This window comes from Choloepus didactylus, chromosome 19, assembly GCF_015220235.1.
Source record: "Choloepus didactylus isolate mChoDid1 chromosome 19, mChoDid1.pri, whole genome shotgun sequence".
Classification (NCBI taxonomy): Eukaryota; Metazoa; Chordata; class Mammalia; order Pilosa; family Megalonychidae; genus Choloepus; species Choloepus didactylus.
In genome coordinates, this window is record NC_051325.1 from 2,225,658 (window position 1) to 2,297,746 (window position 72,089).

Sequence of the window (72,089 nt, forward strand, 5' to 3'; positions counted from 1 at the left end):
TTCTACTAATATCTCAGTCTTCTTTATATGCTTTTCCCTTCATTTTACTGTAATCAACATGGATATCCCTGGCTGCACCTCCCACACTTTGCTTGGAAATTTCCTAAATTTAATAACCAACTTCATCACTTAAGAATTCGGCCTTCCCTCAGATATCAGAACACAATTCTGCAAATTTCCCTGCCACATTATATCAAGGGTGGCCTTTCCTCCAGTTTCCAATAACACGTTAAGGATTTCTTTCCATAGCCTCCCTAGTACCATCTCTAACATTCATATTTCTACCAACAGTTTCTTAAAGGTGAACTAAGGTTTGACTATAAGCACTGAAATCTACCCACGACCCACTTCCAAAGTGTTTTCCACATTTGAAAGTATTTGCTACTGGAGCACCCAACTTCCCAATAAAAAAAAAAAAAAAAAATCTTAGCTTTGGAGTACTGCTGCATCTAACACCATAAGCTGGTTGGGTTACAAAACTGGCAGTTGTTTCACCATTTTGGAGGCTGGAAGTGACCCATAGGGTCCTGTTTCTCTGAAGTATGGATTTTGATCAGGCAATACTCAACACCATCTCTTCCTTCTGTCTCCTACTCTGATGGGATCTAAATGTCCTCTTCTAATAAGGATAATACCCATGTGGAATTACAGTCACTAAAGGCTTAATACACACTAAATATGCATTCATTCCCAAATAATTGTGCTTAGCAAAAGTAAAGAAATACAATTTCTATAAGAGATAGAACTTGGGAACTAATCTAAGATAAAATGAACAAATTCCATTGTCACATGGGAACAGGATGGATGGTGTAATTACAGAGGAATACCAGGATAATTTTATGATTATTGATTACTTAACTGTCTTCTTTGAGGTGATCATGTTGCATGGGTATACAAATTTATCAATACTTATCAAATTGAATACTTTAAATGATGGGCAGTTTACCACATATCAGAGATATGCCATAGAAACTATCCTTAAAATACACAAATGCATAAATTTGTAGGTAAGGAACAGAAAGTGAAGGAGATAATAAAATGCAAAAACTCAGAAACTCCTGAAAGTTCTTCTGCTTAGAACCTTGTCTTCCTACTTTGTCTAGATTATCAACAATGGCAGCTATATCTTGCTATGTTCTCATTGCAAGATGCAAAATTATGCAATCCTAACTTGGCATGTACATGTAGGCCCTGCATTTGTCTTTGGGGAGCAGTAGAGTCCAGAATTGAAGAGCACAGTCTCAGAAACTGGGGCTCATCCTTACCATAAATGGGTTCTTTGGCATATCACATATCCCTTGATGTCTCAGTATGTGTGTTGAGATCTGTACAATTAATATCGACAATTTCTTCACATGTTCTCCCTATATATTTAAAAATGAAATATAATAATTGGAGTTAAGTGTCCAGCCCTGCACTATCACATAATGAAAATCCATCAGTTCATTAATGCCACCCATCTCCCCCAGGACACTCCCAACTGCCATGGGCACAGACATTCTGAAGCCCTTCCATCCCAGAATCTGCTATACAAGAGGAGGGCATGCAAGTAACACCCCACCATCTGCTTATGAAAACCCAGTTTTCCCAAACCCTGCAGCTTTTGGAGACAATCTCTAATCACAGGACTCCCAGGTATACCCATTCTGAGATTGGGATGCAGTGGAGATGATTCAAATGTGTACTAGGCATACTTAAATTGCTCACGATTTAGATAAAATAAATTAAAACTACAATTATAGACCACATATCTCCCTTTTCTAGAACTTTCATTGTTAGATATTTAATATTCAGGACTGTTGAGCATGTTGAGAAACTTGAACCCTTATGCATTTCAGATACTGAAAACATACATAAGAATGAAATAAGAGGATGGGTGACCAGTATTTCATTCAGCACAATTGCAAAACAAAGATTCAAACTTCCATGGATGCTAACATTGCAACATTTGTGCCTCAGGTTACTTATATTTGCTCTGGTCATTGTCATCCCTGAAGTCCACCAACCATAAAACCTGCTGTAAAAAATGATGAAATGCAAACTGGGTGTGCTGGTTTGAATTATTATATCTCCCAGAAAAGGCCATGTTCTTTGATGCAATCTTGTGGGGTAGACATATTAGTGGGGATTAATTTGTAATGTTTGGTTTAGGTTGTTTGCATGGAAATGTACCCCACCCAGCTGTGGGTGATGAATCTGGTTGGATAGTTTACATGGAGGTGTTGCACCACCCATTCAGGTTGGTCCTAATTAAATCACTGGAGACATATAAATGAGCTGGCAAACAGAAGGAACTCCATGAAGCTGTGAGTGACATTATGAAGGGGAGCTGCAGCCAAGAGGGAAACTTTGAAGAATACACATGAGCTGAGAGAATAGCTACAGATGAGAGACAGTTTGAAAATGGCCATTGTAAGCAGACTCTTGCTCTGGAGAAGCTAAGAGAGGACAAATGCCCCAAGAGCAACTGAGTGTGACAGTTTTGAGAAACTGCAGCCCAGAGAGGAACACCCAGGGAGAAAGCCATTTTAAAACCAGAACTTTGGAGTAGACACCAGCCATGTGCCTTCCCAGCTAACAGGATTTCTGGACACCATTGGCCATCCTCCACTGAAGGCACCCAATTGCTGCTGTGTTACCTTGGATACTTTATGGCCTTGATAATGTAACTGTGTAACCAAATAACCCCCCTGTTATAAAAGCGAATCCATCTCTGCTGTTTTGCATTCTGGCAACATTAGCAAACTAGAACAGATTTTGTTACCAGAAAAGTGGAGTGCTTTTGCTGCTGAGTTGGCAAATACCAAACATGTTGGAAGGGCTTTTTAAATGGATAAGGGGAAGGTTCTGGAATAATTCTGAGGAGCTTGATAGAACAAGCCTAATCTGCTTTGAAGGGACTGTTTGTGGTAATATGGACTCTAAGTATACCTCTGACAAGGCCTTGAACAGAAATAATGAATGTGCTGTTGCAAACTGGAAGAAAGGTGATTCTTGTTTTAAAGTGGCAGAGAATTTGGCAAAATTGAGTCCTGATATCCTATGGAAGGAAGAAGTTGAAAGCAACAACCTGGAATACTTAGCTGAGGAGATCTCCAGACTATGTGTGGAGGTTGTACCCTGGCTTCTTCTTACACCTTATAGTAAATGTGAGTGGAGAGAGATAAACTTAGAACTGAACATTTGGGTTCAAAGAAACCAGAAGGTGATGGCTTGGAAAATTATGGGTGGAATCCCAGAAGCTAGAACCCAATATGAGGATGTAACCAAACATGTAACCCAGCCACCATTTCAGTACAAGGCAAGATTGGAAAAGGAGTTAAGCAGAAAGATCTGTGGAAACTCCTATTGTCTGATGGGTTTGACCCCTGTGAGCTTCATGCAAAGCCCACAGAATTTTTGTGAGATCTTTATAGACAGAGCTGCTGCTGGTCTGACTGGAGGGGACAGATAAGGAACATATTGAAGGAAAATTTTCCTCAAAGACAGAGCCATGGAGGTTAAGGTGTGGAGTCAAGAGGCCTTGGGCTGGGAGAGCAGAGTGGCCCACATGAATGGCAAAGGTGAATTTGCCCCAGAGGTCAAGGGTGGGCCTTCTGTCTCAATGCTCCAGAAGAGTTTTGCTACCCCAGATCCCAAGGAAGGTGGAGCACATTCCCAGGTAATTGGGAGAGCCTGCCTGCCATCCCACTGTTCTGAAGGGGTTGACCATGTGCCCTGGAGATGGAAGGGAAACTGGGTGCTGCCCTGATGTTTGAGGAGGGTGGGGCTGAGAAGGTGGTCTCTCCAATGTGTGGATATGTTGGAGAACTCACCATGGTGTTTGGAGAGCAAAGGGCTGCTGAAAAGGCCCTTAGAAAGTGTTAGACTCCCACTCTCTCAAGCCCCAAGGAAGCAACATTGTTCTGTTAATGACTTGCAGACTTTGAAATCTAATGGAGTTTTTCCTGTGGGTTTTAGGAACTGTTTTGGTCCTGTTAACCCTGTTTTCCTTACTGTTTCTCTTTACGGCAATGAGAATGTTTATCCTATGAATGTCCCTCCTTTGTTATTGTAAGCATATAAATTGTTCAAAGTTTCACAGATCCATAGCTAGAGGGGAATTATGCCTTAGGACCAACCATGCCTGTAATTAAATCTGCTGGGATCCTATACTTACCTATTTTTACTGAAATGATTTAAGTTTTTGTGATATTCTGATGGAATGAATGTATTTTTTATTTGAAAAGGATATGTTTTACTGGGTTCCATGGGGTGGAATGTGCCAGTTGAAATATATTAGGTCTCCCAGAAAAGGCCATGTTCTTTCATGCAATATTGTGGGGTAGGCATATTAGTGGTGATTAATATGGAACATTTGGATTAGGTTGCTTGCATGGAAATGCACCCCAGCCAACAGTGGGTAATGAATCTGATTGGGTAATTTCCATGGAGGTGTTACACCACCCATTCAGGCTGGGTCTAAATTAAATCACTGGAGATATATACATGAGCTGGCAAGCAGAAGGAACTCAGTGCAGCTGTGAGTGACATTTTGAAGAGGAGCTGCAGCCAAGAGGGACACTTTGAAGAATGCACATGAGCTGAGAGAGTAGCTACAGATGAGAGACAGTTTTAAAATGGCCATTGTAAGCAGACTCTTGCTCCAGAGAAGCTAAGAGAGGACAAATACCCCAAAAGCAACTGAGTGTGACATTTTTGAGGAACTGCAGCCTAGAGAGGAACACCCAGGGAGAAAGCCATTTTAAAACCAGAACTTTGAAGTAGATGCCATCCATGTGCCTTCCCAGCTAACAGAGATTTTCCAGACACCATACGCCATCCTCCAGTGAAGGGAGCCAGTTGCTGCTGTGTTACATTGGACACTTTATGGCCTTCAGACTGTAACTGTGTAACCAAATAAACCCCCTTTTATGAAAGCCAACCCTTCTCTGGTGTTTTGCATTCTGGCACCATTAGAAAACTAGAACACTGGGACCCTCCCTCTGCTGATGAAACCATACAGCTCTGATGCTGCAGCTCTGAGAGACAAACCCCAGCCCTGGTATTTCCAGGTTTTCATATTTTGTCACTTAGTATGAACAGATTTGTTGGCCAGGAGTGTGTGCTGAGCTAGGTTTTCCCAAATGCTATTTTTAAAGATCATTTTCAGGAGAGCACACAATATTTAACATCATGTTTTAATTGGCTATGACTGAGGGAAATGTTGGCTATATGTAATAATTTTTCTAACCAGGATATCTTTGTTCTTGAGGCATCCAGTGACAGGTGAATTTGATGGAAGCTGTGAGAGATTTGGTGCAACTTGTGGTGCTTCTCATACACTTATGAGCAGTCCCTGGATTGAACTTCACTGTCTCCTAAATGGAGTAGGTTCATCAGGCTCTAGGAGAAGGGCTAGAGATCTTAAAACAAATGTTGATACTAAGAGGTACAGAGATCTAATGAAGTGCTGGTTTACCATTTCTGGAGACAATAAGTAGGGGTCCTATCTGTAAATAGGCAAATGTATGACTGAGTTTACAGTTGTACATTACTTTATGAAATACACAGGGAAGAAGAATCATTGGGAACTCAGGCTGAAGCCTTCCTTCCAGAGTGGTGGGAGTCAATTGGTCTGCTGGGGCTGTTCAGGACCCACTGAGCACAGGGTCCAGCCCAAGGGGCAGGTGCAGATGAGGTTTAAGACTGGTTTCCTGTTAGGGTCTGCGGCTTCCTCTACAATTTAAAGTTTCCCCCTTTAGATCACTCTGTGCCTTGTACTGAAGTCCTCAATTTGAGGGCCCATATTTTAATTGTATACTCACATATGGAAATTAATCTAGGTCTTTCTTTTTGGGGGATATATCCACTAAATGTTTAGAAAACAGGGCAGATAATTGCAAGTAATTTTGAGATTTCTCTTCTTGGTGTATTCTATTTGTTTAGAAATATCATCTGCTTGGCATAGTATGGAAGAATAAGAGTATTTTGCATTTACTGCTGAAATAAAGTTCTCTTTATTCTCAAGCAGATTGTCCTCAAGGTATTTTCATGGAAACCATAATCCAAGAAGCCATCTATGTTAGGGTAATCTTAGAATGAATGAAATTTCATTCTTAGCCATTCACTTCCAGGTAAACTATCATCCTTTGAGGGAAAACACTGTACTGACAAAGTAACTATGTTGTCTTCAAAAACTTCAACTAGATAAACTCTCTGAATTTCTCCCTATTTCCTTGTACCTTGGACAACTCAAGCTCAACTCAATGAATATCTCCTGCCCAGGTGGCTTCTGGGAATTCTCTTCTGTGTGACAATGTGGGTGATCAATGAGTCATTTACCAGCTGGACAACCCTTGGGGTGCTGACACATGTGGTGCTGGAATGGAGAGCCACAGGGCTACCCCAGGACATTGTGGCTAGGCAGGTTCCATCCTTGTCTCATTTCTCAATTTGAAAAAAGGGGAAGGAAAATTAATGTACTCATTATATATATAAGGTCAGTGCTCCAACCCCATGGAGATTCCTTTACTGTGACATCCTTTCTGACAACACAGTTCCTGTCTCCAAGGAAAGATCCATGTTTTCTGAATTCTGCTTGACATCATTGCTTCTAACCCCTGACACCAGGTTTCTCTCAGACTGGCAATTATCACTAACTTCCAAGAAAAGGATAATTGCTAAATAAACAGTGAGAACGGAGTCTCCTGGTATTAACAGTTATTTTCAGCAATGAGAAAATCAATCACTTGTGATTACACAATGTTCACCATTCTAGGTAAGTCTTTTCAGTCCTGCATCATCTCATTTTCTCATACTGAACTGTATTTCCTTTTCCCCAAGCTGATACTTTATGCTCTTTCACCACAATAAATTTACTGGAACTTTCTGGAATCTGTTCCAATGATTGTTATTGTTGATATGCTTCACCTCTATACTCAAGATTTGATTCTAACTCCACAAATTATTCTCAGTCCAGCTTATTCCAAACTAATTATATTCCCCTTTCTCATGTTACAGAAAGAAGTGGAAGAGATCTTTTCCTCATTCATCCTTAGTGCTGCATAAATATGATTATTCAACTACATCTTAGAGCCTATTTTCTGTGTCTGAACTGTCACATGCAGATATTATCTGTGTGTAACAACTTTGATCTCACTACTTCTTTTACAGTGTCTCCTGATGACGTTATAACTGATAAGTTTGTTTCTAATTTTCTCCATTATCTCCAATTTGTGCCATTGCCTTTGGTCACTTCAGTGCCAAGTATGAGACCTCATCACCTTGCCTCACTGCCTCCCTCACTTGTCACTTGCTGATGGTGGATCCTCTATACCCCATGCTTCCATGGCAAATCCAGCTGTGCCTTCTTATGCCTTTTTCCTCTTAACTCTAGTGCAGCTCCCATTACCCATCCTCCAAAGGATGACTGGTCCTGCTCTCCTACACATTTGTCTTCATATTAGTGATATATTTTCGGAATTTAGGGCCTTGCTATCTCACTCAAGTGTGCCTTCATTAGTGATATAACTGCCATACTTCTGTACTCCACAAATGTCAAGTTCTGAAATTTCACAAAATATCCTTAATATTGTGACACACATCCCACTTCCCTTATTCTCCAGGAACAAATGGGTCAATTGCCTCACCTGTTTACCATCATGTTATTAATGCACACACTATCCATCCTCTTAACAATAGTCCATTGTCCTTTCGGCTTCTAATCCACATGATCTCAGTACATGTCACATTTCCAAGTAATGCAGCCCCAGCCTTGATGTCCCCAAAAAGTGGTCTCCAATTCTGAGCACAATCTTGTGGTTTAACCATGTCTCATTCCTGCCCTACGTTGACCATATGCTGACTGAGACATCTGTTTTTAAAATTTGTTTAATTATATCACAATTCTTGGGTATTCAAACTTCATAATTTTACACTACAATACATATTGCAAGTCAGCATCTTCCTCCAGCTTATTCCCATCATTTATGGGCATTGTGGCAGCACCCCAAGTTCTATATGAATATATGATGATTGCTTCAGGAAGGGGTTTGGCTTTGTACTGATGTGTTCTTCTAGAGGTCTAGGAATGACCCAAGAGACAATCTCTCCAGCCTCCCTGGCTAGACCAATGTCATTTGCCCACTGAGACACAGGTCCCTGATGGATAAAATGAGATTACTTCAATTAGTCTGACTATTTTAACTTAAGAAATGATGTGAATCATCCCCTGTAAGTGCAGTTATTTGAATTATTCTGTGGTAATAAAGTCAAAGGTCAAGAAGAAAATGAAGCTGTTTAGAAGAACAAAGATACCTTTGAAATGAATAACTATATTACCAGTAAAACCTTTGTGGTAGCCTAAATTTAACAACCCCAGATCTGCAGGTACCAATTCAATAAAAAGTTATCAGCAATGAATGTGATTCTTCCAAATTTCTAATGTTATAATTTGTGCTTTTAAGAGAGTTCAGAGAATACAAAAAGGAGGAAAGTGAAGCCATTATACATCAGCAATTCATAATTCAAGCTAAAAGAATATTACTCAAGGATACTGCTCTGTTTCATTGTAGAATTCAAGATTTCATGATTTTTTTTTTTTTTTTAAATACTTCATTCACAATCAGGGAAGGAGTTTGACTTTCCCCAGTCATGCAGGTGTGAGATATCAGGGACAAGAAGGTAGCAAGTGATAACCTGCAAATTCATGGTAAGAGATGAGCATTCACACAAGCCCATACTAGTTTCAAGGGAGACAATACATATGAGAATGATCACAACATCTAATCCAAATGGAATTTACAAGTACACACTGCTACTACTGATAATCCCAACACACTGCTTTTCACCTGAAGCACAGAGGAGCAAGGTCACCTATTAAGGTCACCCACTAAGGAAGGAATGGTGTTCTGCTGTGATCTGCATGTGGAATAACTTACAATATCTCAGACACAATCCCAGGATTCAGTGACACATGGTCTCATGGGGGCAGCTCACAGATAATTCAAGGGGCCTGTTTCCATGGTGCCATGATAAGCTCAGACCCTCTGCCAACCATACACTGTGTAAGTCTATCACCAAGGATCATGCATATTACTTCACCCAAGGAAGTGGAATAATTTCATTGAACCAAATTCCATAATCCTCAGTGTCAGAACTGGACTCTTCTAGCATACCTGAGTTCCTATATGAGGACCATGTTCCTGTATATATTTGGGCTGACCTCCTTCCACTAGAGGTCTCTATTTTAATCCTGAGGGGATTCTTTAGTTCCTAAAATACCCCCCTCAAGGACAGAGCTCAGTGTATAATTTTCTTACTGTTATTCAATTTGAATAAGAAAAGAACAGGATTAAGGTGCTGTGCATTTTTTTTGTAAAATACTGAGATTGATCACCATTCAAGGCAGAAATGTCTACCCAGTTTTAAAAATAAAATTATTGATATGATTACATTATCAAATACAAATCAACAGTGACCCTTGAATATGCAATGGAATGAAGCTCTTCCAGTTGATGATATGTTCACATAAGTTAGTGATTCACTGAATCTCTTTCCAACTCACAGAAAAATGAATACACCCAGGTGTCTCAGAATTCACTCTTATTGCTAAATTTATCTGCTGCCTTAGAATTTTGGAGTATATAATGTACTTTGCTAACAGTGGAAAGTAATGTATAAAAGCATCTTTCCACAATTCAGGTGTTCCTAGATTTGTGTTGGTACTTGATATATAAATAATGCCTGGGAATAGAGGCAAAATGAGCCATCGACAATCCTCACAAGATCTTGCTACCTGATCATCTCATGCATCATATTCCTTTTGTGTCAGAAGAAGAAAATGGGCTTAGAGAAAGAGACATCTGGGATAGAACAAGGCAACCCCAATGTAAATCTCAAAAGACAGCATCTGAGAAAATTACCCTCCCTCCCCCTTTTAGTTTACATAGAAATATACCACCCATATAGAAATCACCATGTATGTATCCTGATGAAAAGACAAGGTACATTTACTTAAATTCAGGCTTCTTCTTATTCTAGAAAATATTTTCTAGGATTTAGAGACTTCATCCCAAATGACATGAAAGCCTTGTTGTTCTTCTTTTTCTGGGAGCAGTTTCCGTACATGGGTTTCTCGGGAGTCAGGCATGAAGGTAATGGGAATGATGCTTCTGAGAACATGACTCACTGTGGTTCCACTTGTCCTCAGATGTCCTCTCCCAGGTGCAGCTGAGAGTCAGGACCTGGCCTGGTGAGGCCATCACAGACTCTGTCCATCACCTGTCCTGCCTCTGGATTTTCTTTAACCAGCTCTGCTGTGGGCTAGATCTGCCAGGCACCAGGAAAGGGGCTGGAGTGGGTTGTGGAGATGGATGGAAGCACACACTGCAACCCAACTCTTCAGTCCTGATTCAGCATCACCAGTGACTCCCCCAAAAATGAAAATTATTTAACATTGAACAGCCTGAGACGGGAGGACATGGCCACATATTACTGCACAAGAGACACAGTGAGAGGAAGTCAGGGTGAGCCCAGACACAAACCTCCCCTGTAGGGCACAGGAGGGACTGGGCTGCCTGGTGTGATGGGGACCACCAGGGGGCACAAAGTGGCCATCTCCAGGGGCAGAAGCAGAGAGGGGCTGGAAGGAATTTCCTAGAGTAGCCTGGAGTTGCCTCTTCTTGTGCCACAACATGTAAAACCCACAGGATTGCCATTGCATCTTTTCTAAGCAGCGCTATGATATATCCAATATTCAAATGAAGTAGAGATTTGTGTATATTTATTAAACTTAATTACTTGAATTACTATGGTTATATATAATCACAGAAATTCATGTAATCTTTCTTGCCCTTTTTATTTGGATTTGCAGGAAATGTAAATAAAATTATGTCTGAACTGACTTTGTGAAATTAACTTGCTGAATTTAATTCAAGTTCCTGAGAATGGCAATGATAAAAAATAACCTTCTCCTACCATAATGTAGTGCATAACCTAGTCCTCTGTGGGGGGAGAAGGAATGGGAATCCCTGAAATTGGCCCAGGAGCAACATCCATTGCTTTCAATTTCTTCTCTCAGGATTTTGTGTCATACAGGACCAGGACCATGTGCTCATTTTAAATCCTTTAAAAATTCAGATGCTATTACATTGGGTGTTATATTTATGAAACACACACAGCACTCAGGTTTTCAATTCATATTTTGGAAGAGGATATAAGACAAAAATACCAGGCTCACAATATTTGTTTATTTTTCACTTTTCCAGAGAGCATCTCTGATTCCTTTCACATTTAATTGATTTATATTAATTTAATTTTCTTGAATGTATTAATCAATCATTCACTTTGTATTCCTTTACCCTAAAGGTATCATGCATTTTCATATTAATACATTGTCAAGTTTCACATGGTATAGTTTTCTATGGAGCATTTTGGAAGAGGATATAAGACAAAAATACCAGGCTCACAATATTTGTTTATTTTTCACTTTTCCAGAGAGCATCTCTGATTCCTTTCACATTTAATTGATTTATATTAATTTAATTTTCTTGAATGTATTAATCAATCATTCACTTTGTATTCCTTTACCCTAAAGGTATCATGCATTTTCATATTAATACATTGTCAAGTTTCACATGGTATAGTTTTCTATGGAGCAGACAGTGTCATCCGGAAGAACAAAGTCACACTCCTTATCCACCTGCACAACAGCAGCTTTCTACAGAGGGAGCTGTTGTGACATCCTCCCAGGGAGACCAGAGCCTCTCAGACTTGTGTTTAAACATCACATTCCAGCACATCCTGGGAAGTGTGTGTATTTCCATCTGCCTCCACCTCACACAACACCTCTGACCAAGGATGAGCTTTCTCCTTTGTGCATCTTTTGTTTGAAGAAGGAGAGTTTCTGTTCCTGGTTGTGAGATCCCAGTTGCATGTACTGCAATCCGTACCCATCCAGAAAATGAGCATCACCTTTGAGATAATTGATTCCTTGTCTGTTGAACCTTCTGGGTTCCAACTTCCTGGGATGAGGCTGGAATATGTGGGCAGGATCAACAGTGGTGGGAACATCATCCCCAGAACAACCACTGGGCCTCATGACAGCTTCACCAGGGCCCTCCAGTGCCAGCTGCATTTTCAGGGGAGCCTCTGAATCCTGAGGACACTGGTTTCCATATTACTGTGCTGCTCCAAGGTTGGTCAGCAGAAAATATCTCCCCCTTCGCAGAAGCCAAGTGTCAGTGATCTAAGAGGTCACAAATGCCCACACAGCACAGGAACCAGACCCTGCTGTAGGGAGAGTGTAGAGATTCCAGCTTCAACTTCTCAGTTTCCTCCCTCAAAGCAGACAGGTCACCCCTGAACCCTGTCCTCCTCTCACTGTTCTGTTTTCAAATTTTCCAGAAGACATTACAGGTGTTAGTAATGGTTCCTTTGACCATCACAGAAAATCCAAACAGAGGCAGATGTGGCTGCAATTGTGCAGCATAACTTATAAAATCAGTTTACCACAGTTCTCTTATTCTGGTGGTCTATCTCCAAGCCCTTGATGAATTCCATAGATCAATAAGTCCTTGTTGTAATACCATGCTCTTTTGACTGTGTTGGCTTTATAGTAGGCTCTAGAGTCAGGAAGTGTAAGTCCTCCCACTTGGTTCTTCCTTTCTAGAATGTATTTTTGGGAATTTGTGGCCACTTTCCCTTCAAAATAAATTTGATAACTAGATTTTCCAAATCTGAACAAAAGGTTGTTGGAATTTTGTTGGAATCACATTGAATCTGTAGATCAATTTTGGTAGGATTGATATTTTAAGGTTTAACCTTCCTTTCCATGAAAACAGAATATATTTTCCCCTCTAATTTATTTTAATAATGTTTGCAATTCTCTGTGCTGAGTTCTTTTACATCCTTGGTTAAGATTTTGTCCTGGGTACTTGATTTTTAAGTGACAATTGGGAATGGAATTTTTTTCTTGATTGCAAATTCAGTTAGGTCATTTCTAGTGCATAGTAACATTACTGAATTATGTGAATTAATTTTGTATACTGTCAGTCTGCTCAACTAGCATGAAAGCTCAAGTAGCTTTGTCATCAATTTCTAAGGATTTTTCAAAAATAAGATCATATCATCTGCAAATAATAATAGTTTTAAATCATCATTTACAATTTGGATACCTTTTTTTTTTCCTTTGGATGAATTGCTCTGGCTAGAACTTCTATCACAGTGTTGAATAATAGTGGTGACCATGGGCATTCTTGTCTTATTCCCAACTCTAGTGGGAAGGCTTTCATTCTCTCACTGTTGAGTACTATGCTGGTTATGGGTTTTCATATATGCCCTTTATCATACTGAGGAAGTTTCCTTGGATTCTCACCTACAAAATGTATGCTGAACTTTGTCAAATTCTTTTTAGCATCTATCAAGATGATCATTTTATTTTTCCCTTTTGATTTGTGAATGTTTTGTATTATATTGATTGATGTTTTTATGCTGAACCACACTTGCATGCAAGAAATGACCCAAACATTGTTGTGTTGTATAATCCTTTTAATCTGCTTTCCATATCATTTCCCAAGTAACTTGTTGAGAATTGTTTTCAACTATACTCATTGGGAAAATTGGCTTGTAGTTTTTCTTTCCTTTAGTTTCTGGTTTTGGTTTTAGAGTGATGTTAGCTTCATAAAATGAGTTAGATAATATTCCTTATTTCAATTTCTTGCAAGAATTTGAACAGGAATGGCATCAGTTCATTTTGGAACATTTGGTTTAATTCCCCTGTGAAGGTATCTGGTCTTGAGCTTTAATTTGTAGGAACATTTTGATGACCGATTGGATCTTTTTAGTTGTGATTGGTTGTTGAGGTCTTCTATTTCTTCTCAAGTCAGTGCACGTTGTTCATGAGTTCCCAGGAAATTGTCCATTTCCTATAGATTTTCTTGTTTGTTGCAAACTGTTTTTCATAGTTTTTCCTTTTAATTTTAAAAAATGTTTTGGGATCCACAGTAAAGGCCCTGCTCTCATTTCTGATTTTTTAAATTTGTTTCTTCTTTATTTGTGACTACATCATTCTACAAAAGGATTTGTCAATTCTATTGATCTTTTCAAAGAACCAACTTTTGATTTTCTTTATTCTCTCTATTGTTTTGTTGTTGTTTTTGTTGTTTTGTTCTACAGCTCATTTATTTTTGCTTTATTATTTATTACTTCTTTTGTTCTACTTGCTTTAGGATTCATTTGCTGAAAATTCTCTAGGATCTTTAGTTGTTCCATTAGGTCTTTGGTTTTAGCTCTTTCTTCCATTTTGATGTATGCATTTAGAACTATTAATTTCCTTCATCTGTGCCTTCACTGCATCCCATAGAGCTTTTGATTCATTTTTATTAAGATATATTCATGTACCATAGTATCATTCACAGTGTACAATCAGTTGTTTAAAGTACAGTCATATAGTTGTGTTATCATCACAAAAATCAATTTTGAACATTTCCATACTCCAACAAATTAAAAAAAATAATAAAAATACATGTAAACATGAACACCCAGAATATCCCATGACACCTATCCCCCCTTTTATTCACCCATAGATTTTGATATGTTGTGTTGTCATTTTTATTTGTCCCAAGATATTTAATTATTTGACTTACAATTTATTCTTTGACACACTCATTGTTTAGGTGGGTTCTTTAACCTCAATTTATTTGTGAAAGGTCTTGTTCTTTGGCTGCTATTGATTTCTAGTTACATTCCATTATAGTCAGAAAATGTGCTATGTATAATTTCAATCCTTTTAAATTTATTAAGACCTGTTTTCTGCACCAGGATGTGATCAATCCAGGAGAATGTTCCATGAGCACTAGAGAAGAATGTATACCCTGGTAATTGGAATGTACCCATCTATATATGTCTCAAGTCTAATTAATTTATCACATTGTTTAGTTCTCAACGTCCTCATTCATCCTCTGTATATGTGTTCTTTCTATAGAAGAAAGTGTTGTATTGATGTCTCTATTATTGTAAATATGTCTATTGTTCCCTTCTGTTTAGGCAATATTTGTCTCGTATACTTTGGAGCTCCTTGTTTTGTTGCATAAATATTTATTGTTATTTCTTCTTTGTGAATTGTCCCTTTTACATATATATAGTGCTTTCTTGGTCTTTTATGATCTCTTTGAATTTAATCTCTATTTTGGCTATTAGTATACCTACTCCTGCTTTCTTGGGGTTGCAGCTTTTGTAGAATATTTATTTCACTTTCACATCCAGTCTCTGTTTCACAGGGTCTAATAGGAGCCTTTGTAAACAGTATATGAATGGGTCATACATTTTACTCCATTCTTCCATTCTGTATATTTTAATTAGGGAGTTTAATCCATTCACATTCAAAGTGATTACTCTGAATTCAGTTCTTGAATCAGCCATCATATCCTTAGGTTGTTAATTGTCAGAAATTTCCATTCAGTTGCTTTTTTTCCTTCATGTTATACTTACTAATATTCATCAGTCCCATGCTCTTTTCCAGACATCTGTCTTCATTCTTTTTCTCATAGTAGAGCTCCCTTTGTTCTTTCTTGCAGGGCAGGTCTCCTGTAAACAAATTCTCTCAGCATTTGTTTTTCTGTGAAAATTTTTGCCTCTCTCTCAAATTTGAAGGAGAGGTTTGTGGGATAAAGTATTCTTGGCTGAAAACTTTTCTTGTTTACAATCTGAAATATCTCATACCACTGCCTGCTCACCTCCATGGTGTCTGCTGTATAGTCAGTAATAGTCTTATATGGTTTAACTTTATGGGGTGAATTGCTTCCATCTTCTTGCTTTGCGGAATTCCTCCTCATCAGCATTTGATATCTGATTAGTATATATCTTGGAGTATGTCTAAAATGAATTATTCTATTTGGAGTTGATTGGTATTCTTTGATTTGCATATTTATATCATTTAGAAGGGTTAGGAATTTCCCCCCAGCTATGTACTAAAATGTGCTTCCTAGTCCTTTACTCTTCTCCTTCTGGGACACCAAAGTTTATCATAGTTGCAGGATTCATGTTGTTGTTCATTTCCATGAGAACATTTTTTTCAATGTTTTCACCATTGGTTTTTTGTTTGTTTGTTTGTTTCCATTCAATTTGTCTGACCTCGAATTCATTTACTTTCCTTCTGCCTCTGCAAATTTGCTGCTGTGTGCCTCTAGTATATATATACATTTTGTTCTCCCATATGAAAGAATATTATTGTAATTGCACATTTAGTCACAATCATTGACCATTCTACTTTTTGCTAAGTCAAACAGCCCCAGTCTTACCATGTATTTTTTTTAACTATGTTTTTTGAGAACTATTCACAAACCATATAATCATCCATGGTGTACAATCAACTGTTCACACTACCATCTTATCATTGTGCATTCATCACCCCAATCTATTTTTGAACATTTTCCTCACACCACAAAGAATCAGAATCTGAATAATAATAATAAAAAATCCAGATCACTCACCCATCCCACCCTATTTTTCATTTATGTTTTGCCCCCATTTTTCTACTCATCCATCCATACATGGAATAAAGAGAGTGATCCAAAGGGTTATCACAATTATACTGTCACCCATTGTAAGCTATACTGTTATAGAATCATCTTCAAGAATCAAGGCTACTGGGTTGGAGTTTGTTAGTTTCAGGTATTTACTTCTAGCTATTCCAATACATTAAAACATAAAAAAGTGTTATCTATATCTTATGCACTCATAAGAATCACCTCCAGAGTGACCTCTCAACTCCATTTGAAATCTCTCAGCCACTGAATATTTATTTCACTTCATTTTGCATCCCAATTCTGGTCAAAAAGATGTTCTCAATCCCATGATGTCACATCCAGATTCATTCCCAGGAGACATATCCTGTGTTTCCAGGGAGATTTACACCCCAGGAGTCTGGTCCCTCATAGGAGGGAAGGCAGTGAGGTCACCCACCAAGGTGGCTTATTTAGAGACAGTGGGCCACTTCTGAGCAAAAAATAGGCACTCAGTGGGAGACTCTTAGGCACACTTTTAATCAGGGTTAGCCCCTCCTTGCAGCAACAAGCTTCATAGGGGCCAGCCCCAAAACAGAGGGCTCAGCACATCAAGCCATCAGTCCCCAATGTTTGTGAAAACATCAGCAACAATACAGGTGAGGAAGTCCAAAACTTCTGCATCCTCTTCCAGCTCTTCAGGGAGGCCATGAATATACATTTTTATTACCCACCAAAATTACTTTAGGATATCTTGCTATTTCATTCTAATCTACACAGACCTACCATAGCTTACCTCCTATTCAACGTTCCATGTAATTGTAGTGTTTGAACAAACTGACTGTAGAAGTTATATTGTTTAGAAAATATAGATCCTACACCAAATAAGCAACTCTTCCCTTGGTCTCACATGGAATTTGAAGTTTGAAAACAGTCAGTTTCAACCTTTGCTATTTGGCCTTATTTGCTTTGGTCTTAACCAGATCCACTTTATTGATATCTCTAACTGAAGTCTGGGCCCTGTTTCAGATGTTTTTATTTTTTTAATAGCTGCTGTATGTGCAAATACTGATATTCATATCTGCTGAGGTTTAGATCTGAGTTACAAGTGTAACAAAGATACCCAGTATTCTAGAGACCAATCAGGTTATACATTAAGGAATCAACATCTCAGAATTTGGAGACAGCCATTACAATTCAGGAATAGATTTGACTACTGTAAGAGCTTACAATCTAGGGATCATTACAATAGTCATTTCACTGTTAGGCTGTGCTCTAAGATTTAATTTTGAGTTTACACATTGTAGTTCATCTGTATTGCTGAGGAGTTATAGTGTTTGCCTTGGTTTCTGGTGCACATCACTCAACATGCTGTCTACAGGATCCATTCACCTCATTGTGTGTCTCACAGCTTCACTCCTTCTTGTAGTTGCTCAATATTCCATTGTATGCATACACCACAGTTCACCATTCTGTTCCTCGGTCAGTGTACACTTAGGCCACCTCCATCTATTGCAAATCACGAATGCTGCCTCCACAAACACCAGTGCTCAATGTCCACCCATGTCTCCACTCCTGGATCCTCCAAATACACATCCCACAATGAGGTCACAGGACCCCATGACCCCACATACTCAGTTTCATGTGGAGCCACCACAGTGACCTCCAGAAAGTCTACAACATATTGCCTCATAAACAGTAAATAGGTAGATCCCTCTCTCCATATTTTCAACAGCACTTTTACCTCTATTTATATTTGTTACTACAATTTTATAGAGATATATTCCCATAACATACAACCATCCACAGTGTACTATCAGTTATTCATGGCATCATCACATAGTTGTTCATTTAATACCACAATCAGCACTCAAATATATTATTATGAACAAGTGGGGTTTTTTGGTTAATAACAAAAAAGATAATAAAAAGAAAAATAAAAATGTCATACAATACAATATAATAGTAGGGACAAAAAACAATACCATTATCAAGAATCCCATATTCCACCCTTATATCCCCCTCTCATACTAATTTAACTTTCATATATTGTCTTTGTTACATTTAATGGAAGCATACTGGAATGTTACTGTTGACCATACACTCCAGTTTGCTTTGATTATGTTTTTTTCCCAAATACCATCCCTTTTTTTTTTCAATACTCTAAATGGTTGGCATTCATTTGTTCTACCACATGTGAGAACATTTTTATATTTCTACATTTAGCAACAGTCATTGGCAATTCCAATTTTGGCCAAGTTATACAGTCCCATTCTTCATCATCTATCTTTACCTTGGGTGTCATAATTCTCCTATCCAACCTATTTCAGCTTTAGTCACAGACATCTTTTTTCTATGTACTTAAAATATTGTGGTACCATCACACAGTATGCTATCCATTTCTGGATCTATGCAATCATTCATACTGAGCATTCCTATAGTCCTTCCACATCAAATGCCTGAACTCTACCCTCTAACTTCTGGTAGCATATGTTATCAGTTTTTAGCACTCAAAGCTTTTTTTTTTGTTTGTTTCATTTTTTAAGCAGTTTTATTGAGATATATTCACACAACATACAATACATCCAAAGTATATAATCAATGACTCAAGTACCATCACATAGTTATGCATTCATGACCACATTAATTTTTTTTTAAATTCAGTTTTATTGAAATACATTCACACACCATACAATCACCCATGGTATACAATCCACAGTCCACAGTATGATAACATAGGTATGCGTTCATCACCGCAATCTATCTCTGAACATTTTCCTTACGTCAGAAAGAATCAGAACAAGAATAAAAAATAAAAGTGAAAAAAGAACACCCAAATCATCCCACATCCCACCCCATTTGTCCTTTAGTTTTTATCCCCATTTTTCTACTCATCCATACACTACATAAAGGGGGTGTGATCCACAAGGTCTTCACAATCACACTGTCACCGCTTGAAATCTACATTCTTATATAATTGTCTTCAGGAGTCCAGACTGCTGGGTTTGAGTTTGGTAGTTTCAGGTATTTACTTCTAGCTATTCCAATACATTAAAGCCTAAGAGGTGTTATCTATATAGTGCATAAGAATGTCCACCAGAGTGACCTCTCGACTCCATTTGCAATCTCTCAGCCACTGAAACTATTTTGTCTCATTTTGCATCCCCCTTTTGGTCAAGAAGATACGCTCAGTCCCATGATGCTGGGTCCACAGTCATCCCCGGGAGTCATATTCTGCATTGCCAGGGAGATTTACACCCCTGGGAGTTGGGTACCACGTGGGCGGGCAGCGAGTTCACGTGTTCAGATGGCTCAGTTAGAGAGAGAGAGAGGGCCACATCTGAGCAACAAAGAGGTACTCAGGGTGCGACCCTTAGGTACCATTACATGCAAGTTTAGACTCTCCTTTGTAGTAATGAGCTTCATAAGGGCAAGTCCCATGCTCGAGGGCTCAGCACATCAAACTGCCAGTCCCAATGTTTGTGACAACATCAACACCAGTCCAGGTGAGGATGTCCAACACATCCGCACCTTCCGCCAGATCCTTGGGGCTGGGGAGGGGGATGCTGTAAATATATTTTTTATTATCTGCCCGAATTACTCTGGGATGTGTCACTATTTCACTCCAGCCTATACTAACCTACCTTATCCCACTTCCTATTCAAAATTCCATGCAATTGTAGTGTCTGAACAAATTGACTGTAGAGATGTACCATTTGGAAAATTTAGATCCTGTACCAAATAGATATCTATTCCCTTGGTCTCATATGGAAGTTGAAGATTTAAGACACAATCAGTTTCAAACTTTACCCTTTGGCCTGGCTTGCCCTGGTCTTAACCAGACCTGCTTCATTCATATCACTAATTGAAGTCTGGGCTCTTTTTCAGCTTTTTTTTTTTTTTTTTTTTTTTTGACAGTGGCTGTATGCACTAATACTGACATTCATATCTGCCGAGCTCTAGCTCTGAGTTTCAGGTGTCTCAGAGATATGCATTGTTCCAGAGACCAATCAGGTTATAAGCTAGGGGATCAGCATCTCAAAGTTTAGAGATAGGCATTACAATTCAGGGATAGAGTTAACTGCTGTAAGAGCTTACAATCTAGGGACTATTACAATTATTATGTCCATGTTAGGTTATGTTCTAAACTTCAATTCTGAGTTTACACATTGTAGTTAGTACATATTGGTGAGGCATCATCCCTCTCACCATGTTTTCTCCAACACTTTTACTCCTATATATAAATTTTCCTACAGTTTTATAGAGTTATATTCACATACCATACATTTATCCACAGTGTACAATCACTTGTTCATGGTATCATCATAAAGTTGTACATTTATCACCACAATCAGCACTTGAACATACTGATTACTACAAGAAAAAAAAATTTTAAAAAGAAAAATGTCATGTCATACAATAAAATATACTAGTAAGGACAGCAAATAACACCACTACCAAGAATCCCATATTACTCCCCCATATCCCCATCTCATATACATTTAGCATTGGCATATTGCCTTTGTTACATTTAATGGAGGTATATTACAATGTTACTGTTGACCATAGACTCCAGTTTGCTTTGATTATGTTTTTTCCTGAATACCATCCTGTTTTCAAATTTCTACATGGTTGACATTCATTTGCTTTCCCACATGCAAAAACATTTTTATTTAGTAACTGTCATTGGCCACTCCAGTTTTTCCCACGTTATACTGTCTCAGTCTTTATCATCTATCTTTACCTCTGGTGTCAAACATTCTCCTATCCCACCTCTTTCAACTTTACTCACAGACATCTTTGTTCAGTGTACTTACAATACCGTGCTACATCACACAATGTTATGCTATCTATTTCTGGATCTATGCAATCAATCCTAAACATTCTGTAGTCCTTCAGCATCAAATGGCTAATCTCTGCCCTCTTTCTATCTCCTGGTTGCCTTGTTGTCAGCTTTTAACTCCCAAAGTTTGCTCATTAATGTCTGTTCATATTAGTGAGACCATACAGAATCTGTCCTTTTGTTCCTGGCTAACTTCACTCAACATAATGTCCTCAAGGTTCATCCACATTATTACATGATCCATGTCTTTGTTCTGTCTTACAGCTGCATAATATTCCATCATGTGTATATACCACAGTTTGTTTATCTACTCATTCTTTGATGGACATTTGGGCTGTTTCCATCTCTTGGCAATGGTGAATAATGATGCAATAAACATCGATTTACAACTGTCTGTTTGTGTCTTAAGTTTCAGTTCCTCTGAGTGTATACCTAGCAATGGAATAGCTGGGTCATATGGCAAATCTATATTTAGCTTATTGAGGAACTTCCATACTGTCTTCCAGAGTGCTTACTCCATTCTTCATTCCCACCAACAATGAATAAGTGTGCCTCTTTCTCCACATCCTCTCCAGCACTTGTAATTTTCTGTTTTTTGGATAATGTCCATTCTGGTAGGTGTGAGATGATATCTCATTGTGGTTTTGATTTGCATTTCCTTAATAGCCAGTGAAGTTGAGCATTTTTTCATATGCTTTTTAGCCATTTGTATTTCTTCTTCAGAAAAATATCTGTTCATGTCTTTTGCCCATTTTTTAATGGGATTGTTTGTCTTTCTGTTATTGAGATGCACATTTCCTTTATATATTCAGGATATTAAACCCTTATCTGATATGTGGTTTCCAAATATCATCTCTCATTGTGTAGGTTGCATTTTTACTTTTCTGACAAAGTCCTTTGATGTACAAAAGTATTTAATTTTGAGGAGATCCCATTGTCTGTTTGTTCTTTGGTTGCTCGTGCCTTGGGTGTGAGGTCTAAGAAACCACCTCCTATCACAAGATCTTTAAGATATTACCCTACATTTTCTTCTAAGAGTTTTATCGTCTTGGTGCTAATGTTTAGGTCTTTGACCCACTTTGAGTTAATTTTGGTATAAGGTGTGAGATAGACATCCTCTTTCATTCTTTTGGAAATGGATATCCAGTTCTCCAAACACCATTTATTGAACAGGCTGCCCTTTCCCAGTTGCTTCGGCTTCACTGCCTTATCAAAGATCAGTTGTCCGTAGATGCGAGGGTCTACTTCTGAACACTCAATTTGATTCCATTGATCAGTATATCTGTCCTTATGCCAGTACCATGCTGTTTTGAGCACTGTAGCTTTGCAATATGCTTCAAAGTCAGGTAGTGTGAGACCTCCCACTTCATTCCTCTTTCTCAAGATATTTTTGGCTATTTGGGGCAACTTACCCTTCCAAATAAATTTAGTTATTGGTTTTTCTATTTCTGTAAAGTAAGTTGTTGGGATTTGAATTGTATTGCATTGAATCTGTAAATCAGTTTAGGTAAAATTGCCATCTTAACTATATTTAGTCTTCCAATTCATGAACATGGTATATTCTTCCATTTTTTTAGGTCTTGTTCAATTTCTTTTAGCAGTTTCTTATAGTTTTCTATGTAAAGGTCTTTTGTGACCATGGTTAAGTTTATTCCTAAATACTTGATTCTTTTGGTTTCTATTGTAAATGGAATTTTTTTTTCTTGATTTCCTCCTCTTGTTGTACATTACTTGTGTATAGGAACACTACAGATTTTTGCGTGTTGATCTTGTACCTGCTACTTTGCTGTATTCATTGACTAGTTCTAGTAGCTTTGCCGTAGATTTTTCTGGATTTCCTACATATAGAATCATGTCATCTGCAAATAGTGAAAGTTTTACTTCTTCCTCTCCAATTTGGATGACTTTTATTTCTTTTTCTTGCCTAATTGCTCTAGCTAGAACATCCAGCACAATGTTGAATAACAATGGTGATAGTGGGCATCCCTGTCTTGCTCCTGATCTTAGAGGTAAAGCTTTCAGTCTCTCCCGATTGAGTGTCATGCTAGCTGTGGGATTTTTATATATTGCCTTTATCATATTGAAAAATTTCCCTTCTATTCCTATCCTTTGAAGTGTTTTCATCAGGAAAGAATGTTGAATTTTGTCAAATGCCTTTTCTGCATCAATCAAGATGATCATGTGGATCTTCTGCTTTGATTTATTGATGTGGTGTATTACATTAATTGATTTTCTTGTGTTGAACCAGCCTTGCATACCTGGAATAAATCCCACCACGTCTTGATGTATAATTTTTTTAATGTGCTGCTGGATTCAGTTTGCGAGTATTTTGTTGAGGATTTTTGCACCTATTTTCATTAAAGAAATTGGTCTATAATTTTCTTTTTTTGTAGTATCTTTTTCTGGTTTTGGTATTAGGGTGATGTTGGCTTCATAGAAAGAGTTAGGTAGCTTTCCCTCTTCTTCAATTTTTTTGAAGAGTTTGAGCAGGATTGGTACTAATTCGTTCTTGAATGCTTGGTAGAATTCACATGTGAAACCATCTGGTCCTGGGCTTTTCCTTTTTGGGAGCTTTTTGATGACTGACTCAATCTCTTTACTTGTGATTGGTTTGTTGAGGTCATCTATTTCTTCTTGAGTTAATGTTGGTTGTTTATGCTTTCCTAGGAAGTTGTCCATTTCATCTAAGTTGTCTAGTTTATTAGCACATTGTTGCTCATAGTATCTTCTCATTATCTCCTTAATTTTTGCAGGGTTGGTAGTTATATTTCCTTTCCCATTTCTGGATGCATTTATTTGCATCTGCTCTCTCTCTCTCTCCGTTCTTTTTTTTTTTTTTTTTTTTTTTTGTTAGCCTAGCCAGTGGTCCATTGATTTTATTGATTTTCTCAAAGAAGCAACTTTGGGTTTGTTGATTCTCTGTATTGTTTTCCTGTTCTCAATTGCATTTATTTCTGCTCTAATCTTTGTTATTTCTTCCCTTCTGCTTGCTTTGGGGTTAGTTTTCTGTTCTTTCTCTAATTCCTCCAGGTGAGCAGTTAACTCTTCATTTTTGCTCTCTATTCTCTTTTAATATAGGAATTTAGGGCAATAAATTTCCCTCTCAGCACCACCTTTGCTGCAACCCATGTTTTGATAAGTTGTGTTTTCATTGACATTTGCCTCAAGGTATTTACTAATTTCTCTTGTAATTTCTTCCTTTACCCACTGGTTTTCTAATAGGGTGTTGTTTAGCCTCCATATGTTTGTGAATTTTAAGACCTTCTGTCTTTTGTTTATTTCTTTTTTTTTTTAAATCATCATTTTATTGAGATATATTCACATACCACGCAGTCATACAAAACAAATTGTACTTTCGATTGTTTACAGTACCATTACATAATTGTACATTCATCACCTAAATCAATCCCTGACACCTTCATTAGCACACACACAAAAATAACAAGAATAATAATTAGAGTGAAAAAGAGCAATTGAAGTAAAAAAGAACACTGGGTACCTTTGTCTGTTTGTTTCCTTCCCCTACTTTTCTACACATCCATCCATAAACTAGACAAAGTGGAGTTTGGTCCTTATGGCATTCCCAATCCCATTGTCACCCCTCATAAGCTACATTTTTATACAACTGTCTTCGAGATTCATGGGTTCTGGGTTGTAGTTTAATAGTTTCAGGTATCCACCACCAGCTACCCCAATTCTTTAGAACCTAAAAAAGGTTGTCTAAAGTGTGCGTAAGAGTGCCCACCAGAGTGATCTCTCGGCTGGTTTTGGAATCTTTCTGCCACTGAAGCTTATTGCATTTCCTTTCACATCCCCCTTTTGGTCAAGAAGATGTTCTCCATCCCACGATGCCAGGTCTACATTCCTCCCCGGGAGTCATATTCCACGTTGCCAGGGAGATTCACTTCCCTGGGTGTCTGATCCCACGTAGGGGGGAGGGCAGTGATTTCCCCTTTCAAGTTGGCTTAGCCAGAGAGAGAGGGCCACATCTGAGCAACAAAGAGGCATTCAGGAGGAGACTCTTAGGCACAAATACAGGGAGGCCTAGCCTCTCCTTTGCAGCAACCGTCTTCCCAAGTGTAAAACTTATGGTAGAGGGCTCAACGCATCAAACCACCAGTCCCCTATGTCTGTGGTCATGTTAGCAACCATGGAGGTGGGGTAGGCGAATACCCCTGCATTCTCCACAGGCTCCTCAAGGGGGCACTACATCTTTTTTTTTTTTTTTCCTTGTTTGTCTTTTTTCTTTCTTCTTTTTTTTTTAACTTTCCCTTCTTTTTTAAATCAACTGTATGAAAAAAAAAGTTAAAAAGAAAACAAACATACAATAAAAGAACATTTCAAAGAGACCATAACAAGGGAGTAAGAAAAAGACAACTAACCTAAGATAACTGCTTAACTTCCAACATGTTCCTACTATACCCCAAGAAAGTTACATAATATAGCAACATTTCAGTGAACTTGTTCCTACTACATCCATCAGAAATTAACAGACCATACTCATTTCTGGGCATCCCCAGAACGTTAAATAGCTTATCTGTTCTTCTTGGATTATTGTTCCCCCTTCCTTAATTGCTCTCTACTGCTAGTTCCCCTACATTCTACATTATAAACCATTTGTTTTACATTTTTCAAAGTTCACATTAGTGGTAGCATATAATATTTCTCTTTTTGTGCCTGGCTTATTTCACTCAGCATTATGTCTTCAAGGTTCATCCATGTTGTCATATGTTTCACCAGATCGTTCCTTCTTACTGCCGCGTAGTATTCCATCGTGTGTATATACCACATTTTATTTATCCACTCATCTGTTGAAGGACATTTGGGTTGTTTCCATCTCTTTGCAATTGTGAATAATGCTGCTATGAACATTGGCGTGCAGATATCTGTTCGTGTCACTGCTTTCCGATCTTCCGGGTATATACCGAGAAGAGCAATCGCTGGATCGAATGGTAGCTCTATATCTAGTTTTCTAAGGAACTGCCAGACTGACTTCCAGAGTGGCTGAACCATTATACAGTCCCACCAACAATGAATAAGAGTTCCAATTTCTCCACATCCCCTCCAGCATTTGTAGTTTCCTGTTTGTTTAATGGCAGCCATTCTAACCGGTGTTAGATGGTATCTCATTGTGGTCTTAATTTGCATCTCTCTAATAGCTAGTGAAGCTGAACATTTTTTCATGTGTTTCTTGGCCATTTGTATTTCCTCTTCAGAGAACTGTCTTTTCATATCTTTTGCCCATTTTATAATTGGGCTGTCTGTACTATTGGCATTGAGTTGTAGGATTTCTTTGTATATGCAAGATATCAGTCTTTTGTCAGATACATGGTTTCCAAAATTTTTTTCCCATTGAGTTGGCTGCCCCTTTACCTTTTTGAGAAATTCCTTTGAGGTGCAGAAACTTCTAAGCTTGAGGAGTTCCCATTTATCTATTTTCTCTTTTGTTGCTTGTGCTTTGGGTGTAAAGTCTAGGAAGTGGCCGCCTAATACAAGGTCTTGAAGATGTTTTCCTACATTATCTTCTAGGAGTTTTATGGTACTTTCTTTTATATTGAGATCTTTGGTCCATTTTGAGTTAATTTTTGTGTAGGGGGTGAGGTAGGGGTCCTCTTTCATTCTTTTGGATATGGATATCCAACTCTCCCAGCCCCATTTGTTGAAAAGACCATTATGGCTCAGTTCGGTGACTTTGGGGGCCTTATCAAAGATCAGTCGGCCATAGATCTGAGGGTCTATCTCTGAATTCTCAATTCAATTCCATTGATCTATATGTCTATCTTTGTGCCAGTACCATGCTGTTTTGGCAACTGTGGCTTTATAATAAGCTTCAATGTCAGGGAGTGTAAGTCCTCCCACTTTGTTTTTCTTTTTTAGAGTGTCTTTAGCAATTCGAGGCATCTTCCCTTTCCAAATAAATTTGATAACTAGCTTTTCCAAGTCTGCAAAGTAGGTTGTTGGAATTTTGATTGGGATTGCATTGAATCTGTAGATGAGTTTGGGTAGAATTGACATCTTAATGACATTTAGCCTTCCTATCCATGAACATGGAATATTTTTCCATCTTTTAAGGTCCCCTTCTATTTCTTTTATTAGAGTTATGTAGTTTTCTTTGTATAGGTCTTTTACATCTTTGGTTAAGTTTATTCCTAGGTACTTGATTTTTTTAGTTGCTATTGAAAATGGTATCTTTTTCTTGAGTGTCTCTTCAGTTTGTTCATTTCTAGCAAATAGAAACATTACTGACTTATGTGCATTAATCTTGTATCCCACTACTTTGCTAAATTTGTTTATTAGCTGTAGTAGGTGTATCGTTGATTTCTCAGGGTTTTCTAGATATAAGATCATATCATCTGCAAACAATGACAGTTTTACTTCTTCTTTTCCAATTTGGATGCCTTTTATTTCTTTGTCTTGCCGGATTGCCCTGGCTAGCACTTCCAGCACAATGTTGAATAACAGTGGTGACAGCGGGCATCCTTGTCTTGTTCCTGATCTTAGAGGGAAGGCTTTCAGTCTCTCAGCATTGAGTACTATGCTGGCTGTGGGTTTTTCATATATGCTCTTTATCATATTGAGGAAGTTTCCTTCAATTCCTACCTTTTGAAGTGTTTTTATCAAAAAGGGATGTTGGATTTTGTCAAATGCTTTTTCAGCATCTATTGAGATGATCAATTGATTTTTCCCTTTCGAGTTTTTAATGTGTTGTAATACAATGATTGTTTTTCTTATGTTGAACCATCCTTGCATGCCTGGAATGAACCCCACTTGGTCATGGTGTATGATTTTTTTAATGTGTCTTTGGATTCGATTTGCAAGTATTTTGTTGAGGATTTTTGCATCTATATTCATTAGGGAGATTGGCCGGTAGTTTTCCTTTTTTGTAGCATCTTTGCCTGGTTTTGGTATTAGATTGATGTTAGCTTCATAAAATGAGTTAGGTTGTGTTCCATTTTTTTTCAATGTTTTGAAAGAGTTTGAGTAAGATTGGTGTAAGTTCTTTCTGGAAAGTTTGGTAGAATTCCCCTGTGAAGCCATCTGGCCCTGGGCATTTATTTGTGGGAAGATTTTTGATGACTGATTGGATCTCTTTGCTTGTGATGGGTTGGTTGAGGTCTTCTATTTCTTCTCTGGTCAGTCTAGGTTGTTCATATGTTTCCAGGAAATTGTCCATTTCTTCTACATTATCCAGTTTGTTGCCATACAGTTGTTCATAATATCCTCTTATAATTTTTTTAATTTCTTCAGGATCTGCAGTTATGTCACCTTTTTCATTCATTATTTTGTTTATATGGGTCTTCTCTCTTTTTGATTTTGTCAGTCTAGCTAGGGGCTTGTCAATCTTGTTGATCTTCTCAAAGAACCAACTTTTGGTGATATTTATCCTCTCTATTGTTTTTTTGTTCTCTATGTCATTTATTTCTGCTTTAATCATTGTTATTTCTTTTCTTCTACTTGGTTTAGGATTGGTTTGCTGTTCATTTTCTAGCTTCTTCAGTTGATCCATTAGTTCTTTGATTTTGGCTCTTTCTTAATTTTTAATATATGTGTTTAGTGCTGTAAATTTCCCCCTTAGCACTGCTTTTGCTGCATCCCATAGGTTTTGGTATGTTGTGTTCTCATTTTCATTCGTCTCTATATATTTAGCAATTTCTCTTGGTATTTCTTCTTTAACCCACTGATTGTGTAGGAGTGTGTTGTTTAACCTCTAGGTATTTGTGAATTTTCTAAGTCTCTGATGGTTATTGACTTCTAATTGTATTCCATTGTGGTCAGAGAATGTGCTTTGAATAATTTCAATCATTTTAAATTTATTGAGGCTTGTTTTATGTCCCAGCATATGATCTATTCTGGAGAAAGTCCTGTGAGCACTAGAAAAGTATGTGCATCCTGGTGATTTGGGATGTAATGTCCTGTATATGTCTGTTAAATCTAATTCATTTATCAGATTGTTTAGGTTTTCAATTTCCTTATTGGTCTTCTGTCTGGTTGATCTATCTATAGGAGAGAGTGATGTGTTGAAGTCTCCCACATTTATTGTGGAAACATCAATTGCTTCCTTTAGTTTTGCCAGTGTTTCTCTCATGTATTTTGTGGCACTTTGATTGGGTGCATAGACAATTACGATTGTTATTTCTTCTTGCTGAATTGCCCCTTTTATTAGTATGTAGTGGCCTTCTTTGTCTCTCAAAACATCCCTGCATTTGAAGTCTATTTTATCTGAGATTAATATTGCTACACCTGCTTTCTTTTGGCTGTAGCTTGCATGAAATATTTTTTTCCATCCATTCACTTTCAGTTTCTTTGTGTCCCTGTGTCTAAGATGAGTCTCTTGTATGCAACATATTGATGGTTCATTTTTTTGATCCATTCTGTGAATCTATATCTTTTAATTGGGGAGTTTAATCCATTTACATTCAACGTTAAAACCGTGAAGGCATTTCTTGAATCGTTCATCTTATCCTTTGGTTTATGTTTGCCATATTTTTCCCTCTCTCTATTAATATCCTTTATTGTACCCATACCGAATCTCTTTAGTACTGAACCTTTCTCCAAGTCTCTCTGTCCTGTCTTTGTTTCTCTGTCTGTAGGGCTCCCTTTAGTATCTCCAGTAGGGCAGGTCTCTTGTTAGCAAATTCTCTCAGCATTTCTTTGTCTGTGAAAAATTTAAGCTCTCCCTCAAATTTGAAGGAGTGCTTTGCTGGATAAAGTATTCTTGGCTGGAAATTTTTCTCACTCAGAATTTTAAATATATCGTGCCACTGCCTTCTCACCTCCATGGTGGCTGCTGAGTAGTCACTAGTTAGTCTTATGCTGTTTCCTTTGTATGTGGTGAATTGCTTTTCTCTTGCTGCTTTCAGAACTTGCTCCTTCTCTTCTATGTTTGACAGTGTGATCAGTATATGTCTCAGAGTGGGTTTTTTTGGATTTATTCTATTTGGAGTTCGCTGAGCATTTATGATTTGTGTATTTATGTTGTTTAGAAGATGTGGGAAGTTTTCCCCAACAATTTCTTTGAATACTCTTCCTAGACCTTTACCCTTTTCTTCCCCTTCTGGGACACCAATGAGTCTTATATTCGGACGTTTCATATTATCTATCATATCCCTGAGGTCCATTTCGAGTTTTTCAATTTTTCTCCCCATTCTTTCTTTTATGCTTTCATTTTCCATTCTGTCATCTTCCAGGTCACTGATTCGTTGTTCAACTTCCTCTAGTCTTGTACTATGAGTGTCCAGAATCTTTTTAATTTGGTCAACAGTTTCTTTAATTTCCATAAGATCATCCATTTTTTTATTTAGTCTTGCAATGTCTTCTTTATGCTCTTCTAGGGTCTTCTTGATTTCCTTCATATCCCGTACTATGGTCTCATTGTTCATCTTTAGTTCTTTGAGTAGCTGCTCTAGGTGCTGTGTCTCTTCTGGTCTTTTGATTTGGGTGCTTGGGCTTGGGTTATCCATATCGTCTGGTTTTTTCATATGCTTTATAATTTTCTGTTGTTTTTGGCCTCGTGGCATTTGCTGAACTTGATAGGGTTCTTTTAGGGTTTGTAGACCTATTGAAGTCCTTATCTCTAATTTATCAGATCTACAGCTTCGTGGAGTACACTTTCTCTAACTAACCAGCAGGTGGCGTCCACGAGCCACCTGTTCTCCACAAGCCAGTTCTCCCCTGCTTAGCCTTTTTGGTGAGTGAGGGAGTGAGTCTTGTGGGGCCCAATTGGTGTACCAAGCTTGCGTGTGTAGTTGGTGTTGCCTGCCCTGTATGTGGCGCATGTTTCTGGGCAGTCGGGGAGAGGGGGTGGCCCTAACAATCAAATCTCCCTGATGATCCTAGAGTTTTAAAGCTGCTGCAATAGTCTAATCCTTCAGTTCAGTCCTGCCACAGTTTGTCTCTGCCACTGACCCACAAGTCCTTGGTATTGGCGTATGGCTCCTGAGACTTGCAAGTGGGCCTCTCTTCCAGGCCGTGCACCCCGGGTCCTCTGTTGAGGGATGACTGTGCTATGTCACAGGTGAGTGCCGTCCCCCCAGGGCAGTTCTGGGCTGCTGGGCTGTGTAGGGAGGCTCCCAGTCTGCTCAAATGATGGCTGAATGGGGCTTTGTTAATTCACACTGCTCCACCTTCCCAGCTCTGGGACATTCAGCTGAGGTTGCAGGGAAGGCTAATGTCCACGCCCAGTTTTGTGGTGTGTGCCTGTTATTTGAAGCACTTCCGTCACACTGGGTTGTCTGGGGCAGCTCTGGGCTATGGTGCTGGCAATGGGCAGGAGTGTTTCCTGTCCACCAGGATGGTGGCTGTGAGCGGACACCCCCGTTTTCTTGGGAAGTTGTGTTGTTTAGTGAATTTTCTCAGCCACTGGATTATTGCCTTTTGTCGCAGAGCTCTCTTAGTTCTGCTCTTGACTTGACGTGCCCAAATTGCAATTCTTTGAAGCTTTCTGTATTGGGCTTCTTAGAGTAATTGTTTTAGAAAAAGAAAAAAGGATTAAAAAAATAAATAAATAAAACAAAAAACGGCCCTCCTCAGAGATCTAATGGGTTATTGAAATGCTAATAGACAAAGCAACCAGGGCCATTAAGGAAAGGTCCACAGGGCAGAGAGATCAGCTTTGCTTCGGGATTTGCATATGCGCCTCAAGGCCTGAGCTCCACCCTTCCCCTTTCTGTGTTCACCAGAACTCCAAAAATCCTCTGCTTTTATTTTGGAATTTTTCGTGTTGTTTTTTTTCTATGCCTGTCTCCTCTCTGCTGGGCTGGCTGCTCTCAGAGTCTCTGGTGTCTGGTCTCAGTCTATCTATGGTTGGAGTTTGAATCAGTAGAATGAGTTTCCGATAAGAGCAGCCACTGCAGTTCTCCCTTCTCCTTCCGGGAGCTGACAGCCCCTCCTCCCACGGGACTGAGCCTGGCAGGGAGGGGCGCGGGTCCCCTGGCCGCAAAAACTTACAGATTTCGCTGATCTCAGCAGTTCCACGTTTTCATGAGTGTTGTATGAAGTATGCCCAAAGAGAGATTGCTCTGTGGTGTCCAGTCCATGCAGTTCCTGGCTTTTTACCTACTTTCCTGGAGGAGTAACTAAAACTTACAGCTCACCAGTCTGCCATCTTGCCCCGCCTCCTCTTTTGTTTATTTCTAACTTCATTCCATTGTGGTCTGAGAAAGTGTTTTGTATAATATCAATATTTTTAAATTTGTTGAGACTTGCTTTGTGACCCAACATGTGGTCTATCCTAGAGAATTTTCCATGAGCACTTGAGAAAAAAAGTGTATCCTGCTGTTGTTGGATGTCGTGTTCTATAAATGTCTGTCAAGTCTAGTTCATTTATCATACAATTCAACATCTCTGTTTCTTTATTGATCCTCTGTCTACATGTTCTATCCATTGATGACAGTGGTGTATTGAAGTCTCCAACTCTTATTGTAGACGTATCTATTTCCCCTTTCAGTGATCACAGTGTTTGCCTCATGAATTTTGGGACATTCTGGCTTGCTGCATAAATATTTATGACTGTTATGTTTTATTGATGAATTGACCCTTTTATTAATATATAGTGTCCTTCTTTGTCTCTTTTAATTGTTTTGCTTTTGAAGTCTAAGTTGTCTGATATTAATCTAGGTACTCCCGCTTTTTTTCTGGTTGTTGTTTGCATGAAATATCTTTATCCAACCTTTCCCTTTCAGTCTATGTTTGTCCTTGTGTCTAAAGTGAGTTTCTTGTAGACAGCATATAGATGGGTCCTGTTTTTAATCCATTCTGTGTCTTTTTATTGGGGAGTTTAATCCATTTATGTTTAGTGTTATTACTGTAATGGCAGTACTTTCTACTAACATTTTCTTCTTTGGAATTTATATGTCATACCTTATTTTTTCCTCTCCTTTTACCTTTCCTGATAATGTTCATTTCTGCACTCTTCTCCTACTCTCTCTCTCTCCTGTCTTTTCCTATCAGCCTGTAGCACTCCCTTTAGTATTTCTTGTAGTGCTGGTTTCTTATTCACAAACTCTCTCAGTGTCTGTTTGTTAGAAATGTTTTAATCTCTCCCTCATTTTTTAAGGAAACTTTTGCTGGATATAGAATTCTTTGTTGGCAGTTTTTCTCTTTCAATATCTTAATTATAACATGCCACTGTCTTATTGTCTCCGTGGTTTCTGCAGAGAAATCTGTACATAGTCTTATTGAGCTTCCATTGTATGTGATGGATCACTTTTTCTCTTGCTGCTTTCAGAATCCTCTCTTTGTCTTTGACATTCGACAATCTGACCAGTAAGTGTCTTGGAGTATATCTATTGGGATCTATTCTATTTGGGGTATATTGCACTTCTTGAAACTTTAATTTTCTGTCTTTTATAAGAGTTGGGAAATTTTCAGTGAATATGTCTTCTATTACTCTTTCTGCCCCTTTTCCCCCCTCTTCTCCTTCCGGGATACCCATAACACGTATATTTGTGTGTTTCATGTTGTCACTCAGCTCCCTAAGACCCTGCTCATATTTTTCCATTTTTTTCACCATCTGTTCTTTTGTGTGTATGAATTCAGTTGACCTGTCTTCCAGTTCACTGATCCTTTCTTCTGCCTGTTCAAATCTACTGTTGTGTCCCTCCATTGTGTTTTTCATCTCCTCCATTGTGGCCTTCATTCCCATGAGTTCTGCCATTTGTTTTTTTATGTTTATGAATTCTTCTTTATGGTCAGCCAGTGTCTTCTTTATATCCTTCAGCTCTTTTGCTATATCTTCCTTCATTTCATCAAATTTATTTAGCATTAGTTGCCTCCACTCCTGTGTCTCAGCTGAGCTATTAGTTTGTTCCTTTGGCTGGTCCATGTTTTCATGTTTCCTGGTATGGCTTGTTATCTTAAGTTGTCTAGGCATCTGATTTTCTTGATTAGTTTATTTTGAAGCTTGTTTTCTATCTTTTGCCTAGTGGTTTTCTTGTTGGTTGGATTTGTTCTCTGGCCTCTGTTATTCAGTTCAACTTATTCTAGGCCTCTAACTTAGGTTCTATTTAGTTGATCAGAATTTTTCCCCTCTTGTTTTTTCTGTTTCTTGCTTTGCCTCTATGTAACCTTTTTGTGAGTGGGTCTCCTCAGATATGGTCGACCCTAGTCAGATTTTTCCAGTCTAGTGAGGCCCACGTCTCATTGGGAGGGTATGGAGTTTTCCTGAGAATGAGACCCTCCTATGAGGCCTTTAGAATTGGTGCTTTTCCTCTCCTGTCCAGCAGGTGGTGCTTGCCAGTCCGTAGCTCCCCTACCAGTGTAAGGAGGTATGTAGACTTTAGTTCTCCTGGTGACTCTGATCCTGTTGCGGGCATGGCTGACTGAAGTTTGAATCTGAATTCCAGCCCCTGGGGTCTGAGTTCCCAGAAGGAGGACTGCCAGTTGAGCTGGACCTCCCTCTACTCTCCCAATCCTCAGAACACCAGTTGTCTCTCAGGGGCACTATTCACTTCTCCCCTTTCCTCTTTGGGGCCTCTCCAGGTAGATTCCTTGGTCAGCCTGAGTTGTCAATTAAAGACAGGGGTGGAGGCCTTCAGTAGTGAATACACAACTCAAAGACACTGTGGGTACTCTGTCTCCCCCCAAGCCCAGCCATGTCCCTCAACCTGGTTTTTCCAATAGAAAATAAGCACATATATTACTTTTCAATTAAAAAAATAGAAATGAAAAACAAGAAAAAGAAAAAAGAAAAAAAAAAAAAGAGTCTCTTTTAAAAGTCTTTCCCCAGCCTGGAAGTTTTGTCAGTGTCAGAATAGAGCATTCAAAGATATGCTTTGGGCTATTGTCTGATAATTACTCTCCAACAGCTTCAGTTCCACCCCTGCAGGGGGTATTGAAATGCAAAAAGATAAGGGATCAGTGACAAGCCAGAAGGGACAAAATGTAGGGGAAAAAAATGGCTATTTTGGAGTCTGGGAATGGGTGCCCGCTTTTACTTGCCCTCACTTCTTGGAGCCCAGCCCTTCTTTAGCACCCCAGCTCCCAAAATTAGTTAATTAATTTGTTAATTAATTCTGCAGTTGATGCTGGGTTGAGCCTCCCTTCTTGCCCTCTGCAGATTGCTGTTTTTTGCCCCCCCCCCCCTTTCAGGGAGCCAGCAGCAAGACAGTCTGTGAGTTCTGGTTGGGGAGGGGCGCCAGACCCCTTGTCTGGGGAACTTACAATGTTTGCTGCGATCTCAGCTTTTCCTCCAATTCCAAACTTGCGCGCATTGTGTGACTGGTTACTGGAGACCCCGAAAACACTGTTTCATATAGTTCTTGGGTAATTGCCAGCTGCTCTAGGGGAGAGATGAAATTCTGCTCCTCACCACTCTGCCATCTTTCCCCGCCCTCTGAGCACCACCTTTGCTGCATCCCATAAGTTTTGATATGTTATGTTTTCAGTGTCATTTGCCTTGAGGTATTTACTAATTTCTCATAATTTCTTCTTTTACCACTGGATTTCTAAGTGTGTGTTGTTTAGTCTCCATATATTTATGAATTTTTCAATCTTCTGCCTTTTATTTTTTTCCAAATTCATTCCATTATGATCTGAGATAGAGTTTTCTATAATATCAATATTTCTCAAATTTTTTAAGGCTTGCTTTGTGGCCCAGAATGTGGTCTATCCTAGAAAATATTCCATGACCACTCATGAAGAATGTGTATCCAGTTCTTATGGGGTATAGTGTTCTATAAATGTCTGTCAAACCTAGCTCATTTATCATATAATTCAACATCTCTGTTTCCTTTTTGATCCTCGGTCTAGATGTTCTATCCATTGATGAGAGTGTGTATTGATGTCTCCAACTATTATTGTGGAGTTATCTACCTCTCCTTTCAGTGTTCTCAGCATCTGCCTCATGAATTTTGGGGGCACTGTGGCTTGTGCATAAATGTTTATGATTGTTATGTTTTCTTGATGAATTGACCCTTTTATTAATATATAGGGTCTTTCTTTGTCTCTTTTAATTGTTTTACTTTTGAAGTCTACTTTATCTGGTATTAATATAGCTACTCCTGCTTTTTTCTGTTTGCTGTTTGCATGAAATATCATTTTCCAACTTTTCACTTTCAATCTATTTTTGTCATTGTGTCTAAGGTGAGTTTCTTGCAGATAGCATATAGATGGGTCCTGTTTTCAAATCCATTCTGCCAGTCTGTGTCTTTTTATTGGGGAGTTTAATCCATTTACATTTAGTGTTATTACTGTAAGGGCAGTACTTTCTTCTATCATTTTGTCTTTTGGAATTTATATGTCCTGTCTTATTTTTTCCTCTTTCTCTTTTTACCCTTCCTGATAATATTCTTATCTACATTCTTCTCTAAACCTCTTTCTCCTGTCTTTTCCTATCAGCTTGTAGCACTTTCTTTAGTATTTCCTGTCCTGCTGTTCTTGTCTTAATCAAACCTCTCAGTGTCTGTTTGTCTGAAAATATTTTAATCTCTCCCTCATTTCTGAAGGACAGTTTTGCACATATAGAAATCTTGTTTGGCAGTTCTTCTGTTTCAGTATGTTAAATATGTCATACCTCTCTGTCTTCTCGCCTCCATGATTCCTGTGGAGAAATCTGTGCATAGTCTTATTGAACTTCCCTTGTATACGATGGATTACTTTTCTCTTGCTGCTTTCAGAATTCTCTCTTTGCCTTTGACATTGGACAATCTGATCAGAAAATGTCATGGAGTATCTCTATCAGGGTCTATTCTGTTTGGTGTATGCTGCACTTCTTGAATCTCTAATTTTCTTTCAGAAGAGTTGGAAAATGATCAGTGATTATTTCTTCTATTATTCTTTCTGCTTTTCCCCCCACCCTCTTCTCCCTCTGGGACACCAATAACATGTATGTTTGTGCATTTCATTTTGTCACCCAGCTCCCTAAGACCCTGCTCATATTTTTTCCATTCTTTTCACCATCTGTTTTTTCATGTGTGTAAATTCAGATGTCTGACCTTCCAATTCACTGATCCTGTCTTCTGCCTGTTCAAATCAACTGTTGTATCTATCCATTGTATTTTTCATCTCCATTAGGCTCTTCATTCCCATAAGTTCTGTCATTTGTTTTTTCAAGTTTATTAATTCTTTTTTATGATCACCAGTGTCCTTCTTGTATCCTTCATCTCTTTTGCTATGTCTTCCCTCAGTTCATTGACTTGATTTTTGAATTGATTTAGATTTCTTTGAACATCTCCAATTAGTTCTTCATTCAGCTTATTCAAGTGATTTAGCAATATTTGCTTCAACTCCTGTATCTCCATTGAACTATTAGCTTGTTCCTTTGACTGACTCATATTTTCATGTTTCCTAGTAGGGCTAATTATCTTAAACAGTCTAGGCATCTGACTTTCTTGATTAGTTTATTGTGGAGCTTGTTTTCACTCTTTTACCTAGGGTTTTCTTGTTGGTTGGCTTTGTTCTCTAACTTTGGTGTTTAGTTCAGCTTATTCTAGACCTTTAACTTAGATTCTTTTTAGTTGATCAGAGTTTTCACCTCTTGTTTTTCTGTTTTTTTTAGCCCTGCCTCTATGTAGATTTTTGCCTGGTGATCTCCTCAGACATTGTCAGCCCCAGTCTTATCTTCCTAGTCCAGAGAGGCCCAGGTCTCTGGAGGAGAATATGGAATTTCCATGAAAATGAGACCCTCCTGTGAGGCCTTTAGACTCTGTGCTTCTCCTATGCTGTCCAGCAGGTGGCATTAGTTAGCCTGCAGTTCCCCCAGCAGTGTAAGGAGGTGGGGAGCCTTTAGTTCTCCAGGTGACCCTAATCCAGTCCAGGATATGGCTGATTGAAGTGAGTTAATGAATTCTAAACCCTGGATTCTGAGTTTCCAAAAGGCAGGGAATTTATGGTGTTTAGTGAATTTTCTCTGCATCTAGTCTTATTGCTTTGTCTCTCAGAACTATCTTAGCTCTGCTCTTGCCTGGGTCCATATTGAAGGTCTTTGAGGCTTTCTGTAGTGGACTTCTAAGAGTAATTGTTTCAGAAAAATAGAAAACAAATTTTAAAAAGGAAGGGTCAGTGTGGACTATTTACAGTCTTTGCATATCTATTGGGTTATTGAAAGGCTAAAAGACCAGGAGTTGAGGGTGATTAAGGAGCAATCAAGAAAGCAGAGAAGCTGTCTTACAGACAAGGGCTCTCCACCCCCCCAGATTTGCATATGTGTCTGATTCTGTTTGAGCCCTAACCTTCTCCATATTATGTTCATCTTACTCCAAAAAGTCTCTGTTTTTATTATGTTTTTTATTTTTTTTTTCTATTTTGCTAGCCCTCTCTCCTCTCCACTGGGCTGACTGCTCCCTGATTTTCTGGTGTCTGCTCTCAATTTATCTATGATTGCAGCTTTTGTTCTCCCTTCTGGTTCCAAGGATGGACAGCCTCTCCTCCCACAAGATATTTCCTGGCAGGGAGGGGTGTGGGTCCCCTGACTGTTAGAATTTACAGATTTCACTGATCTTAGCTGTTCCACATGTTTGCAAGTGTTATATGAAGTTTATCCAATCCCAAATTCCTCTGTGATATAGCGTCCATGCAGTTCCTGGCTTTCTACCAACTGCCCCAGAGGAGTAACTAAGAGCTAGATCTCACCACTCTGCCATATTGCCACCAACACTTTATCACCTATTTTTACCTCAGGTGTCATACATGGCCCTAGCCCCATTTTTCAGGTTTACTCATGGACATCTTTTTCTGTGTACATACAATATTTAGGTACTATCACAGTATTAGGCTATCTATTTCTGGATCTATATAGTCAAACCTGCTGAATATTCTTAGTCCTTCCACATCACATGCCAAATCTCTTCCTCTTTCTATCTCCTTATAATCTGCATTATCAGCTTTTAAGTCTCAAAATTTGCTCATTAACGTTAGTTCATATTAGTAAGACCATACAATATTTGACATTTTGTTTCTGGCTAACTTTGTTCAACATAATGTCATTGAGGTTCATTTACAATATTATATGCTCCATGTCTTTTTTCTTTCTTACAGCTGCATAATATTCCATTGAGTGTTTGTACCAGTTCATTTATCCACTTGTACATTGATGAACATTTGGGCTGTTTCCAACTCTTGTGAATAATGCCACAATGAACATTGGTTTCCAAATGTCTATTGATGTGTTAACTTTCAGTTCCTCTGAGTATATACCTAGAAATGGAACAGCTGGGTCAAATGGCAAATCTATACTTAGCTTCCTGAGGAACCACCACACTGTTTTCCATAGTGGTTGCACCATTCTACATTACCACCAACAGTGAATAAGTGTTCCTATTTCTCCAAATTTTCTTTAGCACTTGTGATTTTCTACCTTTTGGATCATGACCTTTCTGGTAGGTGTGAGATGATATCTCATTGTGATTCTGTATTGCATTTCCCTAATAGCCAGTTTAGTTGAGTATTTGTTTTCATATGTTTTTGAGCCACTTGCATTTCCTCTTCTGAAGAGTATCTTTCCATGTCTTTTGCCCATTTTCTCCATTGGGTCTAGTATATTTTTAATATTAGTTATGTTACCCTTTGTTTCCCTAAGAATAGTGTTCCAGCTTGAATTTATTGTGTCCCCCAAAATGCCATTATCTTTGATTCAATCATGTGTGTGTAGATGTATAAATGTTGATTAGATTGTAATTATTTGAGTGTTTCCATGGAGATGTGACCCACCCAACTGTAAGTGATAACACTGATTAGATCATTTCCATGGAGGTGTGGCTCTGCCTGTTCAGCATGGGCCTTCATTAGTTTAGTAGTGCACTATGTAAACTCAAACAGAAGGATTGAGCTTGTTATGGCCAAGAGGACACTTTGAAGAATGCACAGGAATTGAGAGAAGAGCTTAAGCTTACAGAACAAAACTTTGGAGATACTTTTTTGAGCTTCAAGAACCCTGTAATTCTTGGAGAAAAACCCAAATCTGAGAATACGAAGGTGTTAAAATCCTGAGATTGGGATTTAATAGAGAAGATTCAAATGTGTAATAAGCATGCTTAATTGTTCATGATGATTAGCTTAAAGGGGCTTAAAATTACATTTATATGCACTACTGTCTTTCATCTAGAACTTTTATCTAATATTTAATATTCAAAATTTGTGAGCATGTTGAGAAACATGAACTCATGTATTTCAGATACTGAATACATATATAATCATGAATTAATCAGATGGGTGTGAAGTGTTTAGTCCAGCAAAATTACATAATAAGATTTCACATTTCAACAAATGTTATCATTACTACCTTTGTCTTTCTGGTCACTCATATCTGCTCTTGGCATTGTCTTCTCCTAAGACCACTAAGCATAAAACTTGTTGCATGCAATGAAAATCACAATTTGGGAACCTACCTCTGATGGTGAAAACCCTTCCAGTTCTTACCATGTAGCTATGAGAGAGGACATCCAGCCCAGGAATTTCCAGGTGTCCCCTTAGTTACTTAGTAGGAACACAAACAGGAGTTTGTGCTGAGCTCGGCTTTCCTAATGGCTGCTTAAAAATATCATTTTCTGGAGAACACATTATATTAAATATATTGTTTCAATTCGATATGTCTGAGTGAAAAATTGGATATATGTAATAATTTTCCTGTTCAGATTATCTTTGTGCTTGCAGGTATCCATAGACAGGTGAGGTTGGTGGAAGCTGGGGGGATTTAGTACAGCTCAGGGGGCCTCTGACCCTCACCTGAGCAGTCACTGGATTCAACTAAAGTAACTACTGAATGGACTAGGCCCACCATGCTCCAGGACAATGGCTGGAGATACTGAAACAGATGTAAGCTCTAGGAGGTATGCAAATTTCATGAGCTGCCAGTTCACAATTTATGGAGAAAAGGACAGGTTTTATCTGTTAATAGGCAAAATTGTAACTGAAGTCACAGTTATGAATTGTATGAAATAAACAGTGAGCAAGAGTAATTGGGAACTCAGATTCAAACCTAACCTCCTGGGAGTTGGTAGGTGTCTAGTCTGCAGGGGGCACTCAGGTCTCACTGAGCACAGAGTCCAGCCCCAGGGACAGGTGCAGATGTGAGGTCAAGGGCTGGTTTCCTGTGAGTTTCTAGGGCTTCCTCTCCAAATGAAAGCTTCCCCTTTGGGATTGCTCTAGGTTTATGATTCTGTGTCTTCTACTGAAGTCCCTCAATTGGAATAGTTTTTCCTTGTAATAAGAGAAAATATTCACATATTTTAACTATAGACTCTCCTGCATAGTTTGATCTATGCCTTTCCTTAATGGGGAATGTATCCACTTAAATGGTTAGAAAACAGGGCACAAAATAATGAGTCATTTAGAAATTTCTCTGTTTCAGAAATTCTGTTTGTTTAGAACTCTCTACTGTTTTGCCAGGTCAGAGAAAATAAGAGCATTTAGCATTTCTTTATGAAATAAACTTCTTTTCCTCAAGCAGATTGTCCTCTTGTTGTTGTCATGGAAACCCTTGTTGAATACGCTATCTATGCTAGGGAAATTTTTGAATATAAGAACTTTCATACTTATACACTAACTTCCAGGAAAACTACACATTATCCTTTAAGGGAAATGGTGTAATGTTAAATTAAGGATGAAATCATCAGAAACTGCAAATGGATAAACTCTGAATTTCTTTCCATTTCTTTGTCCTTGCAACAACAAGGACTTAAATCTCAAACTCAACACAGGCAATTTTCATACCCAGGTGACTTCTGGGGAATCTGTGATAGGTGACTCATCACTGTGGGTGACCAAGTGTCAACAGCCCACCTGGATGACCCGTGGGTTGCTGAGATATGTGGAACTGGAATAGAGGAGCCCCGGGCTGCCTCAAGGACACTGTGGATAGCAGGTCCCATTCTTGCCTCATTTCTAAATTTTAAAGAGTGATAAGGTAAGTTGATGTACTCATTACATACTGAGGGTAGCTGCCAAAACCCCAGGCAGATTCCTACATGGGGACATCCTTGCTTACAACACAGTTCCTGTCTCCATGATCAGATCCAGTTTTCTTGAATTGTGTGTGACATCATTCCTTCTAACTCTTTACAACAGATGCCTCATAGAACTGCAATTATCACTAACTTCCAAGCATAGCAAACTCTTAAATGAAAAGTGAGGCCCCATTCACACTGAAATAGCAGGTTTTTCAAGCACAAACTATTCACACATGATTCCATTGCCAAGGTTCTCTTCTCTTGGAAAACTGAGACAACACTCCTGAATTCTCTCTCTTGTATTACTGTGATTTTCCTTTTCCCTGAGCAGACACCCTGTGCTCTGTCACCATCATAAGTTTATTTTCACTTTCAGGAAGCTGTTCAAATAATGTAAGTCTTCATGAACCTTCAACTCTATACTCAGATATCTTTCTAACTCCAAAAATTATCATCAGTCCAGCTTATTCCTAGGTGATTATGTGACTCAATAAGGAAGTGGAAGATTTCTTTTCCTCATTTATCTTCATTGCTGCACCAAAATGATTACTCAATAACCTCTTAGAGACTGGTATATATTATTGACTGTCCCTTGCAGATATCTCTGTGCATATCCATTTTTGTGTACTTCTATCTCATGGTCCCCCATTGATGTGATAACTGATATGATGGCTCTTAATTTTCTCCACTATCTCTGAATTGTGCCATTGCTCATGCTCACTTTAGTGCTCACTGTGATTCCTCCTCAACTTGACTCACTGCCTTCCCCACTTGTCCCTTGCTGGTAATGTACCTTCTATACCCTGTGTTCTCCAGGCATATCTAGTTATATCCTCTCATGCATTCACCTCTTGACTCTGGTGCATGTCCAATTCCCCCTCTTTCCCAAGGGTGACTGTCCTGCTGCCCAACACATTTGTCTCTAAGTTAGTGGTATATTTTCCCAAATCCATCTTCCCTAGGGATTTCATGCCTTTCTGTCTCACTTACACATCCCTACATTGGTAATATACCTCCCACACTCCATCTCCATTAATGTCACATTCTGCCTCTTCACAAATTATCCTCTTTATTGGATGTATGTCCCATTTTCTGTATCCTCCAGGTACAAATGGGACAATTAGATCACCCATTTATCATCATGATAGTGATGTACATCCCATCTCTCCTCACCCAGATAAAAATATGCTTTCTGCTTCTAACCCATGTGATCTTAGAACAGTTCAATTCTGCAGGTAAATCAAGTTCAGCCCTGATATCCCCAAGAAGAGGAATTCCAGCCTGAGCACAATCTTATGATTTAACTATGTCTCTTCCCTGTCCTATGCTGACCATTCTCTCCCTTGTACATCTTATTTTAAAATCTGTTTAATTATATTGCAATACTTATTCATGCATATGTATAACCCTTTCAGCATTAAATGAAGAAAAAACAACTCAGACTGCCTAAACAATGAGGGAATTTGTGATCTAATTAATATGATCCAGAGATGTGAGGGCCTCCAGGTTGGTTAAACCAACCAGGCACACACCTGGGTTTTTACCCTTCAAAATTTTAAACTATTATTTATGTGGCAAGTCAGCTTCATCCCCCAGTTGATGCCTGTCATTTATGGACATTGTGACAGCACCCTGATGATGGGTTTTGGAGGGGTAGACATTCTTCTGAACTGTTCTTCTAGATGTCTAGCAATCTCCAAGAGACAATCTCAGTAGCCTCGCTGCCTAGAAACATGTCACAATCCCACAGAAGCACAGATCACTGTTGTGGGAAAATGAGATTGCATCAATTAAGCTGATTATTTTAACATATTTACTGATGGGAATCATCTCCTATGTGTCTAGTTATGTGAAGTATTTTTTTTTTTTTTTTGGTTTTATAATCAGTCAACAATAAGAAAATGATTTGGTTTAGAACAATAATATCTATTTCATCATCTTGCTCCACCTTAGAAACTCTTATCCACATTATCATTAAACAGTTTGTGATAACCCAAACTTTATTATCCCCAGATCTGCATGTACAAATTGAATGAAAAGATTTCAATTATGAATGTGACTCATCTATATTTCAAATGTTAAAACTGCGCTTCCAAGAGATGCTAGAGAATTCTAGAATCAGCAAAACATAATTGAAGCTATATGAATATTACCCAGGGATACTGCTCTGTATTTCTGTAGAATTCATGAGTTCATTATTTTTTTGAAATGGCCAGTCCATTTATAGGTGTTAACCATGAGGCTAAGGCAGGTTAACCTTCCCTGCCACATAGGTGTGATAAGTCAGGGTCAATAATAGAGTAGCTGATCCTTGTAAATTCATGGTCAGAGATGAGGGTTAACAGAAATGAATTCTAGTTTCATGGGAGATAATAATAATGACAGTGATGGTAACATGTAATATAACTGGAAACCTATGAAATTCACACAGATGTTAGTACTGAAATTCCCAGCTCAACTTCTTTTGAGCTGAAGCACAGAGGGGAGGGGTAAGATCACATATTCAAGGTCACACAACAAGCAGGGGATGGAGCTGTGCTATGATTTCCACCTGAGCTAACTTAGAGGCTTTCAGATACAATCCCAGGATTCAGTGACAAAAGGTCTCACGGGCAGCTCTCGTGATTTTTCAAGGTTCCTGCATCCCTCAGGCTTTGGTAAGCTCAACCCCTTGCAAAGCATTCAGTGTGTAAGTCTATTGCCAAAGATGTAGTGTTTTACTTCATCTATGGGTGTGTAAAAATTTTACTGAATCCAAATTCCATAATCCTAAGCATCAGAAATGGACACTTCTAGCACAACTGAGTTGCTACATGAAGACCTGATTCCTGTATATAAGTGGACTGATCTCCATCCACTAACTGTCTCTATTTTAACCCTGAGGAGGGTTTGAGATACCAAAAGTTGTGACTCACTGACAGAGCCCAGTGTAGTTTTCTTATTGATATGCAGTTGGGAAAACAGAATGACAGGTTTATTATGCTGTGCATGATTTGGAAATCACTGAGATTGATTACCCATGTAAACAGAAATTTCTACCCTGTTTCAAAAATAAATGTATTAATAGGCTCACATTACCAAATTCAACCTCATAGTAACCCTTCAATATGCTCGTTCAGTTGACAATATGTTAACCCTAGTTAATGATTTCACAGAAAAATGAATGCACTCTCTTGCCTCATAATTTGCTGTTATTGCTACCACTAGCTATTGCCTCAAAATTTTGGAGTACATTATGTACTTTTGTAACAGGAATTTATTGTATCAAAATGATTTTCCATATATTTAGAGGGCCCTGGACTTGTGGTGGGTATTTGATATATCAATACATCCTTGGGAATAGATGCACAATGACCTATTCCAAAGCCATCCACAATCTTTGACAAGGTCTTATTCCCTGATCAGCTCACACAGCATATTTCTTTTGTGGAGGAAGAGGAACCTGGGTTTAGAGAAAGAGGCACCCTAAGAGAGGATTAGGCAACCCCAGCTTAATTCTCATAGAGAAAGACCAGAGAAAATGACCTTCCCTCTCCTATTACCTTAGCATAGAAAATACCACACGCATGCAAATCACCACTCAGTAAACTGATAAAACAATAGAGCACATTTAGTTAAATTCAGACTTGTCATACTGGAAAAATATTTTCTAGGATCATGGACCTCACCCATAAGAATGTGAAAAACTTGTGGTTCATCCTTTATCAGGTGGTGGCTCACAGTTATACATTGCTCGGTATTCAGACATGAAGGTAATTAGGACAATGCATCTGAGCACATGACTCACTGTGGTTCTTCTTGTCCTGTCCCAGGTGCAGCTGAAGGAGTCAGGACCAGGCCTGGTGAAGCCCTCACAGACCCTGTCCCTTACCTGGTCTGTCTCTGGACTGTCTTTATCCAGCTATGATATGAACTGGATGTGCCAGTCTCCAGGAAAGGGGCTGGAGTGGGTTGGTGTAATAGGTGGAATAATAGAATATAACCCCACTCTTCACTTATGACTCACCATGGCCACAGACAACTCCAGGAAAAAAGTATATTTAAAGCTGAGCAGCCTGAGACCTGAGGACAGAGCTACATATTACTGCACAAGGGACATAATGAGGGGTAGTCAAGGTGAGCCCAGACACAAACCTGGGCACAGTAGGGCATGGCTGCGGTGGGCATTTGTGATGACCAGGGGTCGCTTATGGTCCATCCCCAGAGAGATGTGCAGAGGGGGTCTGGAAGGAGCTTCCTGGCCTGGCCTGGGGTTCTCTCTTCTTCCTTAAAAGTATGTAACTCCCAGAGAACTGCTATTTCTTCTTTTCTTAGCTAAGCTATGCTTGGATGTATAAAGGATCCAAAAAAGAAACAAGAAAAGATTTGTGTGGGTTTTTTTTAAATAATATTACTACTTGTGTTTCTTTACTATATGTGTGTGTGTGTGTGTGTGTTTGTCTGTGTGTATATGTGTGTGTATGCATATGTATGTGCTGTTTTGAATGTATTATGTCCCCCAAAATGCCATTATCTTTGATGTAATCTTGTGCAGGAAGATGTATCAGTGTCGATTAGATTGTAATTCTTTGAGTGTTTCCATGGAGATGGGACACACCCAACTGTTGGTGATGACTCTAATTGGATAATTTCCATGGAGGTGTGACCCACCCATTTAGGATGGCTCAGAATTAGTTCACTGGAGCACTATATAGGCTCAGACAGAAGGAGCAAACTTGCTACAGCCAAGAGGAACACTTTGAAGAATGCACAGGAACAGAGAGAGGAACTGCAGTTTACACAGCATTTTGGAGATGGCCTTTGAAAGCAGGCTTTTGCTCCAGAGAAGTTAAGATAGGACAAATGCCCCAAGAGCAACTGAAAGTGACATTTTGGAGAGAAGCTGAAGCCTAGGGAGGAGCATCCTGGGAGAAAGCCATTTTGAATCCAGAACTCTGGGGCAGATGCCAGCCATGTGCCTTCCCAGCTAACAGAGGTTTTCTGGACATCATTGGCCAACCTCCAGTGAAGGTACCTGATTGTTGATTACTTACCTTGGACACTTTAGGGCCTTAAGACTTCACTACATAACCAGATATTGTTCTTTGAATTTGGATGGAAGTGTAAGCAAAATTATCTTTCAACAGACTTTGTTGCATCCATTTGCTGAATTTAAGTAAATCTTCTGAGGATGGCATTGAAAAATAACATTCTCCTATCATCAGGTAGTGTTTGCACCCTCAGGTAGCAGGAAGAAGATAGGGAAACACTGACATGGGCCCATTTGCAGCATCTAATGTCTTCAACTTGTTCTCTCAGTCTTTTTGACATCCAGGACAAGCTCCCTGTAATTAGTACAAATCTTTTATATATTCTGCTTTGCTTACATTCAATGTTATAATTATGAAACACATGCACAGCACCCAAGTTTTCAATGTATGCATTAGATGATATAAGACAAAAACAGCAGGCTGACAATGTTTGTTTAGTTTTCACTTTTACAAAGAGTACTTCTGATTCCATTTAAGTGTTATTGTCTTTCTTTTAATATTTCTTGGCTATATTAATCATCATTATTTAATTGTGCATTATTTTACCCTAATATTATTATGTATTTTCATATTATTTCAATGTCAAACTCCACACATTTGTTATTCTGTGAAGCAGGCAGTGCCATCAGGAAGAACAAAGTGACACTCCTAATCCTACCTACAGATCACAGGTTTCTGCAGATGGAACTCATGTGATGTCCTTCCAGGGAGGCCAGACCCTCTCAGACTCCTGTTTGGCCATCACATTCCACCACACCCTGGGTAGTTGGAGATGTGTCCATCTGCCTCCATCCCACCCAGCACCACTGGTAAATTGTTTTCACTTTGGTGCATCTTGTGTTTAAGGAAGGAGGGCTCTTATTATTGAAAGTGTGGGCTCAGGTTCACCTCCTAAGATCTAACAGAGGGGTGTGATGCCCTTCCAGAATGCAAGCATCACCTGTGAGATAACTGGCTTATTTTCCATTGATCTTTCTGGATTCCAGCTTCCTGGGCAGAGGCTCTGATGTGCGGACAGGTTTGACAGTGGTGGGAAATTCATCCCCAGAACTGCCCCACTGGGTCTCATGAAAGCTTCACCAGGGACCCTCCAGAGTCAGGTGCATTTACAGGTGAGTGTCCAAAACCTGAGGACATAGGTGTGCACATTTCTGAGCTAGGAAATACCAGGCGGCCCCTGGGAAGGGCAGGAGTAAAAGCCCCCCCCTCCTGGGAAGCACAGTGTAGGTAGGCTAAGAGCTATCCTGTCTTCAGAATGCAGGGACCAGACCCTTCAGAGGGAGTGAGGAGGGAGGTTCCTGAGTCAGCCTCTCAGCATAATCCCTCCAATCATATAGGTACCCCCTGAAAGTTGTCAGCTTTTAAGTGTTCTGTTTTTTGTATTTTCCTCATGGCTACATCTTAGGGGTAATCTTGTCTCCTTTACTTTTTATGAGAAATCTAGACAAAGGCAGATGTGGCCTGCAATTGTGCAGAGTGACAGCACTGAGCAACTGGCATCTCCTTCTCACACTGGGTTATTTCACATCCCCTGCTGCTCCACTATCTTTTCTGTTCCATGTGACAGAGGAGAGATGATGAGAGATGGACTATTCAAAGTCCCTGTGGAAATTATGCAATATGTGTCACTATCTCAACACCATTTCTGGTTATGTGATAAAATATTCTCCATTTTATTCAATAATGTATTCCCTCATATAAGATGTATTTATGTTCTGCCTTCTAAAGGTCATGGATAGTTCTTCATAATTAGAGAAAATAAATCCTGTTCACAGGAAGGTAATTCTCTTGAACATGGGAAAACACAATATCAGGAAATAAATGTTATGCTTTCTGCCACCAAACCTTGCTTTTTGACCTGTGGTCAATGTATATAGTAGTTCCCTGGGAAGCAAATAGAGTGCCCCAGCCAGGGGACCTCTAGCCAACCCTTCCCATCTTAATCCACACACATGCCTTCCACATATAAACCACACTCTGGCCTCATGAGCATCATCATAGCCCCTCTGCTACACAGTCAGCTTCTCATCTTTTTGAGTACATTTTTCTGGGATTTGTGAGATTTATCCCAAATAACAGGAAATCATTTTTGTCTATCCTCCTCCTGTGGGAGATCTCACCTGTGAGTGTATCCTAGAATTTTTGGATGGTGTGTTGGAAATGAGGTCTATGAAGTTGGTGACTCTGAGTGTTTCCTGTTTCCAGATGTCCTATCCCAGGTTCAGTGGTGCTGACAGTGACACAACATATAACCTGTGACTCTATAGCTGACACTGACTCCAGAGGCGATTCCAGAAACCAGTTCTCTCTGCAGCTGAGCTCTGTGAATGATGAAGCCCAGCCATGCACTACTGTGGGAAACAGCAGAGCAGGGAAAACAGTTGTGCCCAGGCACCAACTTCCTCAGGGTTGGGCTTCAAGGGGTGCTCAGGAACTAGCCTATCAGGGAAGTGTCAGGACAAAGTGATTCTTCCTCTTTCTCATTTTTTAATGCTCACTTTTCTGCTTGTTTCAATAAGGATACATTCTTTCTTCCAGGAAATTAAAATAGGAAGCAGAACACCAGTATAATTTCAGCAAATATCACGCTCAGGCACTTTCCTGTGCCACTAATCCATGCTGTGTATTTTAAAGAAAAAATACATATACTGGATTAAAATAGTGGCCCATGAATTCCATGTCCTTCTGGAAACTAAGAATATGACTGTTTTAGTTTGCTAATGCTGCCAGAATGCAAAACACCAGAGATGGATTGGCTTTTATAAAAGGGGTTTATTTGGTTAAACAGTTACAGTCTTAAGGTCATAAAGTGTCCAAGGTAACACATCAGCAATTGCATAGCTTCACTGGAAGATGGACAATAGTGTCTGGAAAACCTCTTCTGTTAACTGGGAAGGTACATCGCTGTCATCTGCTCCAAAGTTCTGCTTTCAAAATGGCTTTTCTCCCAGAACATTCCTCTCTAGGCTGCAGTTCCTCAAAAATGTCACTCTTAGTTTCACTTGGGGTATTTGTCCTCTCTTAGCTTCTCTGGAGCAAGAGTCTGATTTCAGTGACCATCTTTAAAATGTCCGTCATCTGCAGCACCTGTGCTTTTTTAAAAGGGTGCCACTTGCCTATAACTCCTTTTCAAAATCTCACTCTCAGCTGCACTGAGTTCCTTCTGTTTGTCAGCTCATTAATATGGCTCTGGTGATTTAATTTACACCCACCCTGAATTATTCAAATAGAGTCATCACTCACAGTTGTGTGGTGTGCATTTCTATGCAAACAACCTAATCCAAACATTTCAACTTAATCCCCACTAATATGTCTGCTCCACAAATTTGCATACAAGAATATGGCTTTTCCTGGGGGACATAATACACTCAAACCAGCATATTCCACCCCCTGGACCCCAGAAAAACATATTCTTTCCAAATACAAAATACTTTCATCCCATCACAATATCACAAAAACTTACATCATTTCAGTAACACTAGGTAAGTACAAGATCCCATCAAAATCAGTTGCAAGCATGGTCTGTCATAAAGAAAAATTCCCCTCTGACTTTAGAACTGTAAACATAGGACAATTTATGTGCTTCCAATATACAAAGGAGTGACATTCAAAGGAAAAATATTCCCATTGTCATTAGGAGAAACTGAAAGGAAAACAGGGTTCACAGGAACAAAACACTTCCTAAAACCTGCAGGACAAACTCCACTCTCAGTTGCTCTTGGGGTGTTTGTCTTCTCTTAGCTTCTCCAGAGCAAGAGTCTGCTTTCAACAACCATCTTCAAACTGCCTCTCATCTGCAGCTCTTCTCTCAGTTCCTGTGCACTCTTCAAAGTATTCCACTTGACTGTAGCTACTCTTCAAAATGTCACTCTCAGCCTCACTGTGTTCCTTCTGTTTGTCAGCTCATTTATATGTCTCCAGTGATTTAATTTATACCCACCCTGTATGGGTGGGATAACACTTCCATTGAAATTATCCAATCAGAGTCATCACTCACAGTTGGGTGGGGCACATCTCCATGGAAACACTCAAAGAATTACAATCTAATTAACAATGATAGGTCTGCCCCCACAAGATTTCATCAAAGATAATAGCATTTGGGGGGCATAATACATTTGAACTGGCACACCCACGATTCCAAGACACACCAGGTGTTTCTTTGGAAAGGTGTGTCTTGGTTCCCAAAATACTTAACACCCTTTCTATGATGAGATAGAAACTCTCACTATCTGGATCCTCTGCCAAAGCTGAAGAGGGGAACTTGGTGCCCCTGACACTATGGGTTCTTTAACTCCAGACTCACTAGACTTGTTCCATTATCATCTCTTTCTGTACTGTGAAGCTGCATTGGAGGAGAGAGTGCTCATCTCTGTGTACTCCAGGCCCACAGTAGGATCAGGATTGTTGGAGCTTTGTTGACCCACCTGGGAGGCTCTAGACAAGTCTTTCTCCGCCCTTGAGATTTTGGTTTATGAACCCTCTGCAGTCTCATCTGGAGGGCAGGCAGTAAATATGCAAACTGAGGGGTTCCTCCCATTTAAATCCACTACTATCCTTTCCCATTGCCATCTCCCAGATAGCACATCTGCTGTCCTCACTGCTATCCCTTTCCATCCTCCTTCACAACTGGGGACTGCCAACATCCTTGCCCTCATATTGGCTCTTGTCCCAGGTCAGGGATGACCCAGGGCTTGGGGTCACAGAGGAGGGTGGGGATGACGGATCCTCTGATATCTGGGTCCTGTGTCTCCCACACATTTGTTCTCACTGAGGTGCAGCTGGTGAAGTCTGTGTCAGAGGTGAAAAGGCCTGGGGAGCCTCTGATGGTCTTCTGTAAGGTCTCTGGATAGATCTTTACTGATTACTGGATCAGCTTATTGAACCAGGAACTAGGGAATGGCCTGGAGCATTGATCCTAGTGATGCAGATACACTGCAGCCTGACCTTCTGAGGTCAAGTCACCATCTCCATAGAAAACTCTGCCAGTGCTTCCTACCTGAAGTGGACCAGACTGAAGGACTCAGACAGACATGTATTACTCTGTGTTGGAGCACAGTGAGAGAATCCACATCCTGAGAGCATCAAAAACCCTTAGGGAGCCACAGCTTCAGAGTAGAGCTTGGAGACACCCTCCACCAGGGATCTCTCAAATACAACCATCAGGGAAAAAATGGTCTTGCTGTTACCTCATTAGTGATAATGGGAAGAACAGCATCAAAATGAGAACCAGATTCATACCCTGACAAGGCAGGGGAACTGCTTCTGGGGGACACTGATACTTCTTGTGTGAACTAGGTTGCTTTTCTTTTCCCTCTGGCTCACATTGTGACAACAAGAAGGGTGCATGCATAAAGCTTGTTACATCATTAACCAAAGAACATTGTCTAATGTACACACCATATAAATGCCAAATACTTTACTTAGTGGCAGTTCCACACACTCTATCATTGTTTCCCTTCCTTCTTTTCCTCCTTCCTTCCTTCCAAGCTTCCTTTTTTCTTTCCTTCCTTCTTCTCTCTGACCACCTTCCCCCATTCCTTTCTCCCTCTAACCATTTCTGTAGTGCTTTAAGACAACTTTCTTCTCTTTTGGTTGTTCCCATATCAGTGTATACAGGATACACAATACAGGATACGCTGTAAAAATGATTGTTTTTCTTCATTAGATGAAACTGCCATTATTCTTTTTTATCTATCTATCTATCTATCTATCTATCTATCTATCTATCTATCTATCTATCTATCTATCCATATATCTACTTACCCATATTTAAAGATCCATTTCTTTCCTCCCACCTCTAGTGTAGACATGAAGTAAATTCCCTCTAAAAGCTGTTCCTGAGAAACAGATACCAAATTATCTGTGTGCATTGGGTCAAGTTGGAGTTTGAGGAACTAAGATTTCCCTGAATGTGTATCCACAGCTGAATGTGTTGTTAAAACACAAAGTTACTTGAACATTGCTGAGGTTCTGTCCACTATCCTTATGATTCCAAAGACATTCAAACATTTATAAATAAACACAGACATCAGAGTTGGGTGGATGAGACAAACTTTCATAAGAATGAAGGCTCTCCTAAGTGGTTTTGATCTGCATTTCCCTAAAAGCTAGTGGACTTGAGCATCTTTTGATATGTTTTTGAGTTGTTTGTAATTCTTGCCAATTTAAAAAAATTGGGACTTGGCCTTTTCTGTTGATTTATACAATCTCTTTATATATTCTGGATATTAAACCCTTATCTGATATGTGGTTTCCAAATATTGTTTTTTCTGAAAAAGTCCTTTGATGTACAAAAGTGTTCAATTTTGAGGAGCTCCCATGTATCTACTTCTTTCATTGCTTGCACTTTGGGAGTAAGGTCTGGGAAACAACCTCCTGTAACAAGATATTTATTTCCCTATGTTTTCTTCTAAAAGTTTTACAGTTTTAGTGCTAATATTTAGGTTTTCATCAATTTCAAGTTAATATTTGCATAAAATATGAAATAGGAATCCTCTTTCATTCTTTAGGATATGGATATTCAATTCTTCAAACACCATTTATTGGAGAGGCTGCTCTGTCCCAGTTGTGTTGGCTTGAATACCTTGTGAAACGTGAAATATTTGTAGTTGAAAGGGTCTATTTATGAGCACTCAATTTGATTCTATTGGTCACTATATCTATCTTTATGCCAGTACCATGATCTTCTGAACTCTGAGGACTTGTAATGTGCTTTAAAATCAGGTACTGTGAGACTCCCCACATCTTTTGACTTTCTCAAGATTTTTTTGGCTATTTGGGGCTCATTGTCTTTCCAGATAAAATTGCTTATTGCTTTTTCTATTTCTGCAAAGTAAGTTGTTTAGATTTTAATTATTATTTCTTTGAATCTATAAATTGATTTACATAGAATTGTCATCTTATATATATTTAGTCTTCCTATCAATGAACACCAATTGTTCTTCCTTTATTTATGTTCTCTGTGATTACTCTTAGCAATTTCTTGTACTTTTCTGTTTATAGGTCTTTTATGGCCTTGATTACTTTTTTCTAAATATATGATTCTTTTAATTATAATTGTGAATTGATTTTTTTGGATTTCTTCTTCATATTGCTCATTATTATTGTATAGAAACTACTGATTTTTGCATGCTGATCTTGTACCCTTCAACTTTATTGTATTCATTTATTAGTTCTAGTAGTTTTCCTGTTGATTTTTCAAGATTTTCCACATATAAGATCATGTCATCTACAAACTGAAAATTTTACTTCTTCCTCTTCAGTTTGTATATCTTTATTTCTCTTTGTCTCCAAATTGTCTAGCTAGAACTTCAAACACATTATTGATTAACAATAGTAAAGGTTGGCATATTTTCCTTGGTCCTTATTTAGAGGGAATAATTTCACTCTTCCCCCATTGAGTATGATATTAGCTGTGGATTTTTCATAGTTTGCCTTTACCATACTGAGGACTGTTTCTTCTTTTCCTGTCTTTTTGAGGGTTTTCATCAGGAAAGGATGTTGAATTTTGTCAAATGTCTTTTCTGCATCAATTGAAAAGATCATGTGGTCTTTCTGCTTTGATTTATTGATGTGGTGTGTTCTGTTAATTGACTTTTGTTCATTGAAATATTATAAATAAATCCCTCTTGGTCATGGTGTGTAATTGTTTAATGTGCTGCTGGATTCAATATGTGAGTTTTTTTTATTATTTTTACATTCATAATTGTGCCAGTTTGAATGTATTGTGTCCTCCAAATGCCATTATCTTTGAAGTAATCTTCTGTGGGCAGATGTTATCAGTTTTGATTAGATTTCTTTGAGTGTTTCTTTGGAGCTGCATCCCACCCAGCTGTGGTTGATGACTCTGATGGATATTTCCATGGAGGCATGGCCCCCCTTTTAGGGTGGGCCTTGATCAGTGGAGCCATATAAATGAGCTGACAAGCAGAGGGAACTCAGTGCAGCTGTGAGTGATGTTTTGAAAAGGAGCTACAGCCAAGAGGGACACTTTTGAAGAAAGCACAGGAGCTGCAGATAAGAGAAAGTTTGAAGATGACTGTTGAAAGCAGACTCTTGCTCTCGAGAAGCTAAGAGAGGACAAATACCCTAAGTGCAACCAAGAGTGACATTTTTGAGGAACTGCAGCCTAGAGAGGAATGTCCTTGGAGAAAACCATTTTGAAACCAGAACTTTGGAGCAAATGTCAGCCACATGCCTTCCCAGCTAACGGAGGTTTTCTGGACACCATTGGCCATCCTTCAGTGAAAGTACCTGATTGCTGCTGTGTTACCTTGGACACTTTATGGCCTCAAGACTGTGACTGTGTAACCAAATAAACCCCTTTTTATAAAAGCCAATCCATTTCTGGTGTTTTGCATTCCAGCAGCATTAGCAAACCAGAACAATAATCATTAAGGAGATTGATCTCTAATTTCTTTTCTTGTGATATCTTTGACTGGTTTTGGTATTAGAGTGATGTTGCCTCATGGAATAAATTATGTTGCTTTCCTTGCTCTTCAATTTTTTTGAAGAATTTGTGTAGGATTAGCACTAATTATTCCTATAATTCTTGGTAGAATTCTCATGAGAAACTGTCTTGTCTTGGATTCTTCTTTTTTTGGATGATTTTGATGACTGATTCAATCTCTTTATTTTTACATGCTTTTTAAGAGACCATCTATTTCTTCTCCAGTAAATGTTGGTTGTTCATGCTTTTATAGGAAGTTGTCCATATTGCATAGGTCTGTAATTAGCACTTAGCTGCTCATAGTATCCTCTTTTTTTGTTTCTTTAGCAGCTTAAAAGAGCACCCATTTATTATCACACCATTTCTGTGAGTCAGGAATCTGGACATGGCTTAGATGGGTCCTCTGCTCACCTTCTTATAGGGATGCAATCAAGGTGGTGGACATGGTGTATTCTCATCTGGAGGCTTGACTAGAGAAGGATCTGCTTTCAAGCTCATTCACGTTTTTGGCAGCATTTATAGTACCTCATGGCTATAGAATTCATGTCACCTTGCATCTTCAAATCCCACAATAGAGAAAGAATTTCTTCTGCTTGTAGTTTTTCATTTCAGGGCAGGACTGACCCCACTTTTAAAGGGCATACATATATAGGTCAGGTCCAACTAGGATGATATCTCTTTTTTTGTATTCATTTTATTGAGATATATTCACATACCATGCAGTCATACAAAACAAATCATACATTCCATTGTTCACAGTACCATTACAAAGTTGTACATTTATCACCAAAATCAATCCCTGACACCTTCATTACCACACACACAAAAATAACAAGAATAATAATTACATTGAAAAAGAGCTATTAAAGTAAAAAAGAACACTGTGTGCCTTTGTCTGTTTGTTTCCTTCCCCCATTTTCTACTCATCCATACATAAACTAGACAAAGGGGAGTGTGGTCCTTATGGCTTTCCCAATCCAATTGTCACCCCTCATAAACTACATTTTTATACAATCATCTTCAAGATTCATTGGTTCTGGGTTGTAGTTTGATAGTTTCAGGTATCTACTGCCAGCTACCCCAATTCATTAGAACCTAAAATGGGTTGTCTATATTATGCATAAGAGTGTCCACCAGCGTGACCTCTTGGCTCATTTTGGAATCTCTCTGCCACTGAAGCTTATTTCATTTACTTTCATTTCCCTCTTTTGGTCAAGAAGATGTTCTCCATCCCATGATGCCGAGTCTACATTATTACCTCCTTAATTCTTATGGCATCTGTGTTTATGTCTCCTTTCCCATTTCTGATATTATTTACTTGTCATCCTCTCTATATTTTTGATAGCCTAAGTGTCCAATGATTTTATTGATTTTCTCAAAGAACAGGCCTCTCATTTTTGACTCTATTATTTTTATGTTCTCAGGCTTATTTATTTATGCTCCAATAATTGTTATTTCATTCCTTCTCTTTGCTTTGATGTTTCTTAACTGTTCTTTCTCTTGTTCCTTCATGTGAACAGTTAATTCCTCAATTTTTGCTCTTTTTTTATCTTTTAGTATTGTGATTCAGGACAATAAATTTACCTCTGAGAACCACCAATGCAGCATCCCATAAGTATTGATATGTTGTGTTGTCATGTTAATATGCCTCAAGATATTTACTAATTTCTCTTGTAATTTCTTACTTGACCCATTGATTGTTTAAAAGCATCAATTTGGAAGCTGGTTTAAGTTGAATTCAAATCATCACAATATAAAAGGTGTAGCAATGGCATCTGATTGGAAGGAAGTATAAAAACACATCTAAAATGTAATTAAATTCAAGTCTATTGGGAAACCATTAATATGACAGTTATTTCTGGAACAGAGTTTTATAGGAGGTTCTGCCACTGTTTATTACATATTGTGGTAAGCTTTAAATATTATGAAATGAACATCAATTAATTTTTGAATCATAAAAATATATATGAAAATCAAACAATGCAAGGCAAAAATGTCTATTATTTAGCCTCAACATATTTCTGAATTTTTCTGCCTTCTGCTGGTTATTGTTTTCCAACTTCATTCCAATATAATCTGTGAAAGTGTTTTATAAAATATCATTTTTTAAATGTATTTTAAAATATTGATATTTATTGAGACTTGCTTTCTGACCGAACATGTGGTCTAACCTGGAGAATGATCCAAGAGCACTTAAGAAAAATTTTATCCTGCTCTTGGGGGGTGTAGACTTCTATAAATATCTGTTAAGCCTTGTTCATTTATTGTAATATTCAACATCTGTATTTCCTTTTTGGTACTTGGCTGGATGTTCTATCTATTGGTGAGAGCAGTGTATTGAAGTCTCCAGCTATTATTGTAGAATTGTGCATATTTTCCTTCAATGTTATCATCGTGTGCCAAATATATTTTGTGGTGCTTGTGTTCATTGCATAAATATGTATATTTCTTATGTCTTCTTGACTGAGTCTCCCTTTTATTAATATATAATGTTCTATTTTGTGTCTTTTAATTGTCTTACAATTGAAGTCTAATTTTTCTGATACCGTATAGGTACCCCCACAATTTTCTGTTTTTTGTTGCATGAAATATCATTACTGAACTTTCACTTTCAAATTATTTTTGCCCTTTTGTTTAAAGTGAGTCTCATGTAGAGAGCATATAGATGGGTACAGTTTTTAATCCATTCTGCCAATATAAATCTCCATATTTTGAAGATTAATCCATTAACATTTAATGTTTTTACTGTAGGTGCAGTAATTTCTTCTAGTTTTTTGTTTATTGGAGATTGTATGTCATATCTCATGTTTTCCTCTCTTCCCTTTTGCCTTTAGAGATAGTTCTCATTTCTACACTCTTCTCCTAACCTCTCCCTCTTGTCTTTTTCTATCAGCCTGTAACACTCCCTTTGTCATTTCTCAGAGAGCAGGATCATTTTCACAAAATCTCTCACTGTCTGTCTGAAAATATTTCAAACTATCCCTCATTTTGAAGGACAGTTTTGACATATATAGAATTCTTGTTTAGAATTTTTTTTAATTATCTTAAATATACCATACCACTGCCTTCTCACTTCCATATTTTCTGCTGAAAAATCCACAGATTTTCTTATCAAGTTCTCTTGTTTCTGGCCACTTTCAGAATTCTCTCTCTTTTTCTTTGACATTTGACAATCTGATTGATTAGTGCCTTGGAATAGGTTGATTCCAGTCTATTCTGTCTGTGGATCACTGCACTTCTGGGGTCTGTAATTTTATGTCTTTCATAAAAGATAGGAAATTTTCTGTGATGATTTCCTCTATTAATCTTTCGGGCCCTTTTCCCTTCTTCTCTCCTTCAGGGACACCCATGTCATTAATATTCATTTGTTTCCTTTGGTCATTCAATTCCTTTAGAAGTGCTCATATTTTTCACTCTTTTCCTTATCTATTCAATTTTGTGTAGAATTTTAGATGTTCTGTCAACTAGTCCACTATTCCTTTCTCTGCTTCTTCAAATTAGTTTTAATAAGTCTCCATTGTCTTTTCATGTTTTGTTCCCATAAAGTTTGCCACTTGTTTATTCAAACATTTGAGTAATCCCTTATTTTCACCCATTTTCTTATTTATATCCTTCATCTCTTTTGCCACATCTTCCCTGAACATACTGATTTGATTTTAGAATTCATATACCACGTGTGTTTGAACATCTTTAGTTCATTGTTTCCATTCCTATAACTCATTTGAGGTGTTAGTTGTTTTTTCACTGGCCATATCTTTTTTTCCCATGAGACTCATGATTTTTTATTGGTGTCTAGGCATCTGGTATACATGATTTGTATATTCTAGAGGCCATTTTCATTCTTTTAACTTGGTTAAATCTGTTGGCTGGCTTTTTTTGACTATTTGTTCTTTGGCATTGAGTTCAACTTATTCTAGATCTCTAACATAGCTTCTATTTAACAGATCAGAATTATTTAGCTATTTTTTTTTCTTTTCCTGTCTATAAGTTTGTCTCTCTGGCCAGTGTTCAGCTTAGCTCCTCCCTCCAGTCTCCATCACAATGCAGTCTCCCCCAAAAAACAGCAGCCTGCCTTTGGGAGATAGGCACGTGGCACTACAGCAATTTCTCTCTGTTTTATTAAAAGAAGTCTGCTGGCTTCCGTTGGTGCTCCATTTTTCACTGGACAACAAGCCCTTGATTTTGTTTAGAGTATTGCTGCATCCATTCTGTCATCCTTATTTCTCAATTAAAACTGTGCCAGGGTTCTCTGTAGGGGTTGTTGACCAGCTTCAGGTAGCTTGTGATAAGGTATGTAGAGGTTCTGAGAAGTTCTAATATTCCCTTGCATTTTCCAGTCTGCACAACAGATGACACTCTTTGGTTACTTCATCCTTAGAAGGTGTTAAATTTGTGGATCTGAGACTTTTTCTGACCAACTGAGGCTGAATTACCTCTTGTAGCCCAGCTGAAGCTTGCTGGGCAGGGCTGGTTTATCTCTTGGAGTGAGGCTGATTCTGGTTGGGTGGAGTTGAATTACCTCCTGTGGGCCCTGTAAGATTGTGTGGGGTTTCAGCTGCGATGTTCCTGTGCTCTCACTTTGCTGGGCAAAGTCTGGCTCAATATAGAATTGAGTCCATCAATCTCCCTGCAGCACAGGACTCCCGCTGCTGCCACAGATATCAGCTACCACAACAACCCCCATGCTAGAATTGGGACATCAGTTACTATGATCCTCCAGGGCAGGGGAAGGGTTTCCAGGCTGAGGGCTGAGAAGAGTCTCTCCCCACGTTTTCTCAGACTCTTTATCCTTCACTTATCTGGGCCTTGAAATGTCCTCACTTACCCACCAGATCCACAAATGACTGGGCTCTGTCTCATTGCATTGAGCAATTTTATAGTGTCCCTTGTGGAAGGGGAGAGGAATCACAAGTGCTAGTTCAGTGTTCTTTCCTTGCTGTGTGAGACCAAGTTAGGGGAGTGGAGAGGACGAGCTGGTCTACAGCAGAGTTCTCCTACTGGATATCTCTCTTCTTCTTCAATTCACTGGTAAATTCAGTTCAATGGTTAAGAACTTCTGGAGGTCTGTAAAAATGCTTTGAGAGACAATCTTTCCTGCCGTACTGCAGGAATTATGTCACATGCTCACATATACAGAGATCCTTGATGGGAAAATGAGATTACATACATAGGCTGACAACTGTAACTTATGAACTGACATGAATCAGTTCTTGTGAATAGTCACTTGAATTATTTTGGATTTTATATTCAGTGGACACGTAGTTTACTTTGGTACACTACTGATGCTTTTTTATCCATTTATTTCATCTGAGGATCAATATCCATATTATCAATGAGACAGTCGCCAACACCTAAATATAATTTTCCATAAATCTTTGTGTAGTAACTTGTCAATAATCATCTAGGTATGAACATAAATATTCAATTTTCCTAACTTTGAAAGTGGGCATAGAAGAGAGGCTAGAGAATACAAACAAGGGTACAGGGAAACCCTATATAACAATAACACAAAATTCAGGCAAAATGAATACTACCAGGAATACTGTTCTTTTTATCTGCAGAGACAATTTGCAAAAATAACTCAAACAACAATCAGTCAATGTGCAGATGTTGTCCATGAGGCTAAGGGGGAAGGGGTTTTGACCCTCCCTTGTCACACAGGTGAGATAATTCAGGGACAAGAACAGAGCATGTGATCCTTGCACAATCATAGCAGTCAGAGATGAGAATTCACACAAGGGCTACTTACTATGCAGCTGAATTCAGTAATGTTTGCATATTAATAAGTTTATTTTTGAGAAAAGATAGACATTTCTACTAACATTTTTAATCATTCTCAATGTTTTTCAAATCATGCACAATCTCCTAATCCTGCTACTTGCCTTTGTATCAGGGACTCAAGCCCTGAGGTGGCCTACTTCCACTACAGTGCATTAATCTGCAATCACCTTGCTCCTGCTTCTCCTGTGTTCTAGGGTCTGACCTGTGTCATGCAGGAGGAGAGCCACAGGGCCTGCTGTACAAAGGAAAATGACAGTCTTCCTCCCAGATCTCTCCGCTTGTTGTCAGATGGCTCCACACTCAGAGGTCTTGAGGACTCCAAGGCCTCAGGACTGCTGAATGTTCAACTTTAAAAAGAAGAGTTTCTCTGGTGACCTTAACAGGTGTCATTGCCACTTCCAGGCCTCTTCATGTACCTATAGAAGAAAAGAAATATGCCAAATCACTAACTGGATTTTCAAATAAAGTGGTTGAAGTAAAAACTGCACAGTTACCCTTGATTAAGCTCAGGAAAATAGCTATTTTAGTTGCTGATATGTTCAGCAAAGACAGCAATTCACTGAAAGTCATTCCAATTGACAGCACAATGATGGCCCTCAGTTTCTTTGGAACTCACTCTGCTACATTTTTCTTCTTCCTTGAAATTTTGGAATATAGCATATAGTTGATGTAACAGAAGGGAAAATGTGTTAGAATATGTTTCCTCCAATTTGATGGGGACTGGATTTGTGGTGGATATTTGTATATAAATCCATCCTTAATCCTTGGCAATATCAAGCTCCCTAATCAACTCACCCATCAGATTTCTGTCCTGCAGGAACAGTAATCTGGGCTTAGAGAAAGAGGAACCCATGAGGAAAGACTGGGGACCCACAGCATCCTTCATGCTTGGCAGCACCAGAGAAAATGGTCTTCCCTCCCCATTTCACTTTTTCATAGAAATGTGCCTCTGACATTTAAATCACAACATAAGTAAATAGACAAAATAACAGGATATATTTATTGAAATTCAGGCTTATTCTCACTCTGGAAAATATTTTCTGGCAGTCATGGACCTCATCCACAAGAACATGAATGATTTGTGGTTCTTCCTTTTTCTGGTGGCAGCTCCCAGATGTGAGTGTCTCAGTATTAAGACATGAAGGTAAAGGAGATGATGCATCTGAGCACATGACTCACTGTGGTTCTCCTTGTCCTAAGGTTTCATGTCCCAGATGCAACTACAGGAGTTGAGACCTGGCCTGGTGAAGACCATGCTGACTCTGTCCCTCAGCTGCTCCAACTCTGGATTCTCTTTATCCAGCTATCATATGCAAATGCTCCTCCACTCTCCAGGAAATATGCTGGATTGGGTCAGTACAATATGGGCTGTTGTTAGCACAAACTATAACCCATCTCTTCAGTCCTGACTCAACATCGCCAAGGAAAACTCCAAGAATGAAGTCTATTTAAAGTTGAGCAGCCTGATAACTGAGGACACTGCCAAGTATTGTGTGTGATAGACACAGTGAAAATCAGTGTGAGCCCAGACACAAATCTCCCCTGCAGGGCACAAGAGGGGCTGGGCTGCAGGGGGCACTCACAACCACCAGGTGGCACTCAGGACACATCACCAGGGTCAGGTGCTGAGGGGTCTGGGCAGAGTATCCTGGCCTTGTGTGGGTACTGTCTTCTTGCTCCACAACATGAAGTGGCAGAGAACTGCCTTTTTATCTTTTCTAGGCAGTGCTATGTTGTATCCAAGATTCAAGCACAAAATATGTCCTGTTATTTTATCTGTTTCTAATATTCATACATCAATATACACCATTTTTAAAGTGTTAGTGGAAGTATTGAAAGTAGGATTATCAAGCAGTCACAGTATTTTGACTAATTCAGTGAAAGTGCTCACTAAAAATAGCTTGAGTTTTTATAATGAGTGAAGACTCAATAAATGGAAACTGGTGTCAATGGACAATCATCTTAAAAGCATTGAGCAGATCTGGAAAAATAATGAAGAACTCAGATTGAGATATAATAAAATTATTGAGAAATCTACATCAGAAAAAAAAAATACACAAAGCCATTTTTTCTCACCCCTATCCCACTTACAGCTCATGCCCTTGGCCTTTTAAAAACTGCTGAATTTGAGGATATACCCTGTCCTGAAAACCCATAAGCAGCTCATGCATTGCCACTTCCCTGATACCTTGGCTGATCTCTCAAGGACCCACCCTTGAAGCTCTGATGCTGCTAAGAACAACTGCTCTGTGATATCAATTGAGCATCCTGAGTGTCCCTTTACACCACTTGTGCAGTGGAAGACCCTGACTGATGTTAATGGGAGATAGACTTGTTTAGCTTTTCCTGTTTAAGTGTTAATCCAGAATTGCTGTTCCCAGGTCCTTGAAAACCTAGTGAAATAATTACCACCACTGTATTTTCATATATCTATATGTCAGCTTACTTTGCTCTTCATAAAAACTGAACAAACTAATGAGGGAGTTCTGTGGTTTCAGCTTTTGAATTAAAGAAGATCAAACAATTTTCTAAACTCCAGTGTCCTTGTGTTCCTCTCTTCCATGTGTCCTCTCTTCCATTGAGCAAAATAATTATTTAATTGGGAGATTATTTGGAAGGTTTTTCCTGACAAAAGCCTTTATTCAAATGAAAAGTAGCAAAGGAAGGCCCCAGGGTCAAGTGGCCTGAAATGGCCCAGAGGAAGCATTAGTCAGCACCCTCACCTACACATTCCTACCAGGGCATCTGGATGACTTCAATAGCAAACCTCCCTGGAGAAAACTCTTTGAAATTGCTGCAGCCCACTGCCCTTCCATTTACAACCTGCATATCTGTCTTTAGAGAATATTGAGAGAATTGAGTGCAGTGCATGGCTCTAGGTTTTGCATGTTTGATTCATTCTTAAACCTGTTCTCATTTGTGGTCAACCTGAAAAACTCCACAAACTTCTATGACCAGCATATTTAACATTCCAGATGTTAAGATGAATTGATTCTCTTCATGTTTCATTTTGCCCAACCACCCTCAAAAGTGTATCCTGCTGTTGGAGGTGGTGGTGTACAGTTCTATAAATATCTGTTGTCTTGTTCATTTAACATACTGTTCATCATCTGTGTTTCTGTACTGATCCTCTCTTTTGATGTTCTATCCATTGATGACATTAGTGTATTGAAATCTCCAACTATTATTGTAGAAGTGTCTCCTTCTCCCTAAGGTGTTGTCAGTGTGTGCCTAATATATTTTGTGGTGCTTGGGCTCAGTGCATAAAGATATATGTTTCTTTTGCCTTTCTGATAAAGTCTTGCTTTTATTAATTTACAGTGTACTACTTTGTCTCTTTAATATTTGAAGTCTTACTTTTCTGATACTAGTGTAGCTACCCCACTGTGTTCTGGTTTTTGTTGCATGAAATATCTTTTACTCACCTTTCACTTTTAACCTATTTTTGTCCTTATGTATATTGTGAGTCTCTTGTAGGAAGCATATATGTGGGCCCTGTTTTTTAATCCATTCTGCCACTTTAAGTCTTATTGGGGAGATTAATCCATTAACATTTAATATTTTTACTGTAAGGACAGTACATTCTTCTACCTTTTTATTTTTACAGTTTATATGCCATATCTCATTTTTTCCCCAATCTTCTCTTTCACCATCCAAGAGTCATTTCTGCAAAGTTCTCCAAACCTCTTTCCCTTGTATTTTCCTATCAGCCTGTATCACATTCCTTGGCATTTCTAGCAGAGCAGGTCTCTTTTTCACAAACTCTGTCAGAGTCCGTTTGACTGAAAATATTTCAAACTCTCCATCATTTTGAAGGGCTATTTTGCCCTATATAGCATTATTCATTGGCAGTTTGTTTTTCTTTCAGTATCTTAAATATATTATACCACTGTATCCTCATCTCCCTGTTTCCTGCTGAGAAAGATCATATTAGCCTTGATGCTTTCAAAATTATCTCTTTGTGTTTGACATTTGACAATCAGATAAGTACCTTGGAAAAGGTCAATCTCAGTCTTTTCTGTTGGTGGTTTCTGCCCTTCTTGGTCCTGGAACTTTATGTCTTTAATAAGAGTTGGGACACTTTCAGTGATAATTTCCTCCAGTATTCTTTCTGCGCCTTTTCCCTCCACTTCTCCTTCAGGGACACCCATGACATGTATATTTGTGTGCTTCATGTGGTTAATCAATTCCCTTAGACTCTGCTCATTTTTTTTCATCTTTTCTCTATCTGTTCCTTTGTGTGTAGGATTTCAGATTTCCTGTCATCTACTTGTTCACTATCCCTTTCTTCTCCCTATTCAAATCAGTTGTTATAAGCCTCAATTCTGTTTTTCCTCTCTTCTACTCTGCATTTCATTCTGATAAATTCTGCCATTTCTTTATTTAAACATTTGAGTTCCTCCTTATGTTCACTCAATGTCTTCTCTATGTCCTTCATCCCTTTTGCCACATCTTTCCTCAACCCATTGATTTAATTTGAATGGAGATAGCCTGTGTGTTTGAACATATTTAATTCATTGTTTTGTCTAATGAAACTCATTCAAATTGTTAGTTTTTTCCTTTGACTTGGCCATATTTTTGTTTTTCCTCAAGTGACTCATAATTTTTGCTGGTGTCTTGGCCTCTGGTATCCTTCATTAGTACATTCTAGAGGTCATTTTCATTATTTTACCTAGGTTTTCTTTGTTGACTTTTTTCACTATCTGTTCTTTGGCATTCAGTTCAACTTATTCTAGACCTCTAACGTAACTTCTGTTTGATCAGAAACTTTTAGCTTTTGTTTTTCTTGTTCTTCCTTTGCCTATAAGTCAATCTCTCTGTCCACATCTCAGATTAGCTCCAACCCTTAGTCTTCACCCAAATCCAGACACCCACAGCAGCAAACCTCTTGGAGTTAGGCACTTGGCACAACTGTGTCTTTAAAAGGAGTCTGCTGGCTCCCAGTGTTGCTCCATTTTCCACTGCATAGCAAGCCCTTGGTTTCCTTTAGGATATTGCATCAACCATTGGGTCCTCCTTAATTGTCATCTTAAACCTCCTTGGTAGGTTGTGGAGACCAGCTCAAGTAGGCTTGCAATAAGATATGGAGAGGTTGTGAGACATCTTAAAATTCCCTTGCACTTTCTAGTCTGTACAGCTGATGATGCTCTTTAGTGACATAAGCATCCTCAGAAGGGTGGATCTGAGGCTTTGTTAGACCAGGTGATGCTGAATTACCATCTTGGGGCCCAGCTAAGATGGGCCTGGTGTGGCTGAATTACCTTTGGAGCTTGTCTGACTCTGGCTGGTGCAGCATTTGGGGCCTCAAATTAAGTCTTGGAGCCCGGTTGACACTGGCTGGAGTCCCTGTCTGAAGGAGCAGGGCTTAAGCTGTGAGGATCCTGTGACCTCAATTTCTAGGCAAAGTCTGACTCAATGTGGGGCTGTGACCCTCACTCTCACTGCAGCAGAGGACTCCCACAGCTGCCACAGATTTCATCCATCCCCCAGCTAATATTGGGCCATAATTTACTATATTCCCCAAGGTTGGGCGAAGGGCTTTTAGGCCCAGGGTTGAAGACATTCCCTGCCTATGATTTCTCAGACTCTTAATCCTTCATTTGTCTGGTCCTTGAAATGTTCTCCCCTATTCCCCTGAACTCCAAGTCTTGTGAGTCTGTCTCAATTTATAATCTGTGTCCTGTGTGGGAGTTGAGAGGAATCCCAACTGCTGGTTCAGTGATCCTTCCATGCTGTGTGAGTTCAAGTGAAGGGGAGGTTAGAGGATAAGCTGCTCCACTACAGAGTTCTCATAGCTGATATCTCTCTTCTTTTTCAACTCAATGGTAGATTCAAATTTCTTATAAATAACAACTTTCCTCTTGGGTAAAGATCATGTTCAGAAAATGAAAAAACCAACCACAGTTTGTGAAAAAGTACTGTGGACATAATGTATTGTATGTGACCATAGGTACCACTTACTTTATAAGTCAACCCTTCAAACTTGAGGCTTGCATGGGTGAAATCAATGGTTGCAAAATCTATTGTAGCAAAAATTATATGTGGGCTACACCCACATATGATTATGCCTAGGAATCAACTCCAGGAATTTTTTTTTTGCTCAAGTGTGAAATATCTGTCTATAAGCCTATCTCTGCAATAAATCCATCATTTTTGCTCTGAAGTGGGACAGGACCCTCCAGAAGAATGAGACTTCCTAGCCACATGTGACATAGATTCCAGGCATGAGTCTGACCCATGTATCAAGGGACTGCAAATGCCTTTTGTACCAATAGTGGGGAAAGAAAGGCAAGAAAATAAGGTTTCATTGGTCAAGAGAATTCAAGTAGATTCATGTGGCTGTCCTGGAGCTTACTCCTATGTTAGATTCACCTAAATATGCCAAATGACAACAATATGATAAGCCAATGTCAGCAGCAGTCCTGAATACCTTAAAGAATACACAGATCTCTAGCTCCATAAAATTTCCACTAAGTTTATTCTTCAGAAATATAAATTCTTCAAGGAACTCCTATGCCAGCTAATTCCCAAAACCCAGAGGCAATAGCTTCTTCAAGAACATCAACTAGATGTGTCCCCTTTTCTCATAAAGTCAACACCCTTTGCAAAATGAAGAAGTGGGGGTGGTCACTGCCTAGACTTACATGAAGAACATAAACTGGAGGAAGGAGCAACAGACATAATGGAAAGGATTGTGAATACTGAGTGTCTATATAATTTTCTTTTTCTTAGCTGCTGGGATTTTAGAATATGTAAAAGGAAAGAGTTGAAATGGTTAAACTCAAACCCATAGCATCCTCTGAAGTTTGTTCTGAGTTACTTGTTATACTGAAATTTCAAAGCTATCATTTTTGTAAATATATTATATTTCACAATAAGTAAATAACTGAAATGGTGGTATCTGAACTCATATCAACTTTGGAAATTTGTATATAACAACTTGTTAAATCATACTTTGATAGATACTCTTTTTAAAAGGACCTTGTCAAAAGTAATGCAATTTATGTATCAAATGATATTACTAATAAAATTAAAATAAATGCAAAAGTTGGAAAATATTCACCATTCATAGAACTAATAATGTTCTTATTTTGAGAATCTATACAGAAGACTCATATTTTAATAATAACCAGAGCTGACAAAATATATGACTAGACATTTTGCCAAGAGAAATACAGAAATGTGTAATAAGCATTATAAGATTTGCTATAGATTATTAGGTAAAAAAAATTAAAACCACAACTACCTACAACTACCCACCCTCTTTTTTATTTTTATTCTTTTGTTAGTTGTTTTTATCTAATTGTTAATTTACCTTTTGTTAACTGATATTATCTAAAACATTAATTTCTATAATTGGAGAACATGCTGAGAAACCAAAACCCTCATACATTAAAAATATTTTATGGATATACAATAATGAAGTGCAATGATAGCTGCTATGTTGATAACCCAGAAAACTCACAAAATAAGAATTCAAGGTTGCACAAATGCCATCATTACATCTTTTGTCCATCAAGTCACTCAAATCTGCTCTGGACACTGTCCTTTCTGAAGGCCACTAACCCCAGAACTTACTGAATTATATGAGAAAATGCAAATAGAGCCCCTCCCTCTGCTGCAGAAAAACATCCACAACCAGACCTTGCAGCCCTGAAAGAGAGACCCAGCATTATTTCCCAGGTCAACATACTTAGTGAATGAGATAGAACACAGGCAATTCACCGTAGAGTTTTTGATGGGCTTTTATTGTTGCTTTAAAGGGAGAATGCTTTTTTTATTCAACAGAGGGGAAGAGAAATTCTACAAAGTAAGGTTTCAGTGGCTAAGAGATTTCAAATAGAGTTTAGAGACTGTCATGGCAGTTACTCTTATGCAAGCTTCAGATAGATATGCTAAATGGCCAAGTATGATAAGTTCAAGTCAAGAGTCCAGAAAGCCCTGAGGAATAGCCATGCCCCTATATTAGAGTCTATAAAAGTTTCACTCAATAGGTTTATTCTTCAGAAACTTAAATAGTCCAGAGTGTTCCTATGCCAGCTAAGTACACAAAATCAGTGGCGAGAGCCTCTTCAAGAATATCAACCAGATGCATTCCTTTTTTTCCATATTGTTGAAACCCATATTCAACATGAAAAAGTTAAGATGGACACTGCCTAAACATCCCTGATGAGAAGGAAAGTGATTACACTAGAGGAAAGGGTAGCAATGGACAATAGTAAATTTTTTTGAGAAAAGGATTTTAAATTCTTAATCTCTACATAATTTTCTTTCTTTTTTGTTAGGATATTAGAATGGCTAGAGTGAAGAAACTGAGACAGTAAAATGTAACCAATTGCAATGTTTGATATTTCTCTACAGCTACTTGTTAAATTGTAGTTTGAAATCTTGTATATATGCTACATCTCACAAAAATGAAATAACAGAAAGTGTGGAACTGTAACCCATCACATTTCTTGATATTTGCTAACTAGTTGTTAAATTACACTTGGAAAGTTATCACTTTTTTTATATATGTTATATTCCACAATTTTAAATATAGTCATTTTCTGGAGAGCATACAATATTGAGCATATAAATGGATGTGAATGCAGCAGAGCACTGAGACAGATTTGGATATTTGCAACAGTTTTCCTGACCAGGATGTCTTTTTGCTCACAGGTGTCTAGTGTGAGGAGCAGTTGGTGGAACCTCGGTGAGATTTATTACACCCTGCAGTGTCTCTGACATTCTCTTGTGCAGCTCTGGATTCAAATTCAGTAACTACTGGATGGATTGGTTCTGCCAGGCACCCAGAAAGGGGCTGAAATGTGTTGGAGATTTGGAAACTGAAGCAGGCACTTAGAGGTACATATTCCATAAAGTGCTGAACCATCATCTGGGAAAAAAACAGGAACACATTTTATCTGCAAATACATGTAATTTAGAGCCCAGGTTACAGCCTTGTATTACTGCATGAAATACTCAGTGAGCAAGAGGTACAGGGAAACCAGAAGCAAGCATTCCCTTCAGGATGTTGGAAAGGGACTGGCCTGCAGGGGGTGCTCAGGGACTGTGGAGAACAGGATCTGGCTACAGTGGCAGGTGCAGATGTGATGCTGATGGTTGGTTTCCTGTCAGTAGTTGGGACTTCCTCTCTCCAGATTTATTGTTCTCTGACTTCTACTAAAGTCTTTTGATTGGAAAATGTTGTAATAACAGGAAAGATCCTTACATAAGAAATTTAGGCTTGCATACAGAATTTGAACAAAGTCTTGCATAATTTGGGGATATAGTCACTAAAATGGTAAGAATACTAATCAAGGAATGATAAGTAATTTTGTGATTTCTCTGCCAAACTCAGTGTCTCAAAATTCTCTTCTCAGAGGCCTGCTCTGAGAGAAAAGGCTCATTTTGCTTTTCCATCAGAAGTAGCCTTCCCTTTTGTTGTCAAGTATATTTTACTCATGTTGTGGGCATTGATCACCTAAACCAAGAAGCCTTTTATTTTAGGGTAAATCTTCGAATATAGGAAATTTCAGCATCATTCACACACATTTACACAAACTATATATTACCTTGTAAGAGAAAGCAGTGTAATGTTAAATTGTGGGTGATGACTTCACAAAATGTAACTGGATAAACTCTCTACTTTTTTCCCCATATCCTTTTCCTTGAGACCAGGACTTATAAAGTGACACAATTTTGCTTCCCTGTTTAATTTTGGGAAATGTCTGATTGGTGTCCTCAAATAGCATGGGAGATCAACAAGCCACTGACCAGCTGGACAAGTCTTTGTGTGCTGAGACAAGAGGTACTGCATTGGAGGGCCATGGGTCTGCCAGACAGATATGGTGCTAGTAATGTCCCTTTCTTGTCCCAAGTCTAAATCTGAAAGAGAGTGTAGGAAAATTGATGAGTTCATTATATACTGAAAGGTCAATTTCATCCTGGTCCACCAGAGAACTGCCTGACCCTCATGGAACTTCTGATGCTGAGACATCCTTGTGACCACACAGTTCCTGTCTCCAAGACAGATCTATATATTTTAAAGTCCATGTGATATCACTGCTTCTACCTCCCTACACCAGGTATCTCTTAGATGTGAAATTAACCCTGTCTTCACATTACAGGACAATTTTTAAATTAATAAGGACACAGTAATGTCCACAAAATATGGGCAATGCTGAGAAAACTGATCATACATGATTCCACTACAAACGAACTATGTTCTTGGCAATCTTCTGAGCCAGCATACCCCCTAAGAGAGGCTCCTGCATCCTCTTACTCACAATGCTCTCTGTTTCCTTTACCCCAGGCCAATGCACTCTGCCCTCCCATGAAAAAACAACAATCTTTATTTGTACTTTTGGGAAGACACTGATGATTGTCATTCCTCATATATACTTCACATCTATGCTCAGTTTTCTTTCTGTCTCCATAAATAATATCTGTCCAGTTTCTTCCAAGGAAATTACATTCTTTTTCCCCATGCTGCAGAATGAAATGGAAGAGTTCATTTCCTCAGTGTTCCTCAAAGATGAACCAAATGATTATTCAACCACTTCATAGTCTAGTGTGTGTTCCTGGACAGTTTCATGAAAGAATGATTTTTCTTGGAATCCATTATTATCTCACCAC